Source organism: Nicotiana tabacum, chromosome 22 (assembly GCF_000715075.1).
Source record: "Nicotiana tabacum cultivar K326 chromosome 22, ASM71507v2, whole genome shotgun sequence".
NCBI lineage: Eukaryota > Viridiplantae > Streptophyta > Magnoliopsida > Solanales > Solanaceae > Nicotiana > Nicotiana tabacum.
The window spans coordinates 120,625,147-120,697,235 of NC_134101.1; the positions used below are offsets into that span (position 1 = coordinate 120,625,147).

Consider the following 72,089-nt stretch of genomic DNA (forward strand, 5'->3'; position numbering starts at 1 on the left):
AACATGTGTAGGTCGTGGTTTTTTTATCCTCTTGTGTGGGATTTTTCCACGTAAAAATCCTCTGCCTTATTTACATACTGTTTTATTAGTATTCTTAGCAGAATCTGGTAGGGGACCAGGTACTCTACGATTTGGTGGACCCATATAACCTAACATTATCTATTTTTAAAATTCAGGCAAAGAAATATAAGTATTTGAGTTACCGTCAACAATAACAGAAGTATGTACAATTGGTTACACCCATCTTAGTTATGCCATGTGGGAGCTAACATTTATTGTTTAAGAGAAAGATGGGACATCAGGATCCAACTGGGGTTAAATTAACCCCAAAATGGTGAATGTATTGTGATCATTAGCTAAAATTTTCAAAGGATAGGGAAAATGTGGTAATAGATATCCTTGTGAGACACCCAGGTGGTGCACTTTAGAATATAACAGTCAGATATGAATACTAGAATGTCCAGAAAAATTTCAGAAGACATGCAGTGGAATCCTAGAAGGGATAAATATTTACCTCCCGTCCCTAGTAAAGAGAGAATGTTGGGCGACCCGAAGAGCCAGTGGATAGAGCAAGGGGAGATAAAAGCGAAAGAATGTTTTGTTGAAGTTTTCAGAATAAAGTAAGAGACAAAAATATTAGCAGGAGAATAAGAAGAGAGTGAATAAAGTATTATGAGTAAGATGTGATAAATGGGTGATAACGATAAATCAAAATATGATATGATGACAGAGTCTACAGTCAAGTGAAGGAAAAGACAAGAGGCGATAAGCCTTGAGACAATAAAAGAGTATATGACAAAAGTCATATCCTCATTTCGAGAAGTGAGTTGGTGAGTCCAACGTGATTACCAGAACAAAAATTTAGACCCCCGGAGTAAGAGAAATCAACATGGGCTAGTGAACAAGATAAACTGAACATCAATTAGGGATCGAATGATGTGATAATAGTCGACATCAAGATAATTTCAAATATCACATTCCATCAATAATAAAATAAACAACAGAAGAATAACCATTAAAGGTCATTCAAAAAGATGCTCCGCCAAAGTAAAAACTTTGAGCAAAGTTAAGTTTAAGGGACTAAGTGTGCCAATTACACTAGGTGTCACCCTCGTGCGTAAGGAATTCTGTTATCCATGGTAGAGAAATGTTACCGCAAGGCAAGTAAGAGTTAGTGAAAATGTGAAAAGACGCCAAAGATAAAGAGGTAAACCATATATAGACAAATCTTCATAGCATTAAATGCTAGTACTCCTCTAAAAGGGGGAAGATAGTGTGATATAGTAGTAAGTCGGAGTTATGTATTTCAAGCAACTATGGAATAGTAAAGAAAAAATGCGGTAAAAAAGCAAAAGGAATGAGATTGCATTTATTCAGATCCTATAGATATGTTATGACTCCAGAACATTATTCAAGCACAATGTCGGGAGAGGTAGTGAGGGTTCCCGGCCAGGATGTTATTGATAAATAAGTGTGAATGGGCACTATATACATTAGGAGCCAGTGCGAAACGTAAGTTAAGGTAAAATACATAACCCAAGAGAGGTTACCCAGAATATAAATATGAGCATGGAATGATGAATAGTTAGTAGTTTATTCAGGAAGAACCTAGTTATGGCTAGACAAGAGGATACAGATAAATCGTCAGATTGTAAAAGATAAACCTAGTGAACCCCAGCATAGGGAATTCAGTCTCTCAGATACGACATCGTAATTCTTGGGAAATATTAAGATAGGAGTTGGGGTAGTAGATGGTACAATATTAGTATCACGGAAATAAAAGAGAGTGCCACTACGGAGATAACTGAAATTTCAATTCAGAAGCAACCCTACGAGCATAAGGGCGCGGAGGTAAGTAACTAAGGATAATGATAGGCGAGTAAGAACATCAGAAATTCTGTGGGGTATACAATGTAATAAGCTCATAGCTTTGCAAGAGTCAGAGGGTCTTCCCTAAGCATTGCAAGGTAAGACTAGCTGAGGAACTAAAGAAGAAGGCTTCAACATAAGCATAGTGACCTAAAGAAAAAATGGTCTTGTAGGAGCAATCTCACTATAATATTGTATGCACTTCATAAGAAAGTGGCACCTATCGTGATTAAGGAACAGGAAGTAATATTTGAGGTCATATGAGTTGCATGAAATTCCAATAGGCGTGGGCACTAAGATAAGTCAAGTATTCATGCAACAAGTGGCAGAACGACAGAAAAAGTAATTGCTTACTTTTTAAAGAAGGCTGAGAAGGCGCAAAAGGAATTATTTGATCAATGATCTAGAGTTAGTTACATTATGAACACACTTAAGATTTTGGAGTTTTATCCATGCAGTATATATGTTGACAATGATACAGATATAGGAGACTCCAATATAAGTTAAAATAAAGAATTGAGTCCACGTCACAGACAAAAGCTTGAATTGCCTGTGGTTTCCAGATACAGAGAGGTCTAGTTAAGAGAGTGAAGAAGAGTTAGAGATGATATGATGTCTCGCTTGAGGTTCCAGAATAACATAAGAAAATATATGGTGCTTGCAAGTTAAAGGAAGGTTGCAAGTAGTATAAATAGATATATGTAGGTCACAAGCTAAAGAATGGTAGAGCAACAAGATTTTAGCTAGACAGGAGTAAGGATAAGAAAAGGTGAGTGAGAAGGTGACGAGAATAGGTAAGTCATCGGGATTAAACCCATCACAACAAGAGAGCTGATGGTTTCCATAAAGTTATAAAAAGCTCAGTATAACATGAGTGAACTTAGAGGAGTTTAAGACTAGGAGAATTTAGAAGAGATGGAATGTTGCCCTAATGGTAGAATAAGGGTGTAATTGTGATAGATAAGAGGATGACGTTTAGGCCTTTGATTGGGTAATGATTCAAAGAAAAGGGACCTCATGAATTGTACATAATTAAAATACCCCCATAAGGTTAATCACGCTGGGATGCTATGAAATACAGTTAATGAAGTATTGTATCGTCCCTAGGTGGATCAGGCAAATAACTTCAGATGTTCCCTGATGTGACGTGAGACCTAACGACAATGTATTACATAAGAGGTTTCAAGTTATCAGTGGTAGATTATAGATCAACATAAGGTGAATCAACAATAGGCGAATAAAAATTCCAAAGTATTAGATGAGATTAGGCCGTCATTCTTAAGATGAACAGTAATGAGGAAGAACTAAAGAACTTAGATTTATACATATAGGATAAGTAGCGGGAGAGTAATCTGGAGTTGGGTAGAACACCTCGGTAATAATAAATCGAAGTAAGTGTTATGGTATAATATAACCTACCTAGATATAGTAAAGCCATAAGAATAGATATACAAGGCTACGAAACAAGATATAGCAACAGTCGTAAGTTCGATAAAGTATCGAGCGAAGAACTTCAGTATACCTATATATATCGAGAGGAACAACTTGTCATAGTTCTGTATATGTTCCCAAAGTTTTGCCTCGAGATTGGCTAAAATCTGGAGGAAAAGGGATAGAAGAGTCGCATAGGCGCACATACAAGGACAAAGTCGTACAGGTTTCATGACAGAAGGTCACAACAGTTACAAGATTGGAAGAATTCTGACAACAAGTCGTGGTGTGAGAAAGAGACCTATGGGGGGGATTCCACGGCCTTCGGATTTATTCATAGAATAGTTGCCTAGATGTTAAGGACAATACTAAATTATTCGTAAGAGCTATATGTTATAAAACTGATAAGCGCATCAGTCAACAGTCGAGGATAAATGTTCCAGGGGGAATGATGCTACACCCCATAGTTTCGTATGTGAGAGTATGTCGTAAGTCAATTGATGTGAGCTCTGAAGTGAGATCATCTTCGAAAGTACGTAAAGTAATTTAATCATTTTAACTTGGAGTTTCAAATACTTAAGATCATGGACTGCAAGTAACATGAGGGTTGGAAGGTTTAGAAGCTAAACCAATTGAAGAAAATAAGTTTCGTCGAAAGTCGACAAGTTGGGAATGTTATAACATGTAATATTTGGGTGAGACTAAGGTGCTCAAAATGATAAGGAGGTTATTTTAAAAGTTATTTTTGTCTTATAATAGTCGTGTGTTATATTTTAAAGTCAAGTGAGTTGTGGAACAAAAGTTGGCAAAGATCCTCACAGTTACATTCATAAATATGCAGAAATTTAGGTCAAATGTAGCTGAGCTTTTCTACCAATATACTTGGAATTAGGGGATTACCTACCTACCAAATTGAAAGTCTACGAGTCTATTTTCTAACTCATTAACCATTCATCAATAAGACATACGAGTAGAGAGATATTTTCAGTTTCGCGAGCCTGCGCAGACTGCATAGGCGACATGTAGGTGTGTCACTAAAGCTTTTTGAGCAATACATTTCGTGTGTTATATGAGGTATTTTTGGGACATATTATATTCCAAATTGAATTTCTTGGAATGTAGTTTCTAACTCACTTGACCGTTAGTTCATACGATATCCGGATAAAAAGATATAAGTGTCTAAAGAAGAGTCAATAATAGGGTTCCAAGCTAGTACCTCTTTGACTTTTCAAATATATATAGGCCTTATGTCATATCTTTCTTTACTTTTACACATACCACGACCAGAATAAGACCTCTAAACTTATCCTCAAGCTCTCCACAAGGGTTTCCAAGAATAATAACATCCCGGATACGAAATCAAGAAGCGATAACACTAGAACGATTCCTACTACGTAAGTATCGCTATATCGCCTCTTTTTTCTTTGTAATTGAGTTTTGGAAGTTACTTCATAGTTAAGAAAACTTCTAATTTCTGTATTTAAGCTTTAAATATCAAGAAAGGTTGATAAATTTATTTTCTAATAGTTAGGACTCACGGGACGGTGATCGAAAGTTGTGAGCTCGAGTTATTCGACTTGTAGTGGACTGTTTAGTGGGTTGTTTCATGTTGCTTTCCGGCTATCTATTTTGCTGATGTTTTATGGAGTTTTTGAGGATAAAATATGTGGAGAAACACCACATAATAACAGAATGGTGGGATGATCTTTCGTCGTTACATTTTTAGGTTGTTTGACACTACTTTTGTTGTCGTTTTATATATGAAGTGATTAGGGTGTGTGGGCTATTTTGTAATATATTGTGATGGAGATAAGATTGGAAAATGATGCATACATATTTTTATTATTTTGTTCTTGGTATTGTTGGTACATGGTATTGGAGGAGGGCCTTGTTACAGGGGAGATGCTGCCCAAATTTACGTAAACAAGCTACTAGTTTAAGTTGCGAACTTAGCCTTTACTCAACACTGATTTTGAATCTCCTTATGCTGTAGCAGATTGAGTTGAGTTGTTTGAAGAATTGCTTGGAAGGTATTACGGACTCAACAGAATTAAGGTATGTTAAGGCTAAACCTTTCTTCCATTTTGGCCTGATCCAGTAACTACATATGTTTGATAACGAGACATAAAGAGAAGTTCATATTCCTGAATTTATGTACATTTTCTAGTCTCATAAGTTACAACATTCTCCCTTATCAGGACTATATTCAGTTTAATTTTGTCTTCTGTCAGCCAAGAGAGTAGAGAGTCTATATATATATACAGTATTACAGTATTTTCACCACCATCGAGCTATAATCGATGGGCAGGCCCCTATTGGGCAACCTCTGATTAGATGGTGAGTTATATACCGAGCCTACTATGGCCAAGCGCCTCTGAGCGATCCCAGAATGGCCAAGATACAGAGCCTAGTATGGCCAAACGCCTATGAGCGAGCCTAATATGGAAGAGCAGTTACACATACTGAGCCTTATAATGCTAGACAACTACTTTACTTACTATATTGAGAGGATTGAGTCAGTATCAACAAGTAAGCATATCTTCAGATTATCTTTGATTCTCAAATACTTTAAGTTATTATATTATCAGTTCAATTTCAGTTTTCAGTTATTCCGCTACCTTACATACTAGGTACATTTCGTACTGATGTCCCTTTTGCTAGGGACGCTGCATTTCATGCATGTAGGTCCTCATTGATAGTAGGACAGACCCTCCCAGTAGACATAGTCAAACATCAACTTGATTGTTAAGCTCCACTTCCTTGGAGTTACCATGTTTATACCTAGAAGTCCATTTTATATATACATGTTTGATGGGTAGGTCAAGGCCCTGTCCCGACCATGGTACAGTTCAGTTATCCCTAGAGTCGTGTAGACGAGTCCTGTCCATTTTTTTATATAAGTATTGTGGCTTTACCAACCTTATGTAGATGTTTATTTTGGTATTACTGGTTGTAGACGTTATTTTCAGACGATTCAGAATATGGCCTCATTGGCCTAAGTTGGGGATTACCCCTCTAGAGTTCACAGTTATAGAGTGGTACGCTCGGGCCGAGTATGGCACCAGACGCCAGCCATGTCTCTTCAGGTTTGGGGCGTGACAATTTTCACCGGATCCAAGAACAACCTAAGTGTTCAAAGGCTTATCAATTATTCATCATTGTCAGAAAGAATAACAATTTATCTCATCCCTTTTGTGGAGACTCACACGTTTTACTTGCTTAAACGCCATTTATTGTTGTTTATTACTTTTTAATGTCATATTCTATATTTTTACACTACTACAAAAAAGGCCTTTGGCGGCAATAAAAAAACAACATTAGCGGCAATAACAATAGCCGCTAAGATTCAATTTGGTGATCAAAACAAAATGGGTTTTTATAGGCGCACACAAAAGATTACTCTCCTTAGCGACCCTACAAACTAGAGAAATAAAGGCGCACACAAAAACTAGAGATATCCATATATGCATGAAAAAGTTACTATATTAATAAATAGAAAAATTTAATTTTAGTTTCAACAGAGGACCGGAAGGCCAAAGGCAACAATAGAGACTCGGAGACCAAGACTTTGTTAGCTTTCCTTCCAAATATAATGGTAGATGAGCTCTACAACATAAAAATTTAGAGAATTCTTTATTAATTTCATATGTATAAGCACCAAGTGTTCTTCTTAACTGTTGTTTTACATTTTAAAGCATCCCAGATTCATAAGGAACAATGAATACAAATCAGTAACTGAAAACTAGATACCAAAAAGGGGAAAAAGAATCTCAAACTACATCACTAATACCTCTGAAATTCACCACTCTCATGTAAAATCAGATCCCATCAAGCATTGTGAATAGAACTTAGAAAATCCATAATGAACAGTAAATAGAGCAAGAAGTCCATCACAAAAAATGAATAGAATCTACACTGATAGTGAATGAATAAAGTAAAAAAATTACCAGAAGACCAGATCTGAGAGATCGTACCTCGATTTTCTTTTAGTTCGAGGCCAACAAAAATCAATTTTTTCTTAATTTACTAATGTGTGGCTTACCCTCTTTATTTATTTATTTATTTATTTGTTGCATCTCTGAATGTTCTTTCACGGTAGATAATCAGAGTGATGAGTTGGGTAACCAGGGATTGTGGTCGGGTTGGTGAGATAGCAATTAGTTGGGCAGCGGCGTCTGAGCAGTACGATAGAAGACCTTTCAAAAACCTTTCCCTGAAATTATCTTTAGTTCGTGATTTACATTTGGAGGGAATATGTGAATTTTATTGGAAAATATTGGTGGGAAAGAAGATAAAACATTAACTTCAATTAGTGATTATTAGGGGCCATTCTTTTTAATTGCCAGCAAAAAGGTAGTTTCTCCTAGCTAATGTGCATTTGTCGGTAATATCCCTTCGTCAATAATAAATTAGTGACAATTAATTAATTGCCACTAAATGATTGCCGTTAAAATGACTTTTTGTTGTAGTGTTAGATCATTGAATATTGTTATCATTGCTCATATTCATTACTATCCGGATAAAATATACTAGTTATCATGTCTTAATATCGGTAACTTTATCTTTTGGATATTATTTTTAATTAAGATTAACTTTTCTTTATATAAATCTAATTGGTTGAACCAAGACCTATATTTTTGTTCAAACATACGCAGTCCTTACTCCTATCTTGTAAAGATAGAGAGGTTGTTTTTGGAATACCCTCGGCTCAATAAAGTATTATTTATATCCACATAAAAGAAAATTAACCCTGCGTACATAGTACAATTTTTCGATGAAAGGGGTTTGGATTCTACCCTAAATTTGCCCCTGTTTATTAGTTATTGTTCATGTAATACGTGGCAATTAGTCTATAGTCTATACACGATCTGGTGTAATAAATAAAATGGTTTTTAATTTTGTGCGTGTACCGGAGAACAATAGCAAATATCTTATGGAATAATCGAAGTATATGCAAACTAACTTGATACCACATAAAAAGATATTCTTCAAAGTTATACATTATGACATAAGCACTATACACGCTACATTTTTGGCTCTACACATAAACTGTATCACTTGTCACTTAGCCAAGTGTCATGACCCACCACATCATCATGCCATGTAGGTGCCACTTGGTATATATTTTTGCCATATGGAAAGCTTACATAGGAAAGAGGCTAGAACTTGTCGGAAAGTTCTAGAGAAATCTAAAGGTTTCCTTAGGAAGACCCTAGAACCCAATAGAATTGTTAGGGAAGTCCTTAGAAGATTCTAGCTATGTAGAATATTCTAGAGAAATGACTTACTTGTAAATATTAAGGACTTGTGTAACAATTAATATTTACACACTAGCCCCTACAAGACTAGTATATAAAGGGGCCATTCATTTGTAAAATCACCAAGCAAAACAATCAAGTTCTCTCTAGTACAAAAGCTTCATTTGACAATTCTCTTGTGTTCGATCATTCTCTTAGCGATCTTGAGTGTAGTAAGGCTGACTTGGCATAGCAAGAACATGAGCAAGTTGTGCAAGATCGTGAGCGAGTTGTCAAGTGACGCACATGTGCTTAGTTCAAGACTAAGAACGTGACAATGTGGTATCAGACCAAAGGTTATGGCTAAGAGAATGTTAGAAAGAATACAAGAGGTTGCTAGAAGGAAGTTTTGTAGGAAACCATGACCGAAATTACCAAGGGCTTGGTACTTGTAGAAGGGATCAGCGTGAAGGTCCCTAAGCGAAAGCAATATGGTGGTGCACGGGATGCACACGAGGCGGTAGACTTACTTTGGAGGATGGATAAGTACTTTGAGGTAGTCAAGGAGGATGATGAAGTTGTTAAGGTACGCAACACCTCAATGTACTTGACCGATGCTGTCGTGCTGAGGTGGCGTCAGAAGTGTGCCAACAATGAAATAGGGCTATGCAAGATTGAGTCGTGGGAGCAGTTCAAGAAGGAGTTGAAAAAGCAATTCTACCCGATGAATGTGGTGTACGAGGCTAGGCGGAAGCTAAGGAAGCTTCGACAAACGACCATAATTTGGGAGTATGTGCGCGAGTTCACTACTTAAATGCTGCAAATTCCGTCATTATCCGAGGAAGATTCCCTCTTCTACTTCATGGATGAGTTACAAAATTGGATAAAGCGAGAGTTAAGAAGACATCAAGTAGCCGACATGGACGAGGACATAGGGGTAGCCGAGTCGCTCGATGAATTTAAGATGGAGCCTGTCAAGTTCAAAAAAGGCAACGCCGAAAGGGGTGGGGGAGATCATGACAAGGACAACGGAGAAAGGCATAGCCGAGGTATACAAGGGTGATGGCAAGGGGCCATCCCATAACGGACAGGGGTCCAAGAAAAGCGGTAAGGGTCCGAAAAACTATAGCTAGTACGTGCCTAAGAGAGGGTGCTAATTCTGCAAAGGATCACATCAGGCAAGTGAATGCCCAAAGTTGGGGAAGCTTGTAGCAATGATCGAAAACATTGCTCAGGCACATAAGGGTGACATTGGAGGGACCACCTGCATTGGGGGATGCGCTTGGAATCTAAGCCGAAAGTAGGGGATTCCAAAGCGTATCTTAGCACCATGCAAATGGAGCATGATGGCAGCAAGAAAAGTTGGGCGGACATAGTTGAAGAGGATGGCGAGTTACAAAGTGATAGCATGCTATCAGACTTAGACAATACACCGAGCAGAAGGGTCAAGTTTGCTGGCAAGGCTGTGACCACGGAGGGCAGTCAAATAGGGAGTGCACGCATAGACCCGATGCTTGAGAAGTTTCTAGACTTAGTTGAGTCATGAGGAGATTCAGGCCATGAGCAAGGAGAGGCATCTGATGGGCGGAGGATTGAGGCCATCAATTCTAGCTGTCCAAAGTACAAACGACGTAAGAAGAAATGTGACCGGTACCTTGTGAATTGGGAAGGCGAACCGCTCCATAGAGCATCATGGCTAATGGACAAAGATCTCTGGCGATGCCAAGGCGAGGTGCACATGTACGCGTTGATGCTTTGTGCCGAGGGCGGCAAAAAATTAGGTGGGGGAAAGTGTCATGGCCTGCCATATTATCATGCCACGTAGGTGCCACTTGGCATATATTTTTGCCATATGGAAAGCTTACATAGGAAAGAGGCTAGAACTTGTAGGAAAGTTCTAGAGAAATATAGAGGTTTCCCTGGGAAGACCCTAGAACCCTATAAAATTGTTAGGAAAGCCCTTAGAAGATTCTAGCTATGTAGAATATTCTAGAGAAAGGACTTACTTGTAAATATTAAGGACTTGTGTAACAATTAATATTTACACACTAGCTCCTACAAGACTAGTATATAAAAGGGCCATTCATTTGTAAAATCACCAAGCAAAACGATCAAATTCTCTCTAGTAGAAAAGTTTCATTTGACAATTCTCTTGTGTTCTAACATTCTCTTAGCGATGTTGAGTGTAGTAAGACTGACTTGGCATAGCAAGAACGTGAGCAAAGATCATAAGTGAGTTGTCAAGTGTTGTACGTGTGCTTAGTTCAAGACTAAAGACGTGACACAAGTGACCAATACTTCTTATCTTTTTTTTTTTTTTTTAGTCAGATAGCTTTCTCTTCTAGAATTTAGTTGGGTTCCGTCCATTTTTCCCCCTCCTTCTGATCTTATCAGGCTTAAAGCTCAAATTCTTTTTGTCACAAAAAAAAAAAACTCTTGTGCTCCACTTGAAAAGCAACAAAACTCTCTTTCTAAAGCTCCACTTGAAAAGCAACATCAGCAAAAAACAAACAAAAATAGTTGTGTTGCCACTGTCCTTCTAAGTGCTCCCAACTGTAGGAAAGGCCTGAACTTGTTGCTATGGAATAACCTGGTCAACGCACTCCTAACTAATCAATTATGTTAGGGTGACACCTGAATCATGATGTTTCTTCTCAGACTTTATAGTCAGTTGTGTAAGATAGGTCATAGAAGTGCTCTATGTTTTCATAATAATTCTTGTATGTTATTTACAAGGTATCTTAGCACTTGAAAAAGAGACTAATAATCGTGGAATGCCTCAAGTAGCAGATTTCATGCATTTTGGCTTTGAATATCTCATATGCTAGGTCGTGTTAATACGATCTTTTAGATAATACTAATTGCTAAATGCATTTCGATACCTTCCAATTATCTTGTTACTCTTTTGCATACCATATGTTATGGCTCTATGTGTCATTGTCATTAATCGTTTTATTTAAGACAAAAATGATATTTTTGGAAGTTATATCTTGTTACATGAAACAAGTATGCAAGTATGCTTCTATGCTATTAAATTCTCCTAACGACTTTACAATTAGGATGTCTTTGGATACAAATTAAAATCTATAAATTGTAGGGACATAAAATAAAATGAGATTTGGTCTTCTTTTCACTAGGAAATAGAATTATTATAACACTCTAAATATTAGATTAACTTGTAAAATGTACAAATACTATGAATATAAAATAAACTGGTATTTGGTGTTCCTTTCACTGGGAAATAGAATTGTTGTTGTTGGGGTTTCAACTGAGGTGTGAATGGAAAATAAAGAGTTATTTCCCCAAAAGACATCACTAGAAAAAATACATTTTCTTTCGACCCATTTGCTGGCTATAAAGAGAGAGGCATTGCCTCATTTTTCAATACACCAAAATCTGTTAGTTTTTCAAAAGGTAAGAGAGAGGCATTCTCTTACCTTTTCTGCATATATGCAAGAAAATAATGTCAAGTGTTCAATGTGTTCACACTTGCTGCCGTTTGTTGAGTTTGTTAGTTTGATTGTCAGTATTACAGAATAGTTGTTTCATTCTATATTGGGAGGAATTAATTCAACAATCATGGAAAACAGTGAGGAAATTAAATTCCTAAAGGAAACAACATTTTCTATTGGGCTCGGAACCTTTTAAAATATGTTTCTATTTTGTTCATCTAACGTTTTTTCTGTTTCTGATTGTGAACACAGTTTTACTAACAGGTATTACAATCTAAATATTAAATTAACTTGTAAAATATACAAACACTATGAATATAAAATAAAATAGGATTTGATGTTCTTCACTAGGAATAGGAAATGAAATTATTGTCACAGCCTAAATGTCAAATTAATTGGTCAAGATTATGTATGAAAAATACAATGTCTTAAATTAAATACAATGTCTTAAATTTATTATAGAAGAGATCTAGAGAAAAAAGCTGATTAAGACAAGGCGAGTCTTCTGAAAAGATCACTCTGCTCAACTTAAAAATCTACTCTTCTGGAAAAGTTTGTGCGACTTTTTTCCAAGGAAGTACTTCTGCAATTTTTTTAGAGTCCATTACTCAAATGGTCACTTAACTAATCCAAATTATCTTTTAAAGTCACTTTTCTCTCGTTTGTAACAACAAAGTAACTATGCCTATTGCACTCAGAAGGTCACTCAACTAGATTTTTTAAATTTTAGATTGCCAAATACCTATTTTATCCTCTAAATTATAAACATTTATCTTCTATTTTATTTTTTTTCATTTTTAATTTACATTATGGACTTACCTATAGAATAAATAAATATTATTTATAAATTAAAAAAAATAAAAGTATTTAGGCATATATAATGCTAGAGTAACAAAATAATGAGCATAGTAAAAAATTAATTAGAATAATTTGTTAGTAATAATAATTTTGTATAACAACAAAAATTCAAAAGGTTATTTACACAATTCAGAATGAAAGAAAATAAAGATTGTAAAATATATATATTCCATGCACGTAATATAAAAATAATTATTTAAATAAAGGTATTTTTATAATATATATTATATATTCTTGAAAATTATGCTCAATTATATTTATTCCCTGCACGACTTAACATATCATATTTTACCCTATACAGATAGTCCCTGCTTTCCGGTGACATAACTTTGTGTCGTCGAAAAGTTGGTAGAAACATAATAATATAATTGAGCATAATTTTCAAGAATATATAATGTATATTATAAAAGTACCTTTATTTAAATAATTATTTTTATATTACGTGCATGGAATATATATTTTACAATCTTTATTTTCTTTCATTTTGAATTATGTAAATAAATTTTTGATTTTTTTTGTTAATACTAAAAAGTTAAAATAATAATAATAATAATAAATATTTATAATTTAGAGGGTAAAATAGTTATTTGTCAATCCAAAATTTAAAAAATTATGACTTCTGAATGCAATAGGTTGTTATAGATGAAACAATGACTTTTTGAGTTGATTGATTCTTTTTTCTTTACAACTTTTTGACTTCCTACTTCTCGTCACATCTAGTAGGCAATTTGATTATATAACCAAATGATGCGTTGTCATTAGAATTATCCTCTAAATCCCCAGCCAAAAAAAAAAAAAAAAAAAAAAGATCATCACTTGAGGAACCAACTAAAATAAAATTATCTCCAAATGGGTCTAATTATACAATGTTGAGATTCCCATATTAGTAAACCTTAACTTGAAAACTCCAAATGTTCTTAGCCAAAAACCTACCAAAAAAAAAGAGACACAAATTAAACAGTCTACCCTTTGTTATTCAAATTAACATTATATGATCAACAACAATTAGACTCGTTTCTTAAGCTCCAATTCAAGAAAAGTATGGTAAATCTGAAGTTTTGGTTTCTACTTGCAATTCTTTCTGTGTTTCTTTGTAAATCATCAGCAGTAGAATCAGATGCTATAGAGTCTGTGCTGAGGCGTTTGCATAGCAAAGAGGCACCACCAATAGTGCAAGAATCTGCAGCTAAGGGTGTTTTGCAGAGGCTACTTCCTGCCCATTTGCACAGCTTTGAATTTAAGATTGTTTCCAAGGTACTGAACAATTATCTCCTTGGTTTTTCAAATTATGGGTCTCTCCCATTTATTCCCTTTTTGTTTAGGAATTGGTAATTCACTATGTCTGTAACTTAAAGTTTACTGTTTTTCTTGGTTTAATCCATAAATGCTCAAGATTGTTGAAGTAACATCATATTTTTGAAGAACCGCTTAACTGTTTTAGTTATAAACACAAATGACATCAGTATATGCCCTTTGTGTGAACTATTAATTGGTTCACTAATAAGTTCAAAACCGGCAGCACAAATTTTGGGAAGAAATTATTATTGTAACACTTGTTAGTACCAAAAAAATTGGTAAATGGTCCTTACTTTTATGATCACTGTGTGTATAGGATACAATATCCTTGCTTGAATAAGTATAAGGTCAGAAATTGTATTTGAGTGGCTATTCTTAATTTTTCTTTTGTCTAATGATGTTGAAGTGTCGTCTTAGGCTGCTGTAAGTTAGGATCTTTTATATTCTTATAGTTTTGTTGCTATAGCTGCATTTTATTCTCGCCAAACTGACTTGTTAGTTGACTATTTGCAATTTATACATGACATTTTATATGTAAATGTAGGATCTTTGTGGTGGAAGAAGCTGCTTTCGTATAACCAATTACAAGGTTTCAAGCAGAAATTCACCTGAGATATTGTATGTTAACGAATGGTTATAGGATCTCATTATGTTACACTTTTTGACATCTACTGCTCTCTGATTGCTAAAAGTTTTATGTTCTTTTTATTGTAGAAAATTTGTATTTTCCTTTAAGCAGGCAATGACTGTTGATACTCCTAATTTTACTTCTTCCAGTTGCACATTGTTTAGTTAGTTATTGTTTGGTCTAAGTCCTTGGTTCATAATATTGCCAACTTTGCCGCCGTACCAGGTGGCTGCAAAGTGTTTGAACAAGTTTGTTGCAAAGTTCTTAAAGAGATTAGTTTGTTGATGTCAATTGGCACTCTTCATTTTTAGTACGAGCTTTGGAACATGATATATTTATGTCTTAACTCTTAAGGGTTGACAGTTGATTGCCTTAGCCTCTTTTGGCATCTGTCCAGATTTTCTTGTTAAAATAGAAGACAAAATTAAAATATTTAAAACTTTGTTATCCTGTGCATAGATACAGTTGAACATGTTGTGGCTGCACGTCTAGTTCTGCTTCAACCAATATTGTCTAAAAGAGGCTTAAATTAGGTGATGAATCTATCTTTGATTTGTTTTCTCTTAGGATTCAAGGAACTACAGCCGTTGAAATCACATCGGGGTTACACTGGTATTTAAAGTATAGGTGTGGTGCTCATATTTCATGGGACAAGACAGGGGGTGTTCAGTTAGCTTCAGTTCCCAAGCCAGGATCACTGCCTCTTGTAGAAGCAGATGGAGTGACGATCCAACGGCCAGTACCATGGAACTACTATCAAAATGTCGTCACATCCAGCTGTAAGAATACAACTCTCTCTCTCTCTCTCCCCTTCTCTTACCCCCCCCCCCCCAAACCTTTTATGCATAAATTGTTGTCTCATATTAAAGTGCAGCAAAAAATGCACCATCACCGAAATACTAGTAATAGGTCTGCCCTCAATACATAAATAATGGAGAACATAATACGGTATTTAGTTGATATTTACAGTGTGAGCATCTATCTTCTGATATCCTGTTTGAAAGCCTTATACCACTGTAATTTCTCTGTGTTTGTGCTAGTAATATTGATGCCTTCTTTTGCTATTCTTTTCTAGTGATTATTCCTTGTCCTCTTTAGATCTCAGTCCTTTTCTCATCTGATAATAGGACGATGAAACTACAATTCACGATGTTCCTCAATCCTCCTCCGCATATTTGTGCATTGCTAAAGCCACATATTATTTGTATGTTATTCATGTGGTGTTTGAGGGCTTTCATTTGGATATCTTGTGCAATACCAAGGTTCTCTCAGTAAATGCTCTCTTGTGCCCAAACCTATTAGAAGATGATGCCCAAAGAGCAAAATACAGAAGAAAATCAGATCTTGTTGACTGTTTTTCATCCTTATCTTTTCTAAGGCTGTAATCAGTCTTACTCTGGTCATGGACAACTTATCAGGAGTTTGACATTGAAGTCATATCTATCAAGAATGTTAAGTTCATATATCAAAGCATTTATAATAAGTTATAGAGCTGTAGATACCTCTTGAATTCAGCCTTTTTTCTGAACTATTCCAGTAGGTTTAAGCTGTTCAGATTTGAGTTGAGACTGATTGAAAACCCTTTTACTTGATAACTCTACTCTGTCGGCATTAGGAGAATCATTAGTTTTCTATTTATGGATGTTTACTGTTGGTATTTTTTGAGATGCTGCTGGTATAACAACTTTGCATATTTCTACTTTTTATTGGTTTTTGAGATGCTGCTAGTGTAACAGCTTAGCATATTACTACTTTTCCATGCAGATTCATTTGTTTGGTGGGATTGGCAAAGGTGGGAGAAAGAAATAGATTGGATGACACTTCAAGGAATCAACTTACCTTTAGCGTTTACGGGGCAAGAAGCTATCTGGCAAAAAGTTTTCTTGGTATTCTTATAGCTTTGGATTTTGTGGGTTCCTCTAGCTTAATTTAGAGCCAAATGGCTGTTGCCATGGCAATTTCTGCCTGATATTCGAATGAGGAAAGTCATACAAGCTGTTTGATACCTTTGAGCAAGAGCATGAGTTTGTATATGTTAACCGAATCAGTTGTGGTAGTACAGATGCTATAAACCTTTCTTTCTGCTAACATATGCGTTGTTTCTATATTGCTAAACTTAGCACTTCTTTATTGAATCTACCTCTATGAAGTAGGCCAGTACTTGGGCTTTATTTCAGATAAAGTTTGTTGATTAAAATGTTTAGTTTTTGTGCCGAGTAGTTAAGGTTTCATATGCCATCAGGTAAAATCTTGTTCTCCTAGAATGCAGCAATTTTCTCTGAAATTTACTGAAAATACATCCCTTCATGCTATTAATTCTTGGCTATTTTATTTGGTGCTGAAAAGCAATGTGCCAATATCTTCTTAATGTTACTTTCCTAGTTCTTTTATGGTCATTATGTCCATATCTTATGTTGCTACAGAGATTATATCTGCTTGATGTTTACCTTGGGGTTCTTATTACTGATGGTGCGTAGGAGACAAATACCATAGTGCTTGATTAGTTGTCGCTCATGATACAGCCTGATATGGTTTTATAAGAAGCTTCATTAGATGCTTATAAGCACTTTCTGATTCATGTTTGTTTATGATCAGGATTATAATATTACTACTCAAGATCTAAATGATTTCTTTGGTGGACCTGCCTTCCTGGCTTGGGCTCGCATGGGAAACCTACATGCGTGAGTACCATAACCCGTCCCTTATATCTAACTTGTCTTTTCAATCAAGGGCTTTTCCAGCCACAACAAATGCTGGTAAACCGTATGTTGTAACAAATGTTATCTGGTTCAGGTATCTTGTGAGACCAGGGCATATATTTTGTAAAGATTTTGTGATTTAAATGTCATGCGGTAAATTGACTTTGAACTTCGGTATATGGTGCTCAAAGTTAAAGGGTTCAGTACCTAGGAAAGGAGGATATTTCAGATGTGTTAAAGCAGGCCTATCTTAGGCTGTTCAGCCACATCTGAGTGAGTTTAGCTCGCCTATAAGATCTATAATGAATTCTAAATTTACTTGTCATCTGATTGATGCACGCAATCCTTCTCATATGATTGGACGGCCAACAGGGATAGGCTACGTCTAATAAAATTTTCCATCCTATTGTGGCCTCTTGTTCTTAGTAGATTCTTTTTGAGATGGGAATCATATGTGAGGTCCATTTTTTACCAATGTTATAAGAGCTTGAAGAATTGTTTGTGCCTCAATTTTTTGCAAAGCTAAACTGATTTTCTCCATGCTTTTTCCCTAGCTGCCTATTGTCCTTTGCTATTTGTGTCTTACCATTTCTATGTTGAGGTAAGAAAGACCAGGTGTCATGTTTTACCCTCACGAGGATTAGTTGTCTTAACACAATCCGACATTTTCCTCGTTAGAGTTCGTATTTTTTTGAGGATGAAGATGAAAGCATGCATCTTTAGCGACACTTTTTTTTTTTATAATTGTGGTGTCGGGGCCAGCTTGTACGCACCTCGACTAATTCCACGAGCTACCTGCTACCTCCCACCAGGTATCTAGTAACTCTATCCACCAAGGCTTGACAGATTGGAGGAAATCACCTAGTGTTTTTGTCTCCTCTGAGATTTGAACCTAAGACCTCAGGTTCTCAACCCACTTCATTAACCACTTGGCCACATCCTTGGGTCCTTATCTGCACTTTTAACTTGTTCGTACAGCAGATGCGACTAAATTCATCCCTATTTGTATTACATTTCTCATGGTATCTATGCTTCAATGTTTGCTGTGGATTGCTCTCTGTATCTTATTTTGTTTCATTTTTGGATATTTACACTCCAAATCTATATTGCACTGCAGATGGGGTGGACCTTTATCTCAAAACTGGTTAAATATTCAGTTAGCATTGCAGAAACAGATATTATCTCGGATGCGAGAGTTGGGCATGACCCCAGGTATGCCATTGTTTTTAGTTTCAAAGGAATCTTTCAACAATTTTTTCTTTCTTTGTTATGTTCGAATTCTGATTAGCAGACCATGGCTTCTCGTAGCCCGGTGTTTTAATTAAGTTGAAGGTGTTTCTGTTATTTACTTCTTCAATTCACAATGTGATTGCTCAAACTAATTTTCTTGTCTTCATTTTTCTCCAATGGCTGCTAGTGCTTCCATCATTCTCTGGAAATGTTCCAGCTGCATTAAAAAAGATATTCCCGTCTGCAAATATTACAAGACTTGGAGACTGGTATGTCAATTTTTGAAGTTTGTTGTCTCAATTAGTACATTTCCATCTTGCTGATCCTTTTCATAACATTGTTTTCTATTACTTTTATGTTGAGGATATGCAAAATATTTCACAATCTCTTTCTTTCCCTTCACTTCACTCTCCATGCTAAGTTTTAGAATTTTTCTTCAACATGTTTCTAAACAAAGTTCGATTTCTGTGATGTTCGTTAGATGATAAGCTTATGACAGCTAGTGAGATGCGTCCTTTAGTTTCTTTCCTCCACCCTCCTAGTTTTTGACCAACTTCTCTTCTATAATCTGAGAAAGAACGATAGTTTTCCAATTTTAAATTCGTATAGAGCAATGTACGAATTCCGACTAACCTTTCTTGTATTGAAGAGCTAGAAGTATTAAGGACTCACTTAGCTTTCTGTTTCTGAAAGTAAAAATTCTATCCCTGGTAATTTTAAAATTTTCTTGTTTCTGAAGTGCTCCCTAAGAAAGTACATCTAACTTGGCTGAAAATTTTATTGTCAGATACTGGGAAGATTTGTTTGTTTTGAACCTGATGGAGTTTATACTTTTCTTAGGAACACTGTTAATGGTGACCCTCGATGGTGTTGTACTTTTCTCCTTGCCCCTTCCGATCCTTTATTTATTGAAATTGGAGAGGCATTTATCCGGAAACAGATTGAGGGTGAGTTATACTTCTGTCCTTCAGTTGAAAAGGATTTGCCTTTAATAAACAGACTACAGACAAAAGTTTTTTGGTCTTGAAAAATGTAAAAGGATTTTAGACTAACCTCTTTTTTTTCTTGTTCTAGTGCTTTATCTTTTTCATTTTGAACATAGAACATTGAGGAGCCAAAGCTTTTTAAGATATCACACTTTTCTGTTTTCAATTCTATGTTAAATGAACTAATGGAAATAACTAGAATAAACAAGAAATTACATGACCACTACACTTCACTGGGGAAACCAATGAGTTCCCCACAGCTTTATAACTGTAAAATATTGAGGAGAAGACAGTATGCAGAGATGGCACTGCACAAGCTTTGGAAAACTCAGGTTTCCACATTGTTGCAAGCAACTTTTCCAACTTAGAATATCCTAGTACAACAACTACGTCCCAATCTCAAACAAGTTGGGCTCGGCTATTTGAATCCTCAGTAACCATTGTAACCCATTTAAACTCATCTCATGCCAATATTATGCTAATACAAATAAAAATATTAGAAGTTCTATTTATTTTCTAAACGTATAAATACTACTCATAGAGAGCAGATTTAGAATAGCCTGTTAAATCTGCTAAAATATGCCTGGTAATGACAGCGATAGTTAAATTAAGTTAAGATATGCAAGGAATGGAAGGGAATTTTTAACATAGTCATTGACATACTCTTGCCTACCTGGTACATGTAGAACACAGAAATATGATGAAGCTTATAGAAAGGCAAAATTCACATACATGACAAGCACATGAGTGAGCACTTCTTTAGAAAAGCGACAAATGGAAAGCACTTGAATAAGTATTTTTCCAGCAAGATGAACTTGTTTGACCCTGACTGCATGTCCGTTCCCAGGGAATTAGGACCTTTATGTTGGATCCGTGCTATGTTACTTCTGGAGTTGTATTCTGTCAGTCTGTTATTATTTTTGATGGGAGCATGGGTTTGTTCCTAGTGAGGATTTTTGAGTTTGGTATTTACTGTTCTACTGGATTCTGCTAGTCATATAACATGAGTCCAGTTTTCAGCATTTCCCCATTTGTACGCTCACTCCAAAATAAGAGGATGGCATGCTTTGTATTTATGCCTTTAAAATCATGAGTTTAACAATTAGCACTTGTATTTTATCAGTCACTGCCTAATGAAAGCTTATCTAAAATGTGGCTTCTGTCCTCTTTTTTCTATTTTCATTTTCAAGTGTAATTGTTTCCTTATATCCTTGACACTCATAACCATTCTCAGAGCAACAAATCTGATATGATTTTATGGTTTTGATAATGCACTTAAGTTAAATTTGAATAACATTGTAGGGAGGGGGGAAGCATATGTTTGATGCATTTTCTATTCTGACAGACACCTCTTGACGGAGAAAACATCTTGGCGTAAGTATCAGAAAGCCGACGAGGGTGGTGGTCCTGCCGATAATTGATATACCATTAGACTTTTATGATCATTGATGACTTCAATTAAGCTCAAAATACTTGAATATTGCTGTTTCATTGATAGTATGTGCTAGAGGTTGCTAGGCTTTCATACCTGTTTGTTTCTTTTTATTTTCTTTCTTTTACTTTTATTGACATAGGGTACCAGAGAAATCTTTATTTGAATCAACTTCGTTTTTACTCTTGTTCGTTCTTTATCCGGAAGATGACAAAAAAAAGAAAATAAAAAGAAACAAACAGGTATGAAAGCTATAATTGTAAACCACGATCGAATCTATGGAAGCATTGGTTTATACATTCCTCTTCGTCTCGACTCTAGGGATAATTTTTTTCGCTATCTTTTTTCGAGAACCGCCTAAAGTTCCAACTAAAAAGAACTAAAAAGGTGATTTAATGGATCAAATACATCCGACCTAGGAAGAAGGCAAAGCACATATGGTGTAGTAGATCTAGTTTCATTGTGATGTTCATATTTACAGGGGATTGGGTGTGATGCAAATTCTCAATTTCATTGATGCAGTCATATTGTTGGTTGTAGTTCATGAATCATTATCTATATTGTTGAAATGTGTGACCATCTCATCTAAAAGCTTAGGCCGTTAGAGAGTGCACATTTTTATTTAGTTAATTATGTCTTCAACACGCCTCCTTACGTGCGGGCTTGATTCTTTTTAATGAGCCAAGCACGTGAATTTTTTTTTTGATATTGGATAGCGGTGAGACTCGAACCTAGGACCTCTGTCTGCTCTGATACCATGTTTAAGTGTGACACCATCTCATTTAAAAGCTTAAGCTGTTAGAGAGTGCACACTTTTATTTACTTAATTATGTCTTCAACAGTTTGTTTGGACATCTTTCTGAGGAAAAAAAAAACTTTAATGTTTTGCAGCCTATAATTGTATATTTCCTGTTTGATCTCAACTGACTCTTTTGTGATTCATGTTTCTTATGTTCACTGCAGAATACGGAGACATCACCGATATTTACAACTGGTAGTCCATCATTCCACTAAACTACTTCATCTGGCCTAATTAAGTACAATGAATTCGCAAGCAGTTTCAAGTATTTCACTTTGATCTATTTTATCAAAAAAAAAAAAAAAAAAAAAAATCACTTTGATCTTGTTTACAAATGCATGTTGCTTATTATCTGGTTTTATATAAACGCCTAAAGCAGGTGACAAATTGTTTCTCTTCTAGGCTCTAACAAAGTATGTTTGAAGGCTTCTTACTTTTTAAAGCCTGGAAAAGTTGATTTTATTGCTCGTATCTTTTATATATTGTTTGCTCTTCCTGTCTGACTCTATTTATTGAACTGAAACTTCAGTTAATGTGATTAGGAGCGATGTGGGGCTATAAAGATTTATAACTTAAAAGACAATTGTCCTACTTGTTTTTTTATACCCTTAAATGTATGAACATCACCTTTTTTGCAGCAAGTACTAGTAATACTATTCTCTTTTTTCTTTAAGCTTAATCTCTCCTCCTAGATGATCCATTTAAGAAGGGAGAGTCACAACTCTTTTTTATCAGAACATAAATGGTGGAACTTGTAACAGGGTCTTGCTGAATAAGTCGAAAACTTCTTGATGTTGACATTAATGCCCAGCGTAGGGATCTCATATGGTTGTTTTAGGGCATCAAATTTTGAATTCTTTTAACTTCCAGTCAAGGATTATTCTTAGAGCCTAGAACAGGCAAATAAAAATTTTCACTCAAAATCTGAGAACTGGCATGTTTATACAGTGATACTTTCAATGAGAATACTCCACCTACTGATGATCCGACATATATTTCATCTCTCGGCTCTGCTGTGTACAAAGCAATGTCAAAAGCAGATAACAATGCGGTGTGGTTGATGCAAGTATACTTCTTATTCTTACCACTAATACTCTTACTTGGCTACTGATTTGTTCAATGATATCTAGTATTATTGTTATTAATTTTTTATAAGGTAATAATATGTAGCATTAATTGAGTTCTATTGTGATCTGTTGTTAATTTTTGGCATCTTAAAACTAGTAGTATAGAAAAATGTTTTGGAAGTTAAAAACATAAGAAACGTGAGTTCACCATTGGGATTTAATTAGTATTTACACGTAATCTAGAAAGGAAAAACACCTGGGTATGGAAAAATCCTTGATAGGGAGAGCTTCCCCCCGAATGGGGCCCTACGCGACGCGAATCCGGATATAGTCGGGCTCCAATGCGGGTACCGGACACCGGGTGGGAAACAAAAAAAAAAAAAAAAAGGAAAAACACCTAATTACATCCCTAGAAATCTCCTACTTATGTAGTTATAGGGATCAAGATACTTTTTATATTTACAAGGTGTGAATCCTTGCTATTTTAACCAATTTGAGACAGTACATTTTTATGGTTTATTTCATGAATTTTCTCAAGGAATTTCTGGATTTAAGTGCCATTGACTGTATTTACCTTATCAGGAAACAGAGTGCCATTGACTGCTGGGACTGTATTATTAATCAAGTTAGTGCTTAGATGGGATCATTTTTACGGAAAAATTTTGTTTTGTTGGAAGGCTTTGAAGCTAGCTGGTTTCTCATACTTTTAACATTTTAGCTCAAATTGTCCCGAGTTTAAGTTTGATCTCAGGAGTTTACTGGTTCATTGTGTTGTTACTTCTACAAAATATCATTATGCATGTGAATCCTGGATCCAAGTAGCTTGAAGTGAAAGTTGAATCAATAACAGGAGATTTTCTTTCGTTAGTTTTTAGCAAACTGCAGATGGATTATTATATCGTTAGGCCTGAATCTTGTGGTGAATGAGAGTTCATTTGTCAATGAATCTATTCACCTGGTATTGACTTTTGTATAAATATTTGCCTTGAGATGAAATTTTCTTGCGTTTGATCTCTTTTCTCTAGTCTACATTAAAAGTTAGCTTTGTGTTTCTGGATTGCTGCATGAAGTCATGACGAACTTCTATTTTATTGGCAATATGCAGGGTTGGCTATTTTACTCTGATTCCAAATACTGGAAGTCACCGCAGATGGAGGTACAGTTCTGTAGAGAAATTAATCTTATTTCCTTTTATGATACGGTCAGACCGCCATGTCATTTTGTACTTTCAGTTAGTATATCCATTTATTGCTTCATAATTTTTTGTGAGTTGAGTTACAATGTCGAGTGTTATTGTTAGAATGTTACAATATTAAATTCTTAAGTTATTTTTTTTATCATAAATTCTTAAGTTATATATTGTCTGACATTTGATAATATCATATGTATTTGATTTGATACTTATTAATAGGTTTGTCTTGTCTTCAAATTATCCAGTCATCAATACATTTCTCTCTTCTCTTATTTTCTCACATGGTATCAGTCTCTGCAGTTTTAGTTGAGACCCAAGTAGCTTCTGTCCTTGTGCTTAGTGGATGGCAATCTTATGTTTCTGCAGGGGCAAAGTTTTTCTTTCTTTTCATAATCTTATAACACTCTTTTCATAGTTTACCTATTCTTATTTGTTTCTGGCTATTGTTCTGGAGGCACTACTCCTATTTCTGGTGATCACTCTGGCGATCATTTTGGGGTCACCACACCTATTTTCTGTGACTGCTTTAGTGGCACTGTGCCTCTTCTCTGGTAATTCTTTTGTGGTTATCTGATGATTGTTTCAGCGCACTGCTCCCTTTCCGGTGACAGTGCATATTTTAATTATCATTCTGGTGGCACCTATGAGAATGCACGGGAGAAAAATCTATTATTAACAATGATACAATGAGCCGTATATATAATACATCTTCTACTCCTACTACATATGGGATTAGGACATATTCTACTCCTGTTACTTGTGGGACTATGCCATATTCTATTCCTACTATATATGGGATTAAGACTATTTACACATAACTATCTAACACTCCCCCTCAAGCCGGTGCATACAAATCATATGTACTGAGCTTGTTACATATGTAACTAATAAGAGGACCAGTGAGGGACTTGGTGAAAATATATGCAAGCTGATCATTCGTCATACAAGGCCATGGACTCCCCCTAAGCAACAAAACCAGGTGGTTGCTGATAAACAGAAGTTGGCCGAAAGATTGCCGGAAAAATTTGAAAATAGTGAGACTAAGCCAATGCCTCTTTCTTTGGTTGCCGTTGAGGTGACACTGCCTTTTGCGCCTACTACCCCAGTCACTTTCTTATGTACTTCTCGTCGAGTTTTTGGCAATCAAAACTTTTCCATCGAGATTCCTTCGACCACAACTTTTTTTTTTGATGACCGAGAAATCCGTCTGGGGCCGATCCTTTGGACCAACCGCAGCCTTCGAAACTCGGTGGATAATGGGCCTGCCCCTCTACCCTTCTCCACTTAAATACCAGGCTTTGCTTTGCATGGTGTGAGGGCTTGAACCTGTGACCTAAGACACAAATCCACCACCCTTTGCCACTTGAGCTAGGCCCTGGGGGCCCTTCGACCACAACTTTTACGACGACTTTCTGGCAAATTTTCTGATAGTTGTCCTGGCAATACTATTATGTGGTTATTTAATTTTCTGTGTTAACAAAATAAACGAAGTCAAGTTGATTTCCCCACATTTCAGTTTGAGGGTGCTTGTTAGAATTTAAGTGTTAGTGTTAGAATGTCAGATTATTTTAAGTTGCATATCGTCCAATTTAGGACAGTGTTTGACACCTATATATATAGGTGTCTTGTTTTCCTCAAGTTATGATACTATCATTATATTTCTTCTCCTCTTATTTTTTTCACAACTTACAACTCAGAAAGGTGTTACTAAATGCTTCATGCTATTTCACTGGCCCACGCGCAATTCCATCTGCGCTTCTGATTCTGCCACTGGTTATATGCATATATCCACTGAAACACCGAGTGAGATGTATCAGGAGAAAATTAGAAATAGAATGTCTATGATTTGAAGTATATGTGAGTGTGAGGTTCTTACATTTCTTTATCTCCTTTTTAGTTATGTGATAGTATCACTTATCAAAGAAAAGGTATGTTATAGCATCGTACTCTTGATGTCGGTCATTACAAAAATGGATACCATGGGGAGCTTTTCTTGTTCACTGATACAGCGCACTCAGATAGTACTAAATGACACTTTCTGAACATCTAAGGGATTGACAGGTTTTCTGTCATTTATGTGGTACTACTTACCTATTCAGAAGAAATTTATTGCTCACGTTACCTACGTGACTGGAAGGCACTGATTCTTCTGATGCTATAAAATACTCAGTTTTGAGGACAAAATGATCTCCTCATTTGTGCCATATTTGTAAAGTCACCCTTTATTAACAAAAACGACAAAATGAAACATTGCACCCCTATTTTTCCCATTATAATTAACATAGATTATTCTTGCATAATTTTAACTTTTTTGCTTCTGAACAGGCACTTCTACATTCTGTTCCACGCGGGAAGATGATAGTTCTTGATCTATTTGCTGATGTCAAACCAATATGGAAATCATCCTCTCAATTCTACGGCACTCCTTATATATGGTAATCAGAGGATTCTATGTGGAAAAAACTGTATATAGTTTGGTTTCTGGAAATGTTATTTTCACTTATTATTGAAGCTTGAATATCAACAATTTTTTTCCCAATGTTACAAAATATAAAAGGTGTATGCTGCACAACTTTGGAGGCAACATCGAAATGTATGGTGTGTTAGATGCAGTGGCTTCTGGTCCTATTGATGCCCGTACTAGTGAGAACTCAACAATGGTAAAATTTCTATCATTTCATAAAACTTTTTTTCTTTTTTCTTTCTGAAGTTATTATTCAGAGTTTTAAACTATTAATGATTTTAAATCCCTCTTATGCTATTGTGATGTAATTGAGTTTTTTTAATCCATTTCCTTAAGTTGTCAAATGTCCGTTACTAATTACTTTTCTTGCTCGGTGCTCTACGGCAGGTTGGTGTTGGTATGTGCATGGAAGGAATAGAACACAATCCGGTAGTCTATGAGCTGATGTCCGAAATGGCATTTAGAGAGGATAATTTTCAACTTCAGGTAACAAACCTATTGTCAATTAGAAGTCGTTAGGATTCATGATAATTATCACCACAGGATATTTTTTGTTCATTTTATTGTAAGGGCCTTTTCAATTCAATCTCCTCTCTATTTTAACCATATCCCTTCTAAGCTCGTTATACAACAAGTTTGTTGCAAAAGGATAAACTTTTACTTTAGAACACAAAAGTGTAAAACCTATAGAAGTGAATTAACTTTCTTCTTAAAAAAAATAGAAATGAATTAACTTTCAGTCAAGAACTCTTTGTTTCTTTTTCTTTGCTGTGCTCTTTTGCTTTTTTATAAATTTCTCCTGCAATCTTTTGTAACTAACTAACTACAAAATATTTCAAACCTTGTAAAATATGTTGATTTGACCAAAGATGATTTTCAATCTTAATGGTAGACAGGTAGAGATTAACTTTGATATTAGGAAAAATATTCGAGCTAACAAACTATTTGCTACACCAAACAAGCAGTAGCGGTGTCTTGAGGATGAAGTTTGAACAGATTGGACTCTCTGTTGTGTTCATATCCGTTTTTTGTCAAAGGCTCATGTCGCTATATTCCTTTTTCTATATGAATGCAGAAATAGGAATTAGGCTTAATTATCTTTAATGTTATATCTGTGCCTATGATATTGTTTATTATCTTTGGTGTCAACTTCAAAAGGCAGCCTGAGTTGTGCTGACCGGTGTGTATTTAATGCGTCTTGCCATTTCTTATCTTATTAAATTTATTTCAATATGGTAAACCCTACCCTGAATAGCATGCATTAAGTTTGTGTCACTTAAACCTTATCCCGTAAGGCCTAAACCCCCTGCCCAGGAGTCAACAGTGGCCCTTTCACTTTGTTCCCTTTCTGACTCGAACTTCAAACTCTCTTTGGTGGACGTTGTGCTCTTGCCATTGGAGCGGCCTATTTGTCTTCTTTTCTCCTTGATAAAGTAAATGATATTTATACTAGTGATTAAAAAGGCAAACAGGGACATTGTCTGAATAAAACTTCTAAAAAACGCCTGCAGCAGTGGATTTGTCACTTAAACTCATATTCGCTGGCCTCGCCTATGTTTAATCTCCTAAAACTCTTTTTTAATGCTTCATATTTTTGGCTTTTTATTGGAACATTTTAAAGCGAAAATTTCTTAATGCCGGTCCTCACATCAGAATTTATTTCTTTTGCTGCATAGGGATGGTTGAAATCCTATTCTCACAGACGTTATGGTAAAGTGAACGATCAAATTCAAGCTGCTTGGGACATCCTTTATCATACAATTTACAACTGCACTGATGGAATAGCTGTAAGTTCTTCATAACTGTCAGTGCTTAAGCATTTAATTCTGCATCTTGTGATACCAAGGAGAATGGTATAACCATGTCTTTGTATATCAGGACTTATAATATTCTGGAGCTTCTAAGGTATTATACCATATATGCTAGATTATTGCTGTTATGGAGTCATCAGTTTAGATCATGTGTATGTTTTGGTTGAACTGATAACTAGGCAATATGCTTCTAGCTAAAACTATGATGCAATTAGCTGCTCATTTTATCTCTCAGCATCTTATTAGTGAACATTATACGAACGTCCAGACTTAATTTCTTTCTTCAACAGAAAATGCATATCTTTCATAATCGTAAGAGAAAAGAGAAATCATATATTAAAGCCATGATCTGAAAGAAAATTCTTTGGAAGCACTAAATGTTTACATCCCAGCTTTCATGATTTGTCAATGGCATTTGTTTCTTTCCTCACCCTGGCCCCTTACCTTGTGCAATGTTGTAGGATCACAACAAAGACTACATTGTGGAATTCCCTGACTGGGACCCCTCAGGGAAGACGGGAACTGATATCTCGGGGACTGATAGTTCCAGTCAGAATCGGATGCAAAAACTTGCAGGGTTCCAGTGGAACAGACGGTTCCTTTTCTTTGAAAAGAGCTCCAGTCTACCAAAGCCTCACCTATGGTATTCTACAGAGGATGTCATCAAGGCATTACAGCTATTCATTGATGCAGGAAAAGAACTTTCTGGAAGCCTCACGTATAGGTAAAGGCTGATTCTGACCTTACACAAGTGATGAAAAATGACTTTTAGTCCCTTTATTGCAGGCACCCTGTATTTATATCCAACTATTCATTCTAATTCTTAAAAAGCGGGGCAAGAAAACTAATATTTATAAGAAAATCTCTGCATCTGTATCACTAAAGTTGATCCAAATTTGTCAATTTGGTTGAAGCTTTAAAAATTTGCATGAAAGCTTTGTTACACATAAGAAGACACTACTATTGGATAGGCATAATCCAGAACACTAGACATGTTATATAGTTTAGCAAAATAGAAAAGCAACTTACCAAAAATAAGTGGTTCTTTTGTTCCCGCAATCCACGCCAGGATATTCTCAAGTTTAGTGATATCGAAATGAAAAAAAATTAGAGCCACTTATATTGTTTTAAGAGCACCCTAAAAAGCTAAGTGATGTACAATGGTGACATTGGTGTTCCAAGGGAAACTGCAAATGTGAGTAGCAGCTTCTATGCAAGAAGCCACTACTCTTTTGCAAAGTCTTGGTGAAGTATCTTTCTAGACGCCCCTCCTCTTGTACGGAATTATAACGTGTGACTGATGGCTTCAACAAACTATCAGAAACAAACCGCCTGATGTTCTGCATCTGCTGGCTTTACCCTTTGCCAATCAGAGCTTCAACTATGGTACTGTCCTCCTCCAGCACACTTAAAATGATCCATTAGTGTTGGTTTTGTAAAGGATGGGGCAGCAAGAATATTAAAAATATTGATTGAAATTGTCTCTCTTTTTTATTAAACATAGAAGGCTTTAAATAGCCAACTTGAGAGCATAATATGCAGAAAAATCTGCATAACAAGAATTCAAAAAATCTGAAATATCTCAACAAACCTAAAAAATCTAACAGAAATTTAAATTCAAAAAAGTAGATTCATCCTAAAACTAAGCTAACTTATTATGCTAAAAAATTGCAACAAAGCAAATCTTCAACAAATAGTCTGAGTAACAGGTCTATGTGATTTTTAAAAGAAAGCATCTGTTCTGTTTATTGGATTTCTTTTAACAGTTGCAAAGTGATTTTAGCAGCTTCCTTTTATGCTCGGAATTTTCTGAGTGGAACCCGCGATCGGATAATATCTTCATTGTTCTCCATTCTTTTTAAGAATCACAAAAACTTTTTTAGCTAAATTCCAGTTATTGGTTAAGTGACATTTTTGAGGAGCCACTATCCCGGATGATCCTGTATGTTAGCAATATTTTATAGATGTATTCCATAATTACATCGAGAACAGTTCAATTTCAAGAAAAATTGATTGCATTTTTTTTTGTAAAGACAACTTCATTTCCACAGAATCCACTTTCCGCAAGTATAATAAATCACTAACTTCTCCTTAATAGTTGTCTCTAAACAAATGTGACATCTAAGCTGGGAGGAAGGAGTAGAACGTTTTAATAAGTAATTATTAACTGTGAAGTACTGTTTCCATTGAACTTACAACCCGTGAAGAAATGAAAAACGGAAAGTCAGGGATGTGTATATATGCTATTTCAAGCAGTGGGTAATACAAGTCAAATTCGAAAACCTATTTTTCAAGACCATTTGATGCATTTGTGGGCTTCCCATTGTCTTTCACATCACAGGGCATGACTTTCTGATTAGTCGGAATTGCTACCAATGTTCCAATTTATATGACATTTTTTTATTGGAAACGGAGCTTGAGAAAATAAGAGATTGCTGACATACAAGTTAAATATATATTATGTAAAAAAAAGCACCCTTATATTCTAGTTGTCTTCAATATACCATGTCAATTTCATGAGAGCATGTTATTTAGACAAAATGAGAATGTTAATAATAAAGAGTTTTCAGATATATAAGTCCGAAAGGTGTTGTATAACAGTCATTTCTTGGGAGAATATTCTCCCTATGCTCTTCCTTTACGTATTCTGATGAGTAGTGTCTTGTGAAGATAGTGAAAGTACCTAATTTGTCTTGTCAAACAGACTAGGCTAAGACAGTGTTATAAATAGCGCTCGCCTCAGCACTAATAGCGTGAGGCGAGGCGATGCGAGCAGCCTGCGCTATTTTGCCTCTGTTGCGTTGCGATTGTAAAAGGCGAGCGCCTCTGCTTGTGTAGCGAGAGGCGCTGTGTAGCGAGAGGTGAGCGAAAAAGGCGCAGATTAGGGCTTAAAACATTAGGGCTTAAAACATTAGGGCTTGCAGTGATTTCACGTTTCTTTCTTCTTCAACCTCCACCCAGCCCAGGTAAGCTTCTCTTCTTCTTTCTCCTCTCTTTCTTTCTTCTTTTTCCTTCTTCTTCTCTTCTTCTTTCTATTTTTTTGCTCTGTTTTTTGCCGAGCAACAGTGCAGAACAGAGTCTGTCTGTTGCTCTGTTTTTTTTTTTTTCGTTTTTCTTTTCTTCTGATCTTCTCTTCATCTTTCTAATTTTTTGCCTGTTTGTTGTCGAGCAACAGTGCAGCAAAAAAAGGACAGAGAGTCTTTTTATTCTCTGTTTTTTTTTTCGTTCTTCTTCTTTCTTCTTCTGGTCTTCTCTTCTTCTTCTTTTTTTGTTGCTCTGTTTTTTATTGAGCAGCAGTAGTGCACCCTGTTTTTGTAGAGGCAGAGGCAGAGAACTTCAAACCTGAAATTTCCTCCTTTTTCAGTTATAGAGTAGAATTAATTGCATATTGTGAATTGATATATTTATTAATATATCATTGTTATTGAGTTTTTAGTTATATATATAATATTTTATTTTTTTGTATAAATTGTCGCTTCACATCAAAAAGGCGAGCGCTTCGCTGTGCGCCTCTCGCCTCAGTGAAGCGGGCCCTCGTCGCTATTTGTCGCCACACGCTATCCAAAACACTGCCCGGTGGAATAGTTGAGTTGTGTGCAAGCTGACCCAACCACTATTGTCAATTAAAAAAAAGGAGTTTCCAGATATAGAAAGTTGTTAATCTTCTTGGAGCTAACAAAAAGAAAGATTGTGATATAAAATGGACTAGAGAGAGTAATTGTTATAACTCATAGAGAAACTTCAAAATTCCTTAACAAAGAGAAAGGCATTGGGAGAATACTAAATAGAAATTAAAAGAAGGGCAGCCCGGTGCACGAAGCATCCCCGTTTATGCAAGGTCCGGGGAAGGGCCGCATCCCAACGGTGTGTGATGTAGGCAGCCTACCCTGATGCAAGCTTCAGTGGTGGATTCTACTGCTCGAACCTGTGACCTATGGTCACACAAAACCAACTTTACCGTTGCTCCAAGGCTCCCCTTCGCTAAATAGAAATTAGAATGTCAAAATGTAAAACCTTGAACTCTATGAAATTCTTGCAACTTTGAAATCCACTGGAGGTGCTAAAATGTTATTCTTCTCATGCACACAATGAAAATGATCAGAAATGTGAGAATCACTCTACTTATGTATTTGGCTTCAACAGATATGATTTGGTGGATTTAAGCAGACAGTCACTTTCCAAGCTTGCAAACCAGGTCTACTTGGATGCAATATCTGCTTTCCGCCGGGAGGATGCTAAAGCAGTGAGTCAGCATAGTCAGAAATTCCTTCAACTCATCAAGGACATTGACAGGCTTCTAGCAGCTGATGACAATTTTCTACTTGGAACGTGGCTGGAGAGTGCCAAAAATTTGGCTATGAATTCTGATGAGAAGAAGCAGGTCAGAACAGCTAAATGAAGATTCTTTTTTTATTTCTATGAAGAGCTAAATGAAGATTCTTGTATCTTCTATCAACTTGAGTAACTTGATTTAACAGGAAAAGAAGAATGAGAGTGGAGTTTGTTAAGTTGAAATAACTTAGCTGGTAGTGTCTTAGCATGTCCCTTGCCTTTGTAGAATAATAGAAAAACAGACGACGAAAAGAACCAAGCAAGTGAATGTAGCTTCTCCACCATTTGCTGGTCGTAGACTTTGTATGTAATCTAGTTTCATAATTTAGGAATTTATGGTAAACCCCCGACTAGACTTTCAAATTGTGCCCTCTCTGTGATTCAAATCATTAAGCTACATTCTTTTATCAGAAATATTATTACTCTCCTTCTATCGGACCAACCCATGATCCGTCTCAGGAGAAAAGCTTGCTCAGACAAAACACCTTCCATTACATTAGTAGGATGTTATTTTTCCAGCTTAAGGAAATGGCATGAATAGTAGTAGGAGATTTGCAAAATGTGACATAAGGTAATCCTCGTCCAGTAAAAACTCTCATTTATTATTTTTCAACTGATCCCGAGTTTCAAACAAACTTTCCATGTCTGATGAGGTTCAGTCTCATGAATCATCGTACATTAATAATGTAACGAGTTCTTCATGACTGTCCACTGATCCTTCAGTTTTTTTATTTTTAGTACGAGTGGAATGCTAGGACACAAATAACTATGTGGTTCGACAACACGAAGTACAATCAGAGTCAACTTCATGATTATGGTAAGCTTTTTTTTCTTTTCCATCACATTATTCGTATTCTTTATTAATTCATAGCGTAAAAATTGTGAAGCATTTTGATATTTTACTTCACTCAGCAAACAAGTTTTGGAGTGGCTTATTGGAAGCATACTATCTTCCACGAGCATCAATATATTTCGAGCTCCTTTCTAAAAGCTTGAAAGAAAAAGTGGACTTCAAGTTGGAGGAATGGAGAAAAGAGTGGATAGCATATTCAAATAAGTGGCAAGAAAGTACGGAGCTGTACCCTGTGAAGGCACAAGGAGACGCCCTTGCTATTGCCACTGCCCTATTTGAGAAATATTTCAGTTGAGATGAGATTATCCTTTTCCATAATCAAACATGAACAGAAATGGAAACTTTTTCATGATTGTACAATAATACCTTTGGTTATTCTTTTGTTTTCTGTCAGTGGATGATGTGTTTTCATAGAAAGGGTGGTTGGCTGTGACAATAATTTATTGGTCTGGTCCTAATCTACTAGTTTCGCAGCAGGTGGTTGCATGCCTCTCAAAGGTTTGTAGTTGCAGGTAATAATGGTGGTAATTATCTAGAGGGTTGTCTGTTAAGTGATAATGACTGTTCTTGGTAACTTTCAGCAAGGTTCCACCTGGACAGGAAGGTGAATTTCTGATTTCAATCCCCTCTAAAAACAACTTACAGTATATTATTCAGACAATTCCACGTAATTTTTGCACTAATAGTAGTTGTTCAGAAACAATATTTTCACTAGTTTATCCGATTTCGCATGGGAAATAATTTATCCAAGGCGTTTAATCCAAGTTGAGGCTCCTCAGAAGTAGCAATATCAGCTAATACCCACAATCCACAGAAGATAAAAAGTACAGAATAAAAAATCAATCAAATAAGGGCGTATTTCAATTGTCAATGTGTATACAGGTGGATAACAAACAGAGGAATGACCAATGATTATAAGACTACACACTTGAAAGACTGATAGAGATCCATCTCTGAAGAAGAAAAAAGAACTATTAGATTTCACTATAAACTCTACCTTTTTCTTTTTCCTCCAAGTTGAGAATGAGCAGCTGGAAGAGTAACTCTATTATACACGATGTTGTCTTCTAAAATTTCAGTATCAAACTAACATGAGATCCTAAACCAATTCCATCAGCAAAGGATCACCAGCTGCCATGAGTCTTATCAACTTAATAAAATCAGATTCACTGGAGACAACCAATGGGTGCACAGCAGGTACTTGAGCTGAATAAAGATTTAACAAATTGGTCGACGATGCTCCTGTCTTATAAACCATTTTATTCAGCAAGGTGTCAAAATTCTGAGGTAAATCCATGGCCATGAAGAACATGGGTACAGCAATTTTGTGGTGTATATCCAGATCACCAACTAGGTCTACAAGATCAATAAAGTCCTGAATGAAACGTTGAGGAACATAGAACACCTCAGAGCCGCACAAGGCGATGCTTTGGTCAGTTGGGCCATTCTCCTTGTAATTGACTTGTAGGTGAACTGGCATTGTGCTTACTACTTTCTTCACCATATCTGCTTGCTTTACAAACCATGAGGAGTCCTTCCCGTTGATCATGTTTCGAGATGTAGGCACCTGATTCAATTGTGGGATGAATATTTGTTTTTGGGATAATTAATTTCCATGATGCACAGGTCATATATGTTACCTTATTGGCGATCCACAACTTAGATTTGTCGGCTTGCAAAAGGTTCCAGTAGTTCAAGATTGTATTGTCCTGTAGGAAGAGAAATCCTTCTGTGCTATTAAATCTTTCGAATATCCTTGGAAGATACCTGAGAATGGATTTGAGTGTCAGCAACAAATGTACAAACCAGCTCCATTCACATGGAACCAATCAACCTTTACAAAAGTAACAAACAAATTCAAAGTACTAATTGTATTAAACACGTCTTATTATGAATTACAGAAAATGGCCATATAATAGAATGAAATGCGCAAATCAACATGAACCATTCACTCCCAGAAAAGGAATGTGTTGATACTAGAATATTTTGCAGAAGGACCAGTTTCATACAAAGGTGTCACTAGATTACCATAAATAGGACTTCAACATATTCTTCACTAAGGAATACTACCTATAACTGTTAGCCAGCTCATACAACCCCTGGGCTCCCAACCCAGCCTTTTTAATAAATGCGCAAACCTTTGCAACTTTGTCTCCTACCCTCAGCACATTGCTCCTCAAAATTCAATATAAAAACAATCTACATACAGAATACAAGCCTCAGGGAAGAAAGATATAGTTATAGACCAGAGGCAACCAATAATGTTACATGGAAATTCAGCCTTAGAGGCCCATTTCCACAAGATGAGTGTCGTAAAAATACAGATGTTAGGTTTTGGTAGTATGGTATACAAAATTGGACAAGATTAGAAATGATCACACTAAACAAATGATACAAGTAGCACACTTAAGGGATAAAATGACAAGGAAAACCGAAGATTGTTTGGTCATATCGTACATTTCCCAATACACCAGCCAAAGGCACCATGTTATGACGACTGAAGGTGCCAATGAAGGAAGATTGTCTCAAAAGACCAACAATGTCTTGGAATCAATGCATACCTAGTGAAGAATAAAACCTAATGGAAGCAAAAGATCCATATAAGTGATACCAACTAGGTCGGATAAAAGCTTCTAGTTGTTACACTTACGTTAAGTTTGGTATTTATCAGGAGTCTAAAAGCTCTTTCTAGACTGATAGACTATATACCAATGTAGGGATCACAAGTGCAAGATCTAGAGAACCTAAAAATGTATGACTAATGGAACCTCTAGTTGTAGATAACCCCTACTATGTCTTTAAGAAAATTACCTCGTATAGTGATGAAATGGTTCCAAATAGAGAAAAAAGTGTATAGACGATTCATATACCCGACCAACTTAATGGGTTGAGACATAGTTGATAGAATAGTTTGAAAGCTGGAGGGAGAAAAAAAATTCCATTTAACGAAACATGTCAAGTTTACTTGGATGAACCAAAAGAGAAAGTAGGCCATTTTTTCCTGGAAGGGAGTGTATTTTCAGTGATATCAAAATGCATGTATCGAAAAATTAGCTGGTTATACAAAATATGATGCAAAATGATGGGAAGTAATACTTTGTGTTAATCTTGAGAAGACATGCCATTAGATGGCAATACTAGTTACGTACTACTTAAATTCTGATAGGGTATGACTATGGTCACTGTATAAAGTAAATAATGATTTATTTTTATGAAAGTGTAAATAGAAGATAATGATGTCGTTAACTTACTTGTATGCTTGATCCAATTGTCCACGCTCAACAGCAAGATCTGCATCAGCTTGTGTTGACAGTATAACCACAGTTTTGAAGATCCTGCCATATAACAATCTCCATTCTAATGCGGTTTGTTGCACGGGCCCAGTAACAAACATAATTAGCACAACATTGCCAAAATTCTTCCTCCACCTTATCAAGTTCCCAATTTCGTAATTTACTGTACCTGATTCCTCAGCCCCAAGATGTACAGAAGGTAGTTTTCGGGGGACAAATTCCTTTTTATCTCCATGTTTAACAGCTGCCTTTTGCAGATCTAACTGTACTGCCATCAGTCTTGGCTGCTGATACCCAACAGCGGCCAAGTCTTGCAACCATGCAGCTGTAAGTTTGACGTCATTCTCGCTCCAAAACCCTTCTAGTGCCATTGAATGGCTCAATTCTAAGATTTTCTCAAACAACCTTTGTTTTTCAGATTTCCAAGAAACTAAAAATCTGATTAAGCGACCCACATTTACATGCAAATCTTTTTCGTCTGAAAATGGATATGCTTCAATATTGTCATCCCTGTGTAGAGTAGGAGGATACATCACAACAAAGCTGCCAATCTCCCATAACAACCGTTGTGCCCAATAACCTCTTAAGACATCAGAAGCCATGGTGCTGACTGACACTGGGAGCATCAACGACCAAAACGCATTATAGTGAAACAATGTGTTGAATGAATTGATAGGAACCATTAGGCCTTGAGGCAATGCCACTTTCGGGGCATGTTCATCAAATATAATATCAAATGCTTCTGACCCAGTCTTTCTTGTAGAATAAAAAACTGAATCAACATCAGGTAGCCCATTTGATATTCCATGTTGTATGTATTGCCTTCCTCCCGACACTTCAGTATAGAACTCTTCATGATTTACAAAACCAACACTTTCCAGTGGCAATCCTCGAGGCCAAACTGACCTTTGCCCAAAATGTATATAAGGATTGACAACAGTCTTATTCTCAATCTCAAGACTATACTGCAAAATCCTTTGCTTCTTAGCAGTGGCACCATCCAATTCCAAATCAAAATGCTTCCCAAGATCCCCACCAATCACTTCCCCACGATCATCAGCATCAAATATTCTCTTTGCACCATGTTGGATTGCAAAAAGATACCCCACGCTCTTCCTCACATACGAATCATAAGGAAGGAAATCCACCACTCTAAACCCCAAACTTGCTTGTTGCTCCAGAGAAAAAAAAATTGCACCTTTCAAGCTCCAATCTTTTGGGGTTCTTGAATTGCCTATTGCAAGAACTTGCCAACCCTTTAACCTAACAAGACTTTGGAGTGAACTGGAGGGGTAATTTGATACAGATACAACAATCCATTGCTCTGAGCGAAACGACGAAAACGGAGAGGACTTATCTAAAATTGGCTTTACTGAATCAAGATCAAGTTTTGGTAACTCTGGTTTTTTAATTTGGCTTTGGTGAGAATTCTGGAAGCATAGGAGTGAGGAGGGTACACTGGAAGTACGAAAATAAAAAAGGGCTGCCACACTAAGAGTCAATAATGAAATAACAGTGAGTTTCACAGAGTTCTCAGATACCCATGTGGAAAAGTCAAGATTTTTAGTCTCAGAATAATGTGCAGCTTTGTGTTTCAAGAAATGGGGTTTTGAAGGTTTAGGAGATGAATGATCTTGATTAACCATCATTAAATCAAAGAATTACCTCAAAATTACAGAATATAAACTAATTTCTGAAATGGGTATTAGCTTTAAAGCTCATTGATGCAACACCCTCTTCTTCAAATCAAATAAGAAGAAAATTTACAAGATTTACACAGATTACTAACTTGAACTGATGTAATTGCTATACTTTATATGGATAAAATTAAAAAGTATATTCTGATCTGAGACTGTGAGTCTCACCTTTGGCAGTGGAAGGGGCTCTTGAACTTGAATCACAGCTTCACTCAGTCAGTCAACAGGGAATACATACATCCAGAAACACACACTGAGTCTCTCTTTAATCGCCGACAATTTTGTTTGTTAACATTTCATATTCAGAATTCAATGAAATCACGCGCGCGTGAGATTCACAGCCTTGGCTTGTTTTCTTGTTATTAGCTCGCCTCGTATCAATCATTGGTGAATTTATACAATATATATTGCAACATACCGTAAGAATTAAAATTTTATTAATGAAACTGATTTTAAAAGTAGAGATAGTGTTGTTTATTATTATTACTATAAATAAAAGTAGGTTTCCAAATACTTCTTGTATAATAGAATAAACAAATTTGCCTTTGAAGTTAGTGAATGTAATTTAAGGAACAATTTAAATGAAACATGAGAGTTATTTTGGAACAAAAAGTGTTTTTAGTTGGAGTGGTAAATAACAATTTAGTATAGTACTTAATTTATGAACCTTCCACAAATTCTAATGATTCAAGGTCGAATAAATAATTTGAACAGTCTCAACAGTCTTGATAGGATGAAGATATTGATCAAGTTGTTTAAATACTAAACCAATTAATCTCACCTACTCCGTGTTATTGAGAAAGTCACCTAATTGTAAGACAACTTCTTTTGAAGTAACGAGATAAGCGAGTTCTAGATAGTTTTGACACTTACAAAATTTTGTGAAGATTCACTTAATACATGATATCGCTTGATCGAAGTAGAGTCTAGTAAACCAATTTCAAACAATAAAATTTAAAAATAAAACAATAATTTTCAAGAAAAGAACCTCTATTTGAATTTAAGGTGAATATGTGACTTATTATACTAATGGATGATTTTGCTTGTTTCTTAATATGCTTGTATCTAAAGAAAAGATAGCACTTTCTTTAGCATTTGTAATGTGAAGTTGATAGATCTATCGTGGAAGCCATTGGCCAACCTAAATTCATCTAACCCTTTAATGGAATTATTAAGTACTCATTATAATGTAAAATGTTTTTTCAAATTAAAAAAAAATCAGTACATATCAGCACTAAAATATGCCATATATAGTAATACTAGAAGGTGAGGCACTAATATTTGCCTGTTAGTTGAAGCAAGTCACGTTAAAAATAAATTCAGATACTTGGAGAGGAAATTGACTTGTATTAAAAATGAGACGTAGAGGAAATTGAGTAAAATATTACTCTTAGAGGAAAAAATTCAATTGTAGGAGTCAGAAACTCTTGAAGTAACTGCAACATGTTACTATATACAAGAAACACACATAACGAAGAAAACTGCGATCAGAGTAAGTAATTGAAGTGCTATATGTAGAAGAACATCGAAAGCTGAAAGTTGAAACTAAATTATGTGAGTCAGGATCATGTTATAGTGACAACGGAAAAAGGGTTTAAGAAAAGTTTAAAAATACTCCTCATCTATCTGTTGGGCTAAAAATACCTCTCTATCCACTTTTTTGGTTCACTTATGCCCTTTGACCGTCACGTCAATGCTGAATTAAAAATAATAAGTATTTAAATTTCACGTGGCAATTTCTTATTGGCCAAAATTAAAACATCTAACCTATTAGAAAGACCCACCCATATATCTACCGGTTTTTCATACTAACCCGACCCGAACAAAAAATTCAACTAAAAAAAAGAGGCTCCACTTCTATCAAACTCCATGGACAAAAGCTCCATGGAAGTTGCAGCGAACAGATTGACACAAATTTACTACGTGATTTTTTTTCTTCTTGTTATGTCATCCAGTTCAATTACACAAATTGCATTATATTCAAGATGAGTTTAATTTAATTATTTTCACATAACGGAAAGATCTCAAAGTGATTGCTCGGAGATATCATAAACCGTTGGACTACCCCTAGTTTTTCATCCCACATTATTGTCAAAAAAATCATTGGTTCATTCATGCTAGGCTTTTCTTGTTTGTTTAATGAGATTTTTGCATACCTATACACTATTGGAAATTTTATTAACAAAATTATCCATGTTTTGTTATTTATCCGACCTACACAAGTTTTGCTTACAAAATATATACATTCCACCTTAAAAAGGTTCTTAATCCATTCTTTGTGCTTTCAATCAAGGGATTTAATTACACTCTTTTCCTTTTTTCTCTACTCTCTCCCCTCTTCTATTTATATTTAGGGATTTAGAAAATCTAATCATGAGATCTAGTTTTTTTGTCCTTTATTGTGCATCATCACTTTCTCTATACGAATATTTGACTTTTGGTCGGTAATCACTTACGGAATAGTAGTAATTAACTAATTATTCATTAGAAATTGATGGTTTCCAGTTTGAGGACATATTTGTGTGTACCATCTGTTAATTAGCAATGTGCAGTTTGGCCAATTTCCATTCCCTTGCCCCATCTCTAGTTCTTTGCACAATGGTTCCATGTAATTATTAGAAACATACTCGATGGGGTAATAACTTGTCAAAATAAAATATTAGACTGCAAAATTCATTTCTATTTCTGCTGTAATTCAACGTAGAATTCTAAAGTGGGTTATTGTTACATTAGATCGTTTAAACACGATGAGCTACTGTTTTCTATCTTTAGCACAATGAATGACTGCTCAGTTGCTTCCTTTTTAGTTCTTTTTCGTTTTCTTTCACTTTAAATGAGTTGACTTCCTTTGCTTAACAGTCCACTTAAATACAATTTTTATACAAAATTTATATAATATGTTTTTGTATATTTTATATCTGATTTATACATAGTAAAAATAAATTTCATACAACTAATTATATATTATACAACTTATTTACAACTTTCGTACATTATTTCTACCTAGGGCTGTTCACCGACCCAAACCGAAAATCAAACTAAACCGATTAAGTAAACTGATTTTTTTTATTTGGATTGATTTTGGTTTTAAATTTTAAAAACTGATAATATTTGGTTTGGTTTTGGTTCTATTATAAAAAACCGAAAAATAAACCGAACCAAACTGATTAATGATATACAAAAATTAATAATTATTTATATACAATATAATATCTTTTTCTAAATAATTTTAAATATTTTATGCAATTTAATTGTTATTTTGAATTTTGATTTATCCTACTTATATCTTAAAAGATTACCTAAGCCCAAAGCAATATGAATCGGCCGATTTTCTTTTCCTTAAGAGACTTTAATTCTCTAACCCTCCGTATATACTTTTGTCTAACAAAAGAGTTAAAAAAAAATCCTACCATAAGAGTGAAGAAAGCAAACTCAAATTGCAGGACTACAGTGGCTAAAGCTTGAGAAAGCAAACTTTAAGTTTGTTTTTTTGTTCATTCTTTTCATATAAAGAGGTAAATAAACTTTCAGTTCCGAAAGAAATATATAAAAAAGTATAAATTTAGCAAATTATTTTCAGATTATTGTATAGTGTTGTTTCACTATTATCGACTTATTATTAGCTTACTAAGAACCGAAAAATCGAACCAAACAAATAACAACCAAACCGATGGTTTGTATTTAATTTGGTTTGGTTTTGGTTTTAAAATTTTAAAAACCGATTAAATTGGTTTGGTTTTGGTCTTAATCAAAAATCGATCAAACTGAACCGTGAACACCCCTATTTCTACCCAGTTTTATACAACTACAATATCATACTACTTAAATACAATTTTTATACAAATTTTATACAATATGTCTTTTGTATATTTTATATATAGTAAAAATAAATTTCATACAACTAATTAAATATTATACAACTTATCTACAACTTTCATACATTATTTCTACCTAGTTATATACAACTACAATATCATACAACTTAAATATAATTTTTATACAATATTTTTCAACTTTCATACAATATTTCAATTAAAAATATATATATAAACAACATAATATAATTTTTCTACAATTTTACTACAACTTTACTACAATTTCTGCAATATAATGTATGTCATGTCTTCTTCTTCTTCTTCTTCGAGTTTCAATCTGAAATTCAGCCAAAATCAAGTCTAATCTTCACCAAAACACCCTCAAAATTGAGATATAAACTCCAAACAATATTCCCAATTGTTTGCAACAACACCAAATCCAAACAAATAATGGTTTTTGAAAACCCAAATTCGAATTCAAAGCTTCAAAGCTTTTTAATGGCTGTCAATGGTGGAATTGCTGCTCTCTTTTCTTTTGCTCTACATTACTGGAATTAGGGATTGAGAGATAGATAGAGAAGTAGAGAGAGAGACAGAGAGAGTGCATGGGAAATAATTAATTCCTAATATAAAAGGATACTTATTTAATTCCTAAAGTGTATATAATTTATAAATTTGTGTATAAGAGGTAATTAAATTGAAATTTGAGTAGGGAGGATAATAAAGTTTCAAATAGTGTATAGATATGTAAAAATTCCGTGTTTAATTTGGTCATGAACCTTTATTCGATGATAATGCTATACATGAGATTAATCAAGAAAATAAACACATGTATCCATGGGTTAGATGGAAGTGGGGCGTCTTTTTTTTTTATTTGAACGTTTTATTCGGGTCATATTCGGGGTGGGTTAGTCCGAAAAAATGGGTAGATATGAATGGGTCTTTCTAATATGTTAGTAGATGTTTTAGTTCGACCAATAAGAAGTTGCCACGCGGAATTTAAATAATTATTTTTTAAATTCAGCATTGACCTAATGGTCAAAGGGTATAAATGAACCAAAAAGGTAGATGGAGGGGTATTTTTAGACCTTTATCAATAATTCAAAGGCATTTTTGACCCTTCTCCGCGGTAAGAATGAAATCACAACTTTCAGCATCTCAATCGACAATATCAAAAGTTATATATATACTGATAAAACTAAGTTCCAAATAAGAAATAATCGATGAACAGAAGAAATGCGATTGAAAATCAACTGAACATAGTTATCTTTTGTATTGAATATCATTAGCACTGCACTTGTCACTCATGATACCTTTCTATGATTTTACTTCTAATAACAAATGTATGTATCTGCAATGAATTTCCTTCAGAATGAATTTCCTGGAGACTATCTAATATCCTTTTTAAGGAGAGGAATTGCATATGTGCAACCGTGGCAAGTTCCTTTGCTCCTTTAGTGCTTTCTCTCCATCACACTGTTGATGGAAAGGCCATGTACTGTCTTGTTGACGGATCCAACCAAACCGAGTTTATCGGAGCTTGGATGGCAAGGTCTGTCAGAGTAATTTTTATTCAGAGGTTCATTTAATCATAAGATAGCCTCTGGAAGTCCCAATTTGCTGTTACTAAGGAAGAGTTGTCGCGGAATATCACATTTGTGGAGGCTTGAGACAGTCTCAGCTTGTGTCAATGTCAAAGATCCGGTTAATGCTAGCAATGGTTCTAACAGAAAAGCTTGACTCTCATTCTTCCTTCCATCATCCTTTCTCATTTCTTCAAGTAAGGCATTGGTAGTGTCTATACCTGCTCAAGATAGTAATGCAAAGAAAGGAAAGAAAATCATGTTTTTGTCCAATAGTTCATTGTCAAAGGAATTTATTTGAGTTGAACTAACCTGAAAGGTAACCTCCATGGACATAGCCACTAAATTTTTCACTTGTATGTTCTCCTGTGAAAAATATCCGCCCCACCGGTTCCTGACAAAAGAAAGAATGTCATTGCAACAAGAGCATAAATGAAGCGGTTTCTCAAAACATAGTTTCTTCTCATACCTATATTTATTTAGATTGGACACTGTAAATTACTATTGCTAACTGAGAAAAGAAGAAGATTGCTAACCTTAATATCATGGACGAGTTGATGATTTACATATATGGGGTAATTACTGTAGCTGCCACGCTGAAACCTATTATTCCACCAACGCGGGACTAATATGTCGGTGGCATCGGGGATGTCAGGCCCAAACATGTTTCTTAACACTTCCATTGCTTCTCTTAGTGTTTCTTGATCAGATTGAGATTCCACACGTTTCGACTCACCATTTGTCAAGGTTACCACCAGAATATTGGAGCCCGGGTAAGCATTTTCCATGTGCTGATAACATCAAAACAGATCAACAGCCAGCAAGGGTTAGTTTCTCAGCCCATAAGAATGACTGGATGATGCATTCAGCAGCAATACTAAATTACAGTGAATAAGTCCTCCATATAATAAAGCTAGTTGAAAAAAGCACAATTGAAAAAAATATAAGCCTGAGTCCTCCAAAAGCACAAGAGTACTTCTGTATTCTCTCAATGCGATGTCATAAGATTCAAAATTTATATGTAGTGTATATGATATGTGGTGCAGAGGCCAAAATTCTGCTCAGATGAGTGCACAATTGTATAACCAAGAAAAATTCTTTATGTCAAAATCAATGGATGGAGACGGATCGAGCACTGCACTAATGCTCACATAAGTAAGTGGTAATCAGGAAAAATATAGTGCACGAGAAGGATAGACTTCATTGTTAAAGTCATCAAGAACTTAATGAGAATAGTAACTGGAATATATATAAACTCCAGGATAAGAAGAGCATAAGCCTAGCCTACTCGGCTAATCAGGGGGAAAAAAGGTAACTGATTCTAATCCTACAGATAGACACATTTAGATAATTTGAGCTACCCCATAAACTGCACGTCTTATGCCCGAGAATAGCAATTGTAGAACTGCAAAGCTAATGCAAACACACTGCATAGTAGAAATGCTGAAGGTGATGTACATCTGAATTCTGATTACCATGACATAATTGAATATTGTGATAGCTAGGTCAATTGCCAAGTAGTAGCGCAACGACCCAACCCAAATAGGGAAAAAGAGAATACAACAACAACAACAACAAACCCAATAAAATCCCACGCTATCATTAAGATGCATGTGACCCACACGTATGGAGGCCCAGGATTATTTGTTGTTAATAAAATGTTAGGAGTACCTAATATGGGCCACATCATCACAAGTAACGACAAAATTGTATATTATCTTAGCTAAAGTACAGTTCTTATCATCAGTTTCCTGCGTTAATCCATTCATTAGACAGACAAATTAGGGCTGTCACACATGGTTTTGTTTTATTAGTAAATACACATAGAATGAGCTTGACTTCCAGTTCCAGATTCCTAATGGTGATTAAATATATGGAAATAATAGATTAAACTTGGAGCAAAGTCAATGTACTATTGAGCCCCTAAGAATACTACTTTAAGGCAGTCATTTTGTAGCAAAGGAACAGTCAGTATCTTTGAATAAAATTATATATCTCTTTGAATAGAGAAGAGAACATGAAAAAGAAATCCTCTTATCCCTGAATGTGACAGGACTTGCAGAAAAAACAAGATGAGGAAATAGTCCAGATGCAAGTAATGAACCAAAAGAATACAGTAATGTGTACTAGAGTTAGAGATATGGCAACATGTATTATAAAGACATAACATTTGACAATAAATTGTGCAGACCTGCCAGAAAGTGTAGTAGCCTCTTCGCTCGTGGGCGTAGATGAAGAACTCCTTCTCAGGTTCACAAGGCCAAAACTTATAAGGGAATTTGAGAAAGATCTTTGTATAAACCATCACATCCAAGTTTCTGATGGCTTCCATCTTCCATCTCTGTTTCAATTAATACAGATAAGAGCTTAATTTTAAAAAGCAGAAGAAAACTACGGTACTAAAGGTGAAGCTGATATCAGATGTATGTGTAATGGACGTAAAAAAGATAAAGAACTACGTATCATTTTCATTAATAATTTGATCACAAAACAAATAAAATTTCGCTACACTTTGCTTGTACAGTGTATCAATTAACCTTGTTAAATCAATCAAAATAAAAGGTACAGCAGCCAATCACCTCAAAAGCTACAACTTATTTATTTTTATTAGCTACAAAATTATGCTAATAGCCATTTCTAATAACTGATGATAAGCAACTTCACTATCTGCAATTCTTTAATATATTGGTGGTTTTACTCCAATATATTAAAATAAAGTAGTTGAGTGTTCATGATAGTTTAGGAGATTAATACTCCTTTATAAGACTAGTCTAAATTTGACAGCACACAAGTCACTAATCTTAATTTAAGCTCTCCTTTCTTAGATGCTAATTTGCAGATCCATTGAAGTTGTTCTTAAATCAATATAACATTCATATGCAGAAGATAAGGTTGTACTGTCTGCATCCAAGACATAAACTACCAAATGTAGAAAACTGTCCAATTTAACTTTTTAGCATTGAAACCACGTCAAGGCCAACAAGAAAACAAGCTGTATATCAACTGCAAATTCAGTCCAGTAGTCCACACTTGGCATATAACCACTTAAATCATGAATCTGAAAGATCGGTATCAGTGGAGACCATTTCAAATAACCAAGTCCAGAAATTAATGTTGGGTAGCTCAATGTCTAGAAATGCTGACCTCTTCAACATTGTTGGTATTTAATATACTACAGGGTCAGAATTTGCAGGTCACCAACTTTAGGTAGTCTAACCGGGAACAGGGGACCCATATTATATCCTAGCCATAGCCTCAAGCTATCACATTATTGGACTGTAATAAGTGCGATGCACTTTTTGTGAGCATCAAAGGCTCAAGATCTCAACAATCCATCCATGTGCACGTGAAGCAAATATCTATCATTTCTTACACCTTGTAATCTTAGGCATTAAATTATAGGGGGTGGACATAGAGGTAGATCTAGGATACCAATTTGACGCCTTCGACCTTTAAGGCTCTTACACTAAACTGACATACTTTTCATTTTAGTAATTTTTCTTACACGGATCGTATATATATATACTTATGTTTTGTATCAACAGTATTGGATTCAGTTTAATTCATTATCAAAGACTGCATCCACCTTGGGGTTTGGAAATACTGGATTGGATTGAATTTGTCAACAAAATGAAAGAGGAGACGTACAGGTAAAGGGGGTGTGAAGGAAATGAGGTTGCTTTGGAGAACACCAATGCTAACAGACAAAATCACGTAATTGGCTTCGTAAAGGGAACCATCTTCTGTTGACACCAAGACGCCGTTTCTCGAGTGCTGCACTTCCCGAACAACCTGCCCCATTTCCGTAAATTGTGAATTCTAAATTACTTTACCACACCAAAAATATCATAAATGTAGCAGCATTTATTCAGATGTAGGTATTTCAAAATCAACACAAACAACACAGTGGCCTAGCCTAGGCACCCCTATAAAAGAGACAAAAAACCAATCCCCTTCATAAGAATCTGTACAAAGTCAAACTACACTGATTATTTTGAATCAAGTTTTCTATAGCAAGCAGGGGCGGAGCTACCCCTTTCGGACGAACCCAATAATTTTTGTGCAAATTCTATATTTGTTTTGTGAAATTAATAGAATATGTATAAATTATTATTTCAGAACCCAATAACTTAAAAGAACTGTCCTAGTTCCGCGGGCAAAGGAGGTAAACTGGTGAAGGATCGTAGCCTCTTTGCTGTATTTAGTGGATCTTTGGACCCGCATTTGATTGCATTATATAAAAGTGGCTTTAGCCTCTAAATTTTGTTAATTTCAAGAAAAATTAACATGGTAAGTAATGTGTTGAATAGGAAAGTTCTCTCTTTTATGGTACCCATTATAATGATTAGGAACAAGTCTTTATCATTTTAGCTCTATCATCGTATCAAATCAATCCACAGAAAAGAGAAAACTTCAATTTGTATAAATCGAAAATCACTTTCTTAGGTTCTTTCATTTTCCTTTTACTTGGCTTTTCCCTACCTTTTAGTTTCCTTTTTCATTTTCTGTTTTATATCTAGTCAAGGAAAATCTTCCAATACCAAACTGCCTCGAGTTACTTTTAAGAGGTGATGAATCTTTAAATTATTACAACTTGCTTTTTACTTTAAATAGGAGGTAAAGCACATTTTAGGAAGATTTTTCAATTAAAAAGATAATAATAGTAGTATAAATAGTCCTTGGAATTGGAAAACGTCCTTTTCTGCAGACTCTTGGTGGGTCAATCAATCTTAACAGAACAAATTAAATAAAGATAAATTACTCCATGCATAAAAAACAAATCTTTAAACCTTATCAGTATCATTTTCTGTTCATCAACTTTGCCTACTATTTCTACAGTAGTTGTAAATTGGCCCATCACGAAACAAAAAACGTATATATAGTAAATATTTATATGTCATCTACCAATATCAGAGAAATATAAATTTTACCGTGTTGAGCTTGAGACGGCTGTCCGTAATTTTACCCTCAGAGGTAAAAAGGAAGTTTTCTGCCATTTTATAAAGCAAATGCTCATACCCTCTTTCGTCAGCAACTAGAAATTCTCTTTCTCCAAAATCCACATATGTTGATATTGGCTCGACCTCTGTAAAATTCAAAACAATAATTTCACATTTTTCAATCCCAGAATTCTTGAAAAAGAAAAATCACTTTACTGTTCAAATACTAAGGAAAAAAGGGGCAAAAATGATATAATGAAAATTGAAAAATTGACCTGCCATTTCAAAGTCGTGGAGAATGAAGTCAATCGCCAGCTCTATCGGTGTTTTTGGAGTACTGCAACAAAATCGAGAGTGACAATAAAATATTATTGCGAAAATTCTGTAAAAAAAAGAAAGAACCGAAAACAGAGTGTTATGTAAGTGGTAAATCATACGACGGCGTTTCAGGAGAGGATTCATGGTTGTTGTTTCCTTCTTGGCTTCTGAGTTTTTGAATTGCCGAGTCCACCGCTTTCTTGTACGAGTCCGCCGCTATTCCACTCGGAAATATCTTCCCACTTTAATTTGTAATGCAACAAAAACAAAAATTAAACAAAATCAATATCAATTAAAAAAAAAACACAAAACCATCATTATCACCCCAAGGACATCATCATTAAGTACACCAATACACACATAATATAAACTTATACTTCAAATAAATTCAATTTAAACATTTTACAGTTAAAATAAAATATATTTTTTACCATTACGAACCTGTGATCATAGATATTGTAACGGGCATTACTGTAATCAGAGAAGCAAGTACGGAGATTAGACTGAAGGGCAAGTTCCCAGACAGGATTAGACTGTTTACCACCGACGCCGGCGATCCAACCGGCGCCGAGTTCCACCGTTACTCCGCTGAATTCCTCCTTCCTTATCCTGCCACCTATCTGATCAGACGCTTCCAATATCATCACATCATCCATCCCATTCTCCGATAACACCTTCGCCGCCGTTAAACCTACAGAAATCAACAAATATTATTATTCACATCGCACTTTGTATTTGAATGCAGAAACATGGTTATAAATTTGAAGAAAGAGATCCAGAATTTGAATTACCTGAGATGCCGGCTCCGACTATGACGACAGAGCAGCGACGGGGAGTTGCCATAAAAGAGGCCGAGGGGAGGTGGGGTGGGGTTGGAGGTGTGGGGGAGAAGCAGAGAGTTAAAGGAGTCTTGAATGAGTATATAAGTGAGTCTGCAATAGGAGAAGAAATAGCGGGAGTCGGTTTTTATAGTTGGTTTCAACCGCTTATTGGGGAAACACAACTCTCTCTTTCCTTTATTTACTGTTATTATTATCACTAAGGATTAACGTAATTGTGTATAATTATCTATTTGGGAATGAGAGTTTTTCTTTTTTAGAAATAAATTATTCAGTTTTTTTATCGTCTCTAAATTTTAATCTTTATTTACTTTATTATTCACTAGGCTATAATATAATGCTACTAGAATCTTATGTCGGGTCATCGGGTCAGTTTGTACATATTATTAGGTTTCCATTGACACATATATTAAGACATGGACATATGACAAGAAAGTAGGAGTATCTTATAATTTTTGTCGTCTCTATAATTTAAACCTGGAACTTAATTATTCCTAATTTACTTTGTTGACAAAGATAAGAATTTGTCGTGGACTGAATTTCATATTTTTCTCTATCATCACTTGAAATCAAGAATTTTCTTTTAACTAGAAGAGTATAAAGTGAGACTATTTGTGAATTGAGACACGTGCTTTTCACTCATCGTCATCCGTAATAAGAAGGACCCGAAAAATATTACTCCCTCCGGTCTAAAATAAGTAAATTTTTTTATTATTTTCACACATATTAAGAAATTTATCTTTTAATATTAATATTTTAGGTAAACATGTGTATTTTTAAGAGTAACTTCGCTATGCTCTCAATCATAATTTCTATAATTTTCTGGGTCCAATAATCAGATTCCTGATTTACTTAGTTGATGTCACTCTTTAGTTTCCTCTTCCATCTGGTCAACCTTTATGTAAGCTTAAGCTATCTTCCGATCTGCGGTTTATGGTATTAGTTATTACTTTGGCCTTTCATGGACGCTATGGAATGTCCATGATATAATCTTCTAACAATTTAATCCTTTGTCTATGACCTAGACTAAATTCTTTCTTTTAAATTATATCGGAGTCTTCTACGGCTGAATGATTGTCAACACATATATTGCATGGATAATAGTCCGAAATATTAAGTGTATTCATAAAGTAACTAAGTGCCCGTTTGGATTGACTTATTTTAAGTGCTTTTAAGCCAAAATAACTTTTAAGCTCTTTTGTAGTGTTTGGATAGAGTAAAAAAGTGCTTTTAAGCCCTTGTTTTTAAGTTAAAATGACAAAAACAAGCCAAAAGCTAGAATTTCTAACTTATGGCTTAAAAGCTATTTTGACTTAAAATCCACTTAAAATAAGCCCATCCAAACGAGCTCTAACTCTGGATCATTGATTGAATAATTCCTTTTGTTCCTTCTCAGCTTTCTATAAATGTAAGCTATTGTTTTTCCTGGTCTTTGAGCCCCTTGTTGTGTGTATACTTAGCTTACCTTAGTTCCCACGCATGCCGGAATTTTCGTGCAACTCATATGATCTCGAATATTACTTTTGATTTTATTTCCCGTTCATTAGCCACGATAGGTGCCACTTTCTTATGGAGTGCATATAATGTTGTAGTGAGACTGTTGTTACAAAACCATTTCTTCTTCAAGTTACTATGCTTAGGTTGAAGCCTTCTTCCTTATTTCCTTAGCTAATCTTTTGTTGTAGTACTTGGGGGACACTCTCTGACTTTTGTGACAATGTGCATGTATAATTGAATGCAATACATCTGGTCATGGGACAATGTGCATGTATAACTGAATGCAATGCATAAGAAGTGAGTTAATAAAGTTTCTTGGTATGTCTTAAGATCATTACGCCTTTGATTAATATCATGAAATAAACTTTATCAACTTACGTATTTTCTGAGACCCATGAACATACGATAAAATAATAGGACATATGGGGAATCAAGAACATAGGCACCCCTAATGCTTCTATTAATAGACGCATTTATGAAAGTTGTGCATTTACTCATTTTGTTTGTGTCGTATGGATCATGTCAAAAGGAACGAAGGGATAGCCTTACCATACCTGAATCGATTCTCTTGACAATCCCTCTAACACAAGTCTTTTGCAAAAAATAAATAACGGCGGATTGAAGTAGGAAAAAATTCGTATGATATTCTTGAGAAAAATTGTACCATGCTCTCTTAGAATTGCATTTCGCACTGTTATTACATGATACAATCTCGTATGAATTACTGAAGCTCCCCTTCATTTCATTGTAGAGATGCAAGCATCTCTCTTAAGTGATTTTGAGAGGCTTTTAATCTTGGTTGGTGTGAGCCTACTTATGATGATGACTTGGCCACAAATCTCTTTAATTGTGCCACCTTGCTACAGGTGTAAGAGTCACTTATTTGGGCTATAATCCACACTTAATTGTTGCCACGTTGGGGGCTTATCCAAATAACTTAATTACTTAGTTAATCTCTTACTAAAATCCATAATTGTCCAATTTTCTACATAATTAAGATTTATCTCAAATTACTTAAAATACTACTCACTTTTAACACACTTTATATACCTTACTATCATGATCATGTGGTACTTTGTATGACACTAGTCCATAAATATGGGGTATTATAGTTTGGACCGTATTTTATCTCAAAATGTCAAACTTCGTCAAAACTCATTTTCTTTGATTCGCTTACCATTTCACCTTCACGAATTTGCTTATCCCTTATTTGAAATAACATAATACTTATAACCTCAAAATAATCTTGTCCTTGAACTGATTTCAATTATCTTATGACAAATCCAACGTACAATATTATGGAGTGTAACATCGACATAATCTTGTGAGGTGTAACAGTCTAACCACCACTTTGTAAAACTTACCTTTGAGTATCGGTGACACTCTTTTGTCACACAGGACTCCAGATGCTAACCTCCACTTCATCCACTGCACCCCAATATGTGCGATATCTTCGTCGATCTCCCCTCCCATTTCGATAACCGACCCAAAGTACTTGAAATTGTCACTACTTGGGATGACATGTGATTCAAGCCTTACTTCCACGCCAACTTCCCTCGACTTAGCGCTGAACTTACATTTCAGGTATTCCGTCTTCGTCCTGCTCAACCTGAAGCCCGTAGACTCAAGAGCCTGCCTCCAGACCCCCAATCTCTCGTTAACACTAGTTCACGACTCATCAATCAGAACTATGTCATCAGCGAATAACATACACCATGGCACCTCCCCTTGAATATGATGTGTTAACGCGTCCATCACCAAGGCAAATAAGAACGGGCTGAGCATAGAACCTTGGTGCAATCCCATAACAACCGGGAAATGCGCAGAGTCGCCTCCTATAATTCAAAAACTATTTGAAATCAATTATGTAATATTTAAAATCCATCCAAATTAGCAGTAAATTTAAAAAAGAAGTTATAAAGAATTTCTCTACTAGTAGTTAAGTTAATATCATAATCTGAAATAAGATATGCCGACATTTGGATTATAAATATAGCACTTAAGGTATAAAAAAGAAAAAAGAAAAAAAGAGAGAGAGAATTAGAGTATTGTAATATAAAAGAATATCCCTCTAGTATATATCAATATCAACAAGGTAGATTGAACTAATGTGCCAACTTACCCCTTCAAAAAAGAAAGAATTAAACGCACATATTTAAACTTGTTAAAAATCTAATTTTTACTATTCAAATAGAATTGATTTATTGAACCAATATTTGAGTTACAATTACTGATTCGAAAATTAACTTAAAAGTTTGGGCAATCTTTTTTTAAAAATTAAATAGTAATTTCGAGAATCTATTGGAGTTGGATGTTGAAATTTAGCCTTGAATTGGTCATTCAAAAATAGCCAGTGTTTGCAAAGTCATTGAAAAATAGCCACTATTTTGCTCCAACACGGAAAGTTTCAGCATAATATACTAGAGATCGGTGCACTTGTGTATGAACTTACAGCATATTATGCTGGAATTCCAACACGCAGAAAGTTCCAGTATATTATACTGGAATTATACTGGAGTTCCAGTATACTTATGCTGGAACTTCAGTATAATATAATGGAGTTCCAGTACATTGTATTGGAATTCCAGTATATAATACTAAAGTATTTTCCCCTATTTTGAATAGTGTTTTCGTTCAGATTTATCTTGACATAAAAAGTGACTAAATTTCGATTACTTTTGAAACTGTGACTATTTTTGAATAACCACTTATAAATCTAGCTATTTTTGAATTTCTCCCGAAATTTTCTCTTAAAAAATGCTTATTATAACCAGTTTTCAAGATGACGATCCATTTCCCACTGCCCGTTGTAGAGAAGTCTTAAATAGTAAACTCCAAGCTAATTAATTAACTAAATTTTGAACAAAACTCCTTCAATACTGCAAATTCACCACTTAGATTGATTGTCCGTCTTGCATTCACTCAACTTGCAATTGGCCACGAATATACTCCCTTCATTCATTTTTACGCGTTCATTGTTGACTTTGCACACCTCTTAAGAAATAATAAATGAAGTGCATAATTTACCATGATATTCATATTAATTGATGCATATTTTTAATGGATTTGAGAAAATAATTTGAAGTGAGTAATTAATACTGTGGGTATAACAGGAAAAAAATTGTTCTTTCTTGATATGCGAAAATTGACAAGTAAAAGTGAAAATATATTTGTAAAATATTGGACAAGTAAAGTGAACGGGAGAGTAACTTTCGTATAGTTACTCCAAAAGTGATGAAATCAAATCACTTTGACTAGTAAAACTACATGCTCCCTATGGTCCACAATAAGGAATTAATTTTATTTTTTCAAAATTTACCCATAAAGGAAAATTCTATATAGACTGGGACTGGGTCACTATCCCGAAAAATATACGAATCTCTCCAACAAGTTGGGGCTTAACACCATAAAGGAAAAGTATATATAGACTGGGACTGGGTCACCAGCCCGAAAAACATACGAGCCTCTCCAACATGCAGACAGAACACAAGTGCGTGAAACTCACCCATGCACTCGCCAAAGCAACTATGCGATGATACAACTAGCCAAAATTTGATCTCGTCCATACATTAAGACGACCTGAAGCTTAAGCAAGTCATTCATCGCCCCGCCTATCGACTACTCCTCTAGGCCGAGCGATGCAGGGACTAGATAGACTAGGACTCCTCGAATGCATGTACGGATCGAACAGAAACATATAATATTCTCCATTGAATAAACAAAGTAGTATGACATTCTTACACCACACCAAATGTACACAATCAGGCCAATGCAAAGGAATTATACATTCGATCTCACTTGAATTATTTTCTAAGTCTACATTCGACCTCACTCGAATCGACTTACATTCGACCTCGCTCAAATCGACTTACATTCAACCTTGCTCGAATCAATCTACATTCGACCTCGCTTGAATTAACATACATTAGACCTCGCTCGAATAAACATACATTCGACCTTGCTCGAATTAACATACATTTAACCTCGCTCGAATTAACATACATTCTACTTTGCTCGAATTCATTAAGAGTTAAATTCGACCTCGATCGAATTAGCAGGTCAAATATGACCTTGCTCGAATTAACAAATTAAATTCGACCTCATTCAAGTTAGCAAGTCACATTCGACCTCGCTCGAATTAGCACGTCAAAACTGACCTCGCTCGAATTAACAAGTCAAGCTCAACCTCGCCCAAATCAGCAGGTCAAATTCGATCCCACTCGAGTTAACTACCAAAAGTCAAGGACTTATTACAAGAAAATCCAAGAAATTCGAAAAGAAAAGAGAAGGAAAGGCCAAAGGCATACAATCAAGGACGAATCAACCATTACGTTCAAAGAAAAAATAGCGTCTTACAAAGGGCCAAAGGGGGGGGGGGCAACCAACCAACCAAGTAAAAAAAAAGAAAAAATTAAGTACAGGAGGATAAATTAAGTACAAGAGCTTCATTCAGCATTATCTCGATCCACACCGTCATCTCTCTCTCCGCTTGGTTCAGCAGCTTCACCTCCACCATCACCCTCTCCATCAGAATGTTCCTTGTCAAAGCCATGCCCATCCTCGGCCTTATCAACTCCACCGGCCTCTGGCATTGCGGGGTCATAACCACAGGCAAGCCAGGCCTCACACGCTTTAACTTGAGCCTCTTCGAAAGCAACTTCAGAAACACTCCCCACTGCCAACAAACCCTTGTATATATCCCGCTGAGCCTCAGTGTGGATCCACATCTCATACAAGGGCGAGGAACATCAACAGAGGCAGACGTAGGAGGAGTATAAGCCAACAATTGAGCCCTCTTAGCCTCGAGAGCAGCAATTTGATCACCTAGGGTCGAGACTTCTCTCTCAAGTTCACCAATTCTCTCATCAAGCCGCGCCTCTCTCATAGCGGTTGTTTCTATCTCAATTGCACGCTCAGACCCGAGAACGCGGATAGTATCTTCTAGTGCTGCTGCTCTCGCCAAGGCCGCTACTCGGGCTCCTTCGGTCCTCTCCAACTCGGTTGCCTTACCTTTTAATTCGGTCACCTTCTCCGCCAGTTCAACACTTAGACCGGCGATCCTAGAGTCACGTTGCTCAAGCTCCGCCCGCAGGGCCACCACCTTCACCTGAAGATCAATATACTCAGCCGCAACACCCTTACCCACCTCGAGCTCTTCTTCTTTATCATTAAGAAGCCCCTCTAGTTCGCTGCATCTGCCCATAGGCCGCATCAGGTCCTCGTCCTTCCGCTCCAACTCCTCCTTAAGGGACTGAGGATTGCCGCCCGCCCTGAGTCGTGCATGCATCTCGCGGCACTTATCACGGTATCTATGATAACCATTTTTTGAAAAGCGGAAGCCCGCCTCTCCTCACGGCGAAGACTCTCAGTCTCCAAAATAAAAGTCTGGGAAAAAAAAACAGAAAGACAAAATCAGCAAGAGTAGAAGACATAAAACGAAGAAAGCAGTAAACTCACCCTCAAAGCCATTTCGGCTATGCCCCGTGATAGGCCAGCATCGTTGATCTCCTGAAGGGCCCTGCTTTCAGTAGCAGAACAAAGAAGGGAAAATTAGGGCACCAGTCTCACCATGTACTCCAACAAATCTTACTTCGGAAGAATCATTCGTTACGGCCTCCACCCGAGTAAACCCCGCCTCAAACATTCTTATGTCCTCGGGGTCAATATCTGAACTGAAATCTACAACTATGCCCTTTGCCCTTTGCCCTATCGCTGGCTGAAGAGAGAGCACAGACCTGTTGTGAAGTTGATGGACCACTCGAATGACCATAACGGCCTCCGAACTCTGTCACCCTTCCAAGAGAGCTATCTCCACGACCGAAGGAGGCACGACTTCCACGCCCAAACTAGTGCCATCGCCCGATTCGTACACTGCCAATACAGGTTTACCCCTCGAAGTCCCCTTGGTAATAGTCACTCCGTCAGCACCTGTCCTCGGCCTCTTTAAAGGAGCCTCATCGTCTTCTCCCTCTGACGATTCGTCCACCAAATGAACTGCGGGGGCCGAAATCCCTGCCAGGTGAACAACATCTGAGCAACGAAGCTCGCGCAAAGCTATAGTTCGTGAAACAGTAGCGGCCTGAGCAGGCTCACTTGCAGCCACGACGAATACGGGCTTAACAGAGATACCCAACTGGCAAAAAGACATAGGATCCCTCGCCCTCCTTGAGGCCCTCCGACCTATAAACAAAGAGATAAGAAGATAGAAATGACAGTATAAAGGTCAACGATTAAAGCCAAAGGTCATTTACCAGCCGCAGGTCTATGCCCAAACCTCTTATTAAAATGCGATCACTCCCTACAGTGTAGGGCAAAACCCGACTCACCACCAACCCCTTAGTTCCCCAATGGCGCATATGAATCATCGTGCCCCTGTGGAAACTTGGGGCAAAGAGGTGAAGCATATGGCGTAGAGAAATACCGCGGCTAGACAGCTCCACGTATTTGTTGAGCATGAGGAAAAACTTGTATATGTACGGAGAGAGCTGATCCGGGAATACGATGTAAAAACAACAAAAATCCTCCGCCAAGGAAGGAAGAGAAAACGTGTAGCCGACGACAAACGGGTACACGTAAAATACGCAGTACCCTAGGCGATGTACTTGTACTACATCACTACCAGCATGAATGATTTCAACATGGGCCTGGATTCGCCACTTAGTCCTAAATGTAGTAATCGCCGCCGCATCCATCGTAGAAATGACAGGTTAAGGTTCATCCTCAGGTAGGTTTTTGAAGTATGACTTAGCCTTCCCGGAGCGTGGGATTATCTCGTCCACGGTGGGGAAGTTTTCATCTTCCACCATGGCCGTCCCTTCCTCATGAGGAGATGCATCCGCAGTCAGCGTCACGAGGTCAGATGAAGCACTTGCCATTTTTTCTGATTGTGCGAAAAAGAAATATAAAGATGAAGGAGATAACGATAACAAAAGATACTGAAGGGGAAAAGAGAGCACAGAAGCTGAAAACTCGAAGAAGCAAAGAACTTGGGCTTCAAATGCTCTAAAAATACAACAACTCAAATGAGGAGTGCCTATCTTTATTTATAAGATTATAGGCACCCCAATCAAGAAAAACCAAACGTCACCTCATTAATTTCTAAACAAAAGAAACAAGGGAAATGATGTAACGTATGGGGAACGCGCGCCATAATGATGCATGATGAAACAATATCATTTCAAACTGATATAACAGTTAGGTGCAGCTCTTGAAGCGTCACGTCGCCATATCCCCAAAAAAGGGGAATCACTCTTCGGCAATGTGCTCAGATCTCTCAAAAAGTGCTGTTGGCGAAGTCCGCCCACTGAGTTCGCCCAAAGGCAACTCCGACGGGCGGAGGGACTAACTGTATGAGTCAAAATCTGAACAAAAGAATTCTATTTAAAGAAGAACGACCAAGGGTCGATCAAGCCAAGGTCAAGTATATGAAGCAATATGTCACGAGTTTTTACTTAGGAGTTCTAAATAGACTAAGTTTTTTCTAAGTAATTTACTATTTGATATCTTCTCCTAATAAGGATACAAAATATTAAGACAATAAAAGAATCCAAAAAGGTAGGAGGAAATTTTTTTCGTTAGTTCCCGACAAGGAAACTTCACGATTTTGTGTAAAATTTCTGTTCTTTGTCCTTGTTTAATCATAAAGACCAATTTTGCCTCTTTATTTCCCTTTCATATAATTTATTTATTATTTTTAAAATTTAAATGAAAAGTATTTTTTTTAGAAGCTTGGTTGTTAAATTCGTTTATTTCTCAAATTTTCTACGACATTAGGTTTTAGGGAAGAGTAATTATTTTTGGAAAAAAGTAATAACTAATTTGTGATAAAATATTAATTAGCGTAATCTAATTTACGAAAATACCTAAAGTACCTCAATAAAAATTCGTGTTAAAAAAGAAACTAATATTATTATTAAGAAATTTTATTGCATAATTTAACTTTAAAAATAGGACTTAGTTACGAAATTCTTCTTGTAGCTGATCACTTTTTTTATTGATCTGTCACTAGCGATAATTTTTTATTATTTAACTACATAATTTTTTCATCGCTAATTTATTTCTTTATGTAGTTGACTTGTCTAGAATACATGGTATCTAGACGATTATTTTGATACGAAACTAATATAAAAGAACACTAAACTTTCAAAATCATCTTGGTTACGTTGTTTCATGCTTAGCCTCTACTTTTATTTTTTTACTAAATAGGTTCAATATTTGTTATTTTCAAGAGATTATATTAAAAATATATTTTTAAGGGCTTATAGTTTTATAATTTTATATGCATCGTACAAGGTACACGCGCATCGCACGAATCTATACTATATTAAAAGCACGAAGGCCCTTAGCGAAATATCGTTCACCTTTTTTATCCTTTAAAAATAGGTTTCACGTTAGATAAAATTGTAATTTAATTAACTTTCCTAATATCTAGCACTTTAAAATCAACTAAAATTTTGACTATTAAATATTTTCTTATTGAACTAGGTAAAAAGTCCGAATATTTAGGACCTAACATTTAAGAATTTAAAACCAAATAAGATTTTACTTAAGTAAATTCTTTCCTTATTTACTTCATAATTAATTTGCCTTCGTTAGATTTCTTACGTCTATATTTGTTCTATATAAAATTTAGGTTTGGTTTATATAAAGGTTGATTCCCATTTAAATTCTACCATTAAATCTATATTTTTCTTATATAACTTTTTTTAATTTAAATTTTTTATATCTTACGTCTTATATTTACTTTGGGGGAAATTATTCTTGCATATAATATATTTTTCATCAACTCCTTTTAAAAGTATGACGTTAAATATGAAATTATTTTCATAATATATTTAAATTCTAGAAAAAAGGTCTATAATTTCTATTCTATTTACTATTTAGTTAAAAATAAAATAAAGAATATAGTATTATTCTATTGTATTCTTTTATTTATGTTATTCCTTATACAAATATGAATATATACAATAAGTTTTATTATCTTCTACTTCCATAAGCCGATTTTGTATATTTTTATACTTATTTTGTTTAATGTGTAAGAAGCTATAAACGATTATTAAAATACATAGATTTTTTTTATATTATGCTAGCTGGCATAAAGGACCAATGCACAGCTATGGACGAAACGGTAGCCTCATTTCGCCTTACCAACCCCATGGAAACTCCGAATACATGCCTAGATTGTTTGTACAGACACATTTTTTGGGTGATAAAAATCCAAAGTCGAAAGGAAAACAGCTCAAAATCAAACGATAAAGAGGTATAAGATTATCATTTTCAGTATTAGGTAACTATGGTATATTATTTTAATAAAATTATAAAACTGGGAGAAATATTAAGTTGAATATAGTAATTGAGATGCATGATTGAGAATCTCTATGAGGTAGAATTTTTTTTTCTTGAGTAATTGGCTAAATTAGATCAACTATTATTATTCTCAAGAATTATATCTTTGTAAAATTTTATTTTTGTAACTCAATAACAAGCATATAATTCATTGAGACAGGTTACACGCGCAAAGCGCGTACTCAAAGACTAGTACTATATTAAAAGCACGAACGCCCTTAGCGAAATATTGTTTGCCTTTTTTACCCTTTAAAATTTAATTTTACAATGAACGAAATAGTAATTTAAGTTACTTTTCTAATATTTAAGACTTTAAAATCAATTAATTTTGGTTATTATATCTTTCCTTATTGAATTAGGTCATGATATTTAGGAGTTTACATTCAATTGAGATTTTACTTCAAATAAGAAAATGATCCCTTTTATAGTACTATTTTATATTATTCTACGAACACTAAAAGATCTAATATCTAAGGTTTTTTAACAATGCAATATAACTAAATCATCATCGGCAAAATACAAACAACTCTACATAATAGAAATAAAATATATAAATATATGTAAGTGCAAAAAGTCTAAGTACGTGCTACTAATATTTTTAGGAGGTGCGGTGTATGACCAATCTTTTCATTCTCAATCTTTAAAAGATCAAAATATTTGATTTTTATTTGTATTGTTTGATAAATATCTAAAAATCATGCTAAAAGCATTTTTATTTTTTGTTTTCAAGTCATATGAACAATATAATTTTCGTAAAATATTCCGACAGATGTCCCATTAAATTACAATTAGGCATCTAAAAATTTTGGCGAGACATAATTTTCTTATTTATTGAGCTAATTAATGAGAACAATATTCATTATTTTTAGGAATTTTCCTTTGAATTTCATTTTATAAGCTTATATAACTCAATACATAGTCTAATATTTACGTGATTCTTAAAAAATATGGGTACTAAGACTAGTAAATAAAAAAGAAGCGGCGCTGTTCTGTTGTACCAAACACGTGTGCACAGTAAGCGAACGTGTGAGCACACGTGACCATTTATTTGATAATGCAATGCGTGTTTCTATGATTTTTCCGACAAATGATAGCCACATCCACGCATTCAACATTTAAATTATGTGAGTTTAATTTTTTTATTCTTATTATTTGTATCTATCACATTTTTTAAACGTGTCTAAACCTATTATTTATTATAATTTTAGTAAATTTTAAATATAAATTTATACTTCACGTAAAAAGTTCGTTCAAATTTAAACTCGATGCTATAAGGGTGCATCCACCACTGCTAGCCACAACTACAAGCCAGGGGCGAAGTCGCATTTTGCTAAGGGTGGTCAATTGACCACCCTTCGTCGAGATATTACGAAAAATTACACTTACATTTTAGATGTATATAACATATATTGAATATCTTTTGCTGGATTTTTTTTAATTCTTTCAATTCTAAACACCTTTAGAAATTTTTTTGGATTCGCCACTGCTGGAAGCTATTGAGATGGCGTGAGGTTTTTCTTTCTTTCCCCTTAAATGTAATTTATAACCTGTTTGGTCAAGTTTTTTTTGGGACCAAAAGTGCTTTTTATAAAAAATTGAAGTGTTTGGTCAAGCTAGAAGGAAAAAAATGCTTTTGAAGAGAAACAAAAGTAGTTTTTGAGAAGCAAATTCTTTCCAAAAGTACTTTTCTAAGAAACACTTTTGAGAAAAATAAACTTAGAAGCAGTTTTTAGAAGCTTGGCCAAACACTAATTACTACTCAATAGTGTTTTTCAAATTAAATAGCCAAACACAAACTGCTTATCGCCAAAAATAATTTTTTAAAAAGTAATTTTAAGAAAAATATTTCTCAAAATAAGCTAATTTACAAGCTTGGCCAAACATACTATTATATAGTTCTGACAGCTAAAATACCAATGGGTTTAGTCGGCTGCTAAGCTTTAGTCAAACTTAGTAGAGATTTTATTTTTAGTAAATTAACTGGCGCAGTTGTCCTTGCCCAGATCTATGCATGGTTGTACGCATCTTAATTAAGTTTATTTCGTTAAAAAAGAAAGGCATAGAATCTTGATTCGAATTAATCGATAGTTGGTCTGTTGTTGGTGCATACGTACATTCAATGAAACTGTTATTCCACTTGTCTCAGATTGAGTTTCGAGAATGATTTGATTGATTTTTGTGGTCAAAGAGATTAAGTATCATTTTAAACAAATACCGTAAAATTTGATATTAAGATAAAATGTAAAAGACATACCAACATGGAGATATTGAGGATATTATTAGTCATTCAGAAGATTAATTACAGTATGGGTATGTTTAGTATGACAAGAAAAAAAAATTTCTCGGAATTTTCTTCATTTACAGGCAGGTAAAAGACGAAGGAAGGTGCTATCATATAGCAAGTGACGTTATTAAGGGGTACTTATTTACGTATTTTAATAAAAAGTTAATTGCCTATATTAATTTTAAAACATAAATGTAAATAAGGAAATAGCCCCATTTCAATTGCAAAAAAAAAAAAAAAAAAAATCAAATTTCTTGGGAATAAAAAGAAAAACTACGGATTCAGGTTATAATTTCTCCAAAACTACAGTCTGATAAACTTATTGCATATTTGAAACCAATTATTGCAACACTTTCAAAAAATCAATAAAGATCATCTTATGACTCAATAATACATAAAGAACAATTATCGGAAATGCACATTTTGTAAAGTCAGTATATGAATAGTAGCGTTTTTCGAACTTAGAATAATTTTTGGACTCATATATATCAGCAATTATGTTCCAAACTGTGTCCAAATGCCCGGGGGCGGACCCAAGTGGCGAGAAGTGGGTTTAATTGAATCCACTTCGTTAAAAAATAATAATGTATATATGTATAAATTACGGCTAAAGCAAGATAAATTTTGTATAAAAATTATTTTTGAATCCACTTATACGGCTTATACCGCTTATGTTAGTTATGGACTTCTTCGACTGAACCCGTTTGCACAAAATCCTGGGTCCGCCGCTAGAAATGCCTCAAGCAAGTCACAAACCAATGAAACCGAGCTATCTTGATAATTACAAAGATGAAAGTGATTATTAGGGAAATAAAAATATTAGGTCATAGATTTCTAGTTCTATTTAGAAACTAATCATACACGTTAATACGTTATTGTCACCTTTAGTTTGGTGCTAAAATCTTCCCTAAATTAGTGATGTAATGACCTGATAGATCTTAGCTTACTTAATCTTCTTTTTTAGAAAATTCATAGGGATAAAGAAGCCCCCTTTTTAGGTAGGTTTCGATTAACTAGCTAGTCTAATAAATAATAAATTGGCTTTGCCTTTTTAATTACCTTTTGTCTGTTTTTGCCGACTTTATTTCTTTTCTGAAATTTCAATTTTAAATTTTAATAGCAGAGTAAGATCAACTTAAAAGTAAGATAGTTTCTTGAGAAAGTAATTAATAACACCCACCCCACCACCCAACACGATTTTTGAATAAGAAATTAGTTAGTGGTTGTTAATTTGTTAGATATATGAGGTTGACCCACTAACGTAATATTGTCATGGAATCAGTAAGATTTTTTCTTTTTATTTTATGGAATCAGAAAAATAAGTTCCTTTTACAAATGCTTATTAAATAATTCCTCCTTTTTTTTTTTTAGATGTCATCAAACATTGCCAATCTTTACCGCATTGTATTTTCGAGCTGGAAGTAATAAAATTAATATTATTCATTATTGCATTTTTGGGATATTAAATTAATTTAACTTTACATACTATAATAGTAAAATCACTAATGTTTAATTTTACGAACTATAACGACAAAACTTACTAATCAAGACTACTACTGTTATAATGTGTAAAATTTTGCGACTTTATTTTATAATAACAAAGTTTAATTACTTTAATGTGACAGAAAAATAATTATGTGACTTTAATGTAAAATTTATTTACTCTAATGTAACAAAATTAGCTTGTAAATAGTGGATAAAATTGTAATAACTATACATGAAATTAACCTTAATTAATTAGCACAAGACTATTACAGTAAAGTTTTACAAGGCTGGCTTCCTTAGTGTGTATACTTATTCGTTTACTCTTGGCCCGGTGAAGCCATCCTCGCCTCCAATAGACCCCGTGATCCTCGACTTCTGCAAACGATATCGAGTAACCCTTGGTCAAATTCATCCTTCGTTCTGGTGCATTGTTTACATGACCAGATATTATGCAAACATGATTAAGGAGGTGTCCTTCACTCTCGACCACCTGATCAGAATGTATAGCCCCCGACTCTTTCATGGGGGCCTGATAAAACTCCAGTATAGGGCCTCGAGAGCCCTTTTTGCTTGCACCGACGAGGCCAGGAATGGAGGGTGGATAAGCCGCTTTGTCCGAGTTAAGACTTCGGACCTGATTCCAGCGGACAGGATGCCGTTTCCCAAAAAGTAGAACATGAAACGTAAGTAGATGTGTTAACTAAATATTCTTTTTGGGTACATTTTCCTATGAACTGACTTCTTCTGCTGACGCAGCCGTCGCTGTGTACCCTATTGTTGTTAAGGACCTCTCGGGCTGGGTCAACTAGCTAGATTCGATTTGTCCATTCGTTGAGCGCGTGTGGCGCGATCTGTCCCAAGCTCGATGGGAAGCCAAGGACCACGGTGAGCCTTTACTTCTGCTGTAATTATACTTCTTAGCAGAACTGCTGCCGACAGCGCCCTCACTCCCTACGTTTATATTTTGCATTTGTGTAGGTCTGGGGGAGGTCCCTCTGATGAGGGAATCACAACTTGGTGAAACAGATACCCTAGGATCCGACGAAGAGAAGAAAAGGCGAAGGTAACCGTCGATTGAGCCTTCGAAATCCAAGAAGATCAAAACGGAAAAACCTAAGGCTGATTCAGCAGTCTTAACTCCAGGAGTATCGGGGAGTCATGAGCTGAAGGTGAGGAGAAAAATGATTCCTCGATAGCATCTGAGGGAGGGGAAAACCTGATCTCCCCTTATACTGTAGAGACAAAGGCCTCCAAGTTAGAACTTGGTGCTGTCGTTGTCCACCATTGGGCTGAAGAGGCCATCGATGAGGCATTGGGTAATGTTCCTAAGCCGGTTGGCGGCCAAAATATTCCTCGAGCTGAGGCGCATTTGGTGGGTGGTCTAGAGGAGTCCAGTTCTGAAGCTCTTCGAGGAAAAGAGATGGCCCCAATTGATCTTGTCGGTGTTATTGACGTGAGTGATTCTCCTCCGGGACCGGCCTTGCCTGCTAAGGAAATGCGAGATGTCCAAAATAAAGAACCTTCCGATGTAGGGGTGCCCATCGAAGACAAAGATGCGTTTGAAAGGCCTATAGCTGTGCCCGAGAAAATCCCTGAGCTCGATGCCTCACTCATTTTCAGTAAGATGGACAGGCTCTGTGAGCAAGTAGTTCTTGTAAATTCTGCTTGTCATCCTGGCCTTCATTTTTCTAACTTGTCTCTTTCATGCTTCCAGGCCAGGGTGATTTATAATCAGACCTTCGCCCGGTTTCAAGCTGAGGTGACTTGCTACGAGCGTGAGAAGCTCATCTCGCTGAGCAGGTTACGTTGCTTTCGTTTGTTTTTGTCTGAATTTTTACTAGATCTCAGCGTTTTGACACTTTTGATCTGATTTGCGCAGTTTGAGAAGAAAGATGCCCTAATAAGGGAGGAGCTCCGAGCCAGAAACTCCAAAATTCTCGAACTCAAACGGCACGTGAGTGAGATAGCTTCCGAGAGGGATTCCCTTCAGGGAAAGATGGCCTTAGTCGGTCATCAAATTCATGATGCGAGGGCGGAGAGTGATAAGTATAAAGGTCTTCATACTGAGTTAGTTGCTGCATTATCCGGGATCAAAGCTTAAGTCGAGGCGCTCATATCCTCGCACAAAGAAGATGCCATTGTAATAAATGCTCAAGCTAAGAGAGTGCCCAAAGGGGCCGAACTAAAATTGACTCAGGCCATGGAATATGTCCGGTTAGAATCTCGGAGGCGGACTCTCGAGGATATATACGCGGGGGGCATTAATCTGTCTGTCGAGCTTGAGAGGGTGAAGACCCTAGAGAAGAAAGTTGCTGCCCTTCTTGCTTTTGAAGATGTGTTGAGCACTGGCACAGGAGATGACGAGGATGAAGGCGGAATTCCCGCAGGGAAAGAGGCCGTTGAAGGCCTTAGGGCCGTGGATGAAACCGTTGGGGCACAACTTCCGATGGAGCCGTCGAAGGTGTAGATCCGATTGGTAGGTTCGGGTTTTATTTGATCTCTTCTTTGTAAGGGCTTTTAAAGGCCTTGTAAACATACCCTTGTGAGTGATACATATAGAATGCCTTTCGTTTTTCATCACTCCTTTTTTTCTTTACCTTTTAGGAATAATCTGCATTATTTTTTGACAATCGGTCCGAGATCTTGGACCTCAGATTAGGCCTTTAGGTTTTTGCTATTGCTGAGCAATTCATAATGGTCGAAGGTCGATCGTTCGGGGCCCAATCCTTGTGTCGGGTTTACCGACCCTTAGGTCTAGGAGCCGGTCCTGAGGTTTTTTGGCTGACGACAATGGCTCTTACGCGTTGGGTCGGTACGACCTTTTGGTGTGGGCAGGCGATTGGGCTCTTATGCATTTGCCCTTGGGCATTTTTAGTTAACTATTTTGGGCTCGGTCTCCGAGTCGAGTTTCGACTTGAGCTTATTGACCCTTAAGTTTTTAAGATGGCCCTTAGTCTCTTACGCGTTGGGTCGGTACGACCTCTTAATATAGGCTGGCGACAATGACTCTTACGCATTGGGTCGGTACGACCTTTAATTTTAAGCTTGGGACAGTGGCTCTTATGCCTTTGGTCAGTACGACCTTTTATTTTAAGCTGGCGATAGTGGCTCTTACGCATTGGGTCGGCACAACCTTTAATTTTAAGCTGGCGACAGTGGTTCTTATGCATTGGGTTGGCACGACCTCTTATATAGGCTTTATTTTACCTTATTAAAGACTTTTGAAGTTTTTGTGTTTGCCCGACTCTTCGACGGTTTGATAAGAACCTCGATTGTGAGCTGTTAGGTAGCGGTAATTGAGCGCCTCGGGAGGTTTCGCTCGACGACTGAATTGTTTCGAAGCCTGTTGTTTGGAGCTGATATGATCAAAGCTTTTTTGCTTATACCGAGGGTATCCTGATTAACCGGTTCTTTTCAAAGTTTTTTCGAAGTAATTGAAGGCCTGAGATTTTATAGCGACGGTCAGGCGTCCCCGAGTCGCGTTATTTTGGCTGGTACAGCCTTGTGACCATAGTCATTGTGTTTGGCCAGAGCCTTTCAGTCCCCGAGTGAAGTAGTTTCAGCGTCTATATCGAGGGTATGCCTTTTTAGGGGTCTTATAAGTTCAGATATATAGCCTTAACTTTAAGATCGGGATTATGCCTTTTGTGAGGTCTTACAAATTTTAACATGCCTTACTTGAGGTCTTATAGAGAAGTTACTTGGTACAAATATGGTTCATGCCTTGCTTGAGGTCTTACAGATGAGTTACATGGCACAAGTATGGTTTATGCCTTGCTTGAGGTCTTACAGTTTCGACAATGCCTCGTGGAGGTTTTACATTTCCTAGTATTGCCGCATGGGGGGCTTTCGGGTTTGAGATTGCCCGCTCGGGGTCTTACGGTCTTGAGTACTGATTGTTCGAAGGGAAGACAGTCGACGACAGTCCCCAAGACGTCGATAATTTTTTGGCTCTAGAGCCATTCTTTTTGTGAACTTGGTGCTGCCTCATTGAGGGCTTACGAGCTCGAAGTTTCCGACCCGGAGGTCATGTGGCCTCGAGTTTTTGGCGTCAGTCCCCGTGTGTTCGGGAAATTTCTGGCTCTGAAGCAGTTTTGTTTAAATGGCGTAGTTCTTTGAATCGTAAAGCGTTTTGATAGATGAGAAGATATTCTTTGATTACTTGGCACAAGTATACATGTTTTTGCTGTCGGGGGCTCAATTATTCTATGCGGACACGGTTCGTTCGACCGTTTGTCCCGATACATCATTTTCCTACTGAGACCCTTTTTGACTCATCTTGGCTTCTCCAAGAAGGTGATCTTCCCCGGGGGATGCCCCCCAGTGTTCGAGGTTGATTGAAGAGAAGCCTTGAATACTTGTGAAATTTTCCTTGGGTAGCATATAGGTGTTGCCTCGTTAAAAATCTTGCCGGTAAAACCCTTTTTGGTACAAAATCCGATCGAAGGAAAAGAGTGCAACACATGCTCTAAAAACCCGAGGTCTTCGAAGGCTCGGGGGCGTTTCGGCATCTTCCTTTGGACACCTTAGTAGTAGTAACGTTTGCGCATTGATATGTTCCATTGTTTAGAAGTTGTTCGCCTTCCACGGTACCGAGCTCGTAGGACCCTTTTCCGATCACTCTGAGGATGCGGTACGGTCCTTCCCAGTTTTAGACTCGCTTTCCTTTATTAGGGGTTCGGGTGTTGAGTGTGACTTTCCTTAGGATGATGTCCTCAACCCCGAAATGCCAGAGATTTGTTCTCTTGTTATAATACCTTTCGATCCTTATTTTTGGGCGGCCATTCGGACCAGTGAAGCTTCTCGCTTTTCATCCAATAGTTCGAGGGCCGCAGTTATGGCCTTGTTATTTGAGCTCTCAGTGGTGTATCGGAATCTGGTGCTTGGCTCCCCGACTTCTACCGGTATCAAAGCCTCGATACCATATACCAAAGAGAAGGGTGTTTATCCTGTGCTTGGTTTTGGAGTTGTTCGATATGCCTATAGCGCTTCGGGTAATATTTCTCTCCATTTTCCCTGAGCACTTTCCAACTTCTTCTTTAAGTTTTGAATGATGGTCTTATTGTAGATTCGGCCTGACCGTTAGCACACGGTTGGTAGGGTGTCGACAGGATTCTTTTGATTTTATGATCCTCGAGGAACTATGTTACTTTGCTTCCGATGAACTGCTTCCCGTTATCTCATGTTATCTCAGAAGGAATTCCGAATTGTCACATGATGTGATCCCAGATGAAGTTAATGACTTCTTTTTCTCTTATATTTTTGAAGGCCTACGCTTCCACCAACTTTGAGAAGTAGTCAATCATAAATAAAATAAATCTAGCTTTACCCAGTGTCGTTGGTAGAGGCCCGACAATGTCCATCTCCCATTTCATGAATGGCCATGGCGACAAGACCGAATGCAGCTGCTCACCGGGTTGGTGAATTATTGGGGCAAATCTCTGGCACTTGTCGCACTTATGGATGAATTCTTTGGTATCTTTTTCCATGCTGTCCCAATAGTAGCCTGCTCTGATCACCTTCCGGACTAAGGAATCAACACCTGAGTGATTTTTGCAGGTGCCCTCGTGGATTTCTCGGAGCACATAATCAGTGTCCCCCGGTCCCAGACATACTGCTAGGGGCCCATCAAAGGTTCTTCTGTACAGAGTTCTATTTTCATCGAGCGAGAATCGGGCTGCTTTGGTTTGCAGGGCCCTTGACTCTTTCGGGTCCGTGGTTAGTTTCCCACTTTCCAAATAATCGATGTATTTATTTATCCAATTTCATGTCAGGTTAGTGGAGTTGATTTCGGCATGACCTTCATCGCCAATTTGGATAGCTGAACAACGGCCCCGGGGAGTAGGTCATCTTCTTCGACCGATGATCCCAGGTTTGGAAGGGCATCGACCTCGCTATTTTGCTCTCGAGGTATGTGGACCAAAGTCCACTCTTTGAAGCGATGCAATGTGACTTGAATCTTGTCTAAGTATCTTTCCATCCTGTCTTCTCGAACCTCGAAGCTCCTGTTTACCTGATTTACTACCAGGAGGGAATCACATCTTGCTTCGATGACTTCAGCTCCTAAGCCTTTGGCCAATTCCAGACCTGTAATCATAGCCTCATATTCGGCTTCGTTGTTAGTCAACCTTGCAGTTTTTATAGATTGCCTGATTATGCTGCCCGTAGGCGGCTTCAGGACTATATCGAACCCGGATCCTCTTACATTCGAGGCGCCGTCAGTAGATAGGGTCCACACCCCGGAAGATGTGCCTATTTTGTAGTAAAAGTTCTTTCTCTACCTTGGGCACGAGAGATGGCGAGAAGTCATCCACGAAATCCGCTAGGATTTAGGACTTGATAACCGTTCGGGGTTGATACTTGATATCATATCCTTCGAGTTTGATGGCCCAATTGGCCGATCAGCCCGATAATTCTGGCTTATGCAATATTCTTCAAAGAAGATATGTCGTTAAAACACAAATATGATGGCATTGAAAGTAATGTTTCAATTTTTGTGATGCACTTATTAATGCAATAGCTAATTTTTCCAGGTGAGGATACCTGGTTTCGGCATCTCCCAGGGTCCGACTTACATAATAAACAGGGAATTGCATACCTTGCTCTTCTCAAACTAGAACACCACTTACCGCTATCTCGGACATGGCCAGGTATAAATACAACGTTTCATCCTCCTTCGATGTGTGGAGTAAAAGCGGGCTAGTCAGGTATCGCTTCAACTCCTCCAAGGCACGTTGGCATTCTGGAGTCCATTCGAAGTTGTTTTTCTTTTTGAGTAAGGAGAAGAAATGATGATTCCTATCTGATGACCTCGATATGAATCAGCCCAAGGCTGCTATCCGCCCTGTTAGCCGTTGCACGACTTTCACATTGTTTACCACTGCGATTTCTTTGATGGCCTTGATTTTGTCAGGGTTGATCTCGATTCCCCTTTTTGATATCATGAAGCCTAGGAATTTGCCCGAACACACTTCGAAGGCACATTTTTCGGGATTGAGTTTTATTTTGTAGCTTCTGAGGATGTCGAATGTCTCCTGCAAATAAGTCAAATGGTCCTCTATGCGCAGGGACTTAACTAGCATGTCATCAATATAAACCTCCATGAATTTGCCTATTTGATGTTCGAACATTTTATTAACTAGGCGCTGGTACGTGGCTCCTGCGTTTTTCATCCCGAAGGGTATTACATTGCAACAATATGTACCGTACTTCGTGATGAATGAAGGCTTTTCCCTATCCCCGGGGTTCATCTGAATTTGATTATACCCCGAGTAGGCAGCGAGAAAAGTGAGGGTCTCAAGACTGACCGTGGCATTGATCAAACGGTCGATGTTAGGCAATGAGAATGAATCCTTGG

General features: G+C 36.2%; 3 protein-coding genes across 5 annotated transcripts; 1 reads left to right on the forward strand and 2 right to left on the reverse strand.

Moving 5' to 3' along the window:
• Nucleotides 1-13,688: 13,688 nt before the first annotated feature.
• LOC107781093 (alpha-N-acetylglucosaminidase) lies at nt 13,689-34,072 on the forward strand. 2 transcript variants are annotated; one of them, XM_075244515.1, is made up of 19 exons: nt 13,689-14,101; nt 14,688-14,761; nt 15,339-15,550; nt 16,536-16,657; nt 17,367-17,452; nt 18,588-18,682; nt 18,888-18,969; nt 19,541-19,647; nt 22,082-22,112; nt 22,866-22,983; nt 24,090-24,140; nt 26,502-26,611; nt 26,734-26,836; nt 27,028-27,126; nt 28,317-28,427; nt 28,913-29,175; nt 32,595-32,832; nt 33,522-33,600; nt 33,696-34,072. In XM_075244515.1, the coding sequence occupies exons 1-19, from the start codon at nt 13,889-13,891 to the stop codon at nt 33,929-33,931; spliced, it is 2,430 nt and encodes an 809-aa protein (XP_075100616.1). In that variant the 5' UTR covers nt 13,689-13,888; the 3' UTR covers nt 33,932-34,072. The 2 variants fall into 2 exon arrangements, with proteins under 2 accessions (XP_075100616.1, XP_075100617.1); XM_075244516.1 differs by lacking the exon at nt 14,688-14,761 and having other exon boundaries at nt 13,713-14,101.
• A 389-nt stretch (nt 34,073-34,461) lies between these two features.
• On the reverse strand, nt 34,462-39,005 carry LOC107788771 (putative glycosyltransferase STELLO1). The gene is made up of 3 exons (XM_016610480.2): nt 36,888-39,005; nt 35,277-35,403; nt 34,462-35,203 (listed from the first exon to the last, which is right to left on the reverse strand). The coding sequence occupies exons 1-3, from the start codon at nt 38,576-38,578 to the stop codon at nt 34,736-34,738; spliced, it is 2,286 nt and encodes a 761-aa protein (XP_016465966.2). The 5' UTR covers nt 38,579-39,005; the 3' UTR covers nt 34,462-34,735.
• Nucleotides 39,006-43,690: 4,685 nt separating this feature from the next.
• LOC107788770 (polyamine oxidase 1) lies at nt 43,691-50,231 on the reverse strand. 2 transcript variants are annotated; one of them, XM_075244441.1, is made up of 10 exons: nt 50,074-50,231; nt 49,724-49,973; nt 49,402-49,524; nt 49,240-49,301; nt 48,956-49,110; nt 47,673-47,816; nt 46,216-46,365; nt 44,561-44,815; nt 44,337-44,418; nt 43,691-44,245 (listed from the first exon to the last, which is right to left on the reverse strand). In XM_075244441.1, the coding sequence occupies exons 1-10, from the start codon at nt 50,123-50,125 to the stop codon at nt 44,031-44,033; spliced, it is 1,488 nt and encodes a 495-aa protein (XP_075100542.1). In that variant the 5' UTR covers nt 50,126-50,231; the 3' UTR covers nt 43,691-44,030. The 2 variants fall into 2 exon arrangements, with proteins under 2 accessions (XP_075100542.1, XP_016465965.1); XM_016610479.2 differs by lacking the exon at nt 47,673-47,816.
• Between the last annotated feature and the right edge of the window lie 21,858 nt (nt 50,232-72,089).

Excerpts from the sequence above, each read along its gene's own strand:
- LOC107788771 (XM_016610480.2), bottom strand. The coding sequence starts at position 38,578 with ATGATGGTTAATCAAGATCATTCATCTCCTAAACCTTCAAAACCCCAT. Across the intron at positions 35,404-36,887 it reads CAATTGGATCAAGCATACAA|GTATCTTCCAAGGATATTCG; the intron begins GTAAGTTAACGA and ends ATCCATTCTCAG. Across the intron at positions 35,204-35,276 it reads AGTTGTGGATCGCCAATAAG|GTGCCTACATCTCGAAACAT; the intron begins GTAACATATATG and ends CAATTGAATCAG.
- LOC107788770 (XM_075244441.1), bottom strand. The coding sequence starts at position 50,125 with ATGGCAACTCCCCGTCGCTGCTCTGTCGTCATAGTCGGAGCCGGCATC. Across the intron at positions 49,974-50,073 it reads AGTCGGAGCCGGCATCTCAG|GTTTAACGGCGGCGAAGGTG; the intron begins GTAATTCAAATT and ends TGATTTCTGTAG. Across the intron at positions 49,302-49,401 it reads TCCTCTCCTGAAACGCCGTC|TACTCCAAAAACACCGATAG; the intron begins GTATGATTTACC and ends ATTTTGTTGCAG.
- LOC107781093 (XM_075244515.1), top strand. The coding sequence starts at position 13,889 with ATGGTAAATCTGAAGTTTTGGTTTCTACTTGCAATTCTTTCTGTGTTT. Across the intron at positions 15,551-16,535 it reads AAATGTCGTCACATCCAGCT|ATTCATTTGTTTGGTGGGAT; the intron begins GTAAGAATACAA and ends TTTTCCATGCAG. Across the intron at positions 18,970-19,540 it reads ATTACAAGACTTGGAGACTG|GAACACTGTTAATGGTGACC; the intron begins GTATGTCAATTT and ends TACTTTTCTTAG.